The 60,948-nt window shown below is 54.3% G+C and overlaps 1 pseudogene; it reads left to right on the forward strand.

The window, feature by feature from the left end:
- Positions 1 to 20,655: 20,655 nt before the first annotated feature.
- Positions 20,656 to 60,743, forward strand: LOC120391206 (annotated as a pseudogene).
- The last annotated feature ends 205 nt before the right edge of the window (positions 60,744 to 60,948 follow it).

The following is a 60,948-nucleotide window of genomic DNA, read 5'->3' on the forward strand; positions in this document are numbered from 1 at the left end:
CATTGATCCGTATGTGAAAATAGCTAAACATCAGAAATTCAGTCAAAATGTAAGCTAGGCACTTGAAAAGAGCTAATGAAGAATTATTAAGCCCACATCAGTGCTACACACGACTTTCCCCTTGAACCAAACTCCAATTGCTATTCGAAAGCACTGGTGGCTATTTGGCAGAGTTCCTTTCGTGAAAATTGCTAAAAAGGAGACGTTCAGTGCAAAGCACTGCTAGGCAACACTTTCCCCTGGAACCATTTTACAAATGCTATTCGGTTGCATTGCTGGCCATAAGACTAATCTGCGAGTGTGAAAATTGATACATATGAGAAATTCATTCAGGTTCCTTGCTAGGCACAGATTTATCTGAGAACCGTCTTTCACAAGCCAATAGCATCCCCTGCTGGACATTTGGTAGAGATTCCTTTCGTGAACATTGCTAAACATGAGCCAGTCATTGCAGCTCACTGATAGGTACGAATTTCTCTTTGAAATAGCCACAAAATAGCATTCGGTTGCACTGTTAAGCCCTTTGTTAGAGCTCCTTCCGTGAAAATAGCAAAACATGACCCTTCTCGCTGCGAGCGAGGAAAGTCTACTGGACTCGTCCTCCTTCTGCAATTCTGATACACTGCTGAGAATTTGGCAGTTATACATTGTGAAAACATCGAAACATGAGAAATTCACTGCGGATTATTGGGAAGCACGAATTCCTCCTTTTCCCATCCTAAAATTGCTATTCGGATGCACAGCTAGCAACTTGACCGAGCTACGCTGTGAAAACAGCTATACATGAGCAATTCATTCGAAATCAATCGTAGGCATGAATTCCTCCTGGAAACACGCTAAAAATGCTATTCGGTTCCACTGCTGGCTATTTGGAACAGCTCCGTTTGTGAAAATTCCTAAAAAGGAGACGTTCAGTGCAAACAACTGCTAGGCAACACATTCTGAGCACACCACTTCTGAAAGGGTGCCGAGCCCTGCTCTAGCCAGGCTTATTGCGAGACAGAGAGTTTTTCCTAGGAACCAGCAGAGGGTGCTGTTGCCTCGTGTTTTGAGGCTTTTGAAAAAGCTCCGGTGAAGTAGTTTATTTTTCAAGAGCGCTATGAAAAATGGACTAGAAAAATGCCACCAAATCACCGGCCCGGGGAGCGGGTGCCTATGGCCGGTCGTGCGCCGGGCAGAGGAGCGTGGACGCCGCTCCGTCGGTGGATCCGCGGGGTGCAGAACATAGAAAAGAGGTGATGCGTTATAATTCTTTACGAAGTAACAGTGCAGGCTATAAATACTACTATAGCAACGCATTGAAATATTCACTGCCACACATGGACTATTGTCCTCAGGCAGTCGCTGAACTCTTCCCGGCTGCTTTGTCAGCCATACTCTATTTTGGTGACAAAACCCTTTTAGTTGTCTCTCCATAGAGACACATCTATTTCGGGCATCTCCACCAAAAGTTTCTCAGACACCCTCTTCTCGGGCTGTCCCACATTAGTGAGACCTCACCATAGGCGACAGATTCAGTAATTTTTCGTCACCCTTGACCATGTTGGAACAACGCTGAAGAATTAAGGGAAAGGAAAGTTTTGCTTCCTTCCTTCCCAACAGTTTCTACCTGTACTCTGGAGGTGCAAGGGGCCACTTCCCCAGAGTGTTGCTGAAGAGAAAGGGGAGAAGAACATTAATGGATTTTCTGTCTGTCCTTCAAGAGAGGAGGCTAAAGTTTGGAAAATATGTGTTTACTTTGCATGTAGACTTGCATGTGTGTTTGAAATCTTTATCACCTATGTAAACTCAATTGAAACAATTGCTTGCTCGATAGAGTAACTGTATAAATCTAGAGTTATGCTATCAGGAAAACAGGGGCTGTTACAATGCAACTGCTTAAAGAAGAAAAATTTAAGCTTCTTCTCAGTGTTCGTGATTAGTTAGATCGATGGATCCATCGACGATAGATAGATTAGTTAGATGGATGTAGCTATAGACCGAGAGAGATGGTGTAACCTGTATAAACCTTGAGAAATGTTGTCAGTGAAACATGCATCCGACGAAGTGGGTTTTCACCAACGAAAGCGCATAAGTCTATAAGGTGCCACAAGACTCTGCTGCTTTTACAGATCCAGACTAACGCGGCTACCCCTCTGATACTTGTCAGTGAAACAGGGGAAGTTCCGTTAGAAATGCTTAAACAAGAAAAATAATGCTGCTTATTAGTGTTCATGATTAGATAGCTAGATAGATCCCTCATCTGGACACCTTAAACTTTAGGTAGTTGGCTAATCTCTGTCTCTAGAGTGGCCGAAAACCATGAAAATGGACTAGAAAAATGGGAGGAAATTACCGGCCCTGGGAGGGGAACGCTGGGCCGATCTCGCGCCAGCTGGGGGAGCGTGGCCGCGGCCCGGAGTGCCGCAACACCGCAGCTGAAACGCCGCAAGCCCGGCTTCTCGCCATCGGCAGGTCCGCGTGGTCCAGAACATAGAAAAGACTTTACAAAAGAGTTGATCCATTGTAATTCTGTCCGAAGTAACGGTGCAGGCTATAAACACTACTACAGCAACGCATTGAAATATTCACTGCCCCACACCGTCCTCAGGCGTTCTCTGAACTCTCCCCGGCTGCTTTCTCAGCCATACTCTATTTTGGTGACAAATCCCTTTTAGTTGTCTCTCTTCAGAACCCCATCTATTTCGTGCATCTCCTCAATACATGTCGCAGAGGAGAAGAAAATTAAAAGATTTTTCCGTACAGCCTTCAAGAGAGGAGGCTAAACTTTGGAACTTCTCGTTATGTATTTACTTTGCATGTAGAATTGCATGACTGTTTGAAATCTTTATTTGCATGAGTGTTTGAAATCTCTATTTAAAATCAATACTCTCTCTCCCATAGCTTATCTCCATTGGAGAACAGAAGGATGTTGTGTCAGTCACATAAATTGCTTTAAATGATGAAGGACTGCATGGTAGGGGGAAACAGTTTGGCTCCCTTACGTGTTCATTTCTCTTTATGGAGTTTAGGTTAGTGAGTATTTCTTTGATAGTTAATGATGGCTTATGTATTCAGCTGCCTGTCTGTATCGATAGCTAGCTAGCTAGATTGCTAGATAGAGTAACCGTATAACTCTTGAGTAATGCTATCAGGAAAACAGGGGCTGTATGAAGTACAATTAGCCTGGGCTAGGTATGCCGAAGGCTGCACATGAACTGATTTTCAGTGGCACTCACGCTGCCCTTTCCGCCCCAGCAATCCGGGGCGGGGGGGGTGGCTCTCCCTTTTGATTTCAATTGATGTGACGCATCTTAAACATTTTAAAAACCTTATTTACTATACATACAACAATAGTTTAGTTATACATTTTAGACATCACGAAAGAGACCTCCTGAAATCGTTGATTTGTATTTCCGGCAGGCGAATCCTCAAATTAGAGTGACTAAATGAAGACTGAGCACACCACTTCTGAAAGGGTGCCGAGCCCTGCTCTAGCCAGGCTTATTGCGAGACAGAGAGAGTTTTTCCTAGGAACCAGCAGAGGGTGCTGTTGCCTCGAGTTTTGAGGCTTTTGAAAAAGCTCCGGTGAAGTAGTTTATTTTTCAAGAGCGCTATGAAAAATGGACTAGAAAAATGCCACCAAATCACCGGCCCGGGGAGCGGGTGCCTAGGGCCGGTCGTGCGCCGGGCAGAGGAGCGTGGACGCCGCTCCGTCGGTGGATCCGCGGGGTGCAGAACATAGAAAAGAGGTGATGCGTTATAATTCTTTACGAAGTAACAGTACAGGCTATTAATACTACTATAGCAACGCATTGAAATAGTCACTGCCACACATGAACTATTGTCCTCAGGCAGTCGCTGAACTCTTCCCGGCTGCTTTGTCAGCCATACTCTATTTTGGTGACAAAACCCTTTTAGTTGTCTCTCCATAGAGACACATCTATTTCGGGCATCTCCACAAAAAATGTCTCAGAGACCCTCTTCTCGGGCTGTCCCACATTAGTGAGACCTCACCATAGGCGACAGGTACAGTAATGTCTCGTCACCCTTGACCATGTTGGAACAGCGCTGAACAATTAAGGGGAAGGAAAGTTTTGCTTCCTTCCTTCCCAACAGTTTCTACCTGAACTCTGGAGGTGCAAGGGGAAGTGGAGTGCTGCTGAAGACAAAGGGGACAAGAACATTAATGGATTTTTCTGTCTGTCCTTCAAGAGAGGAGGCTAAACTTTGGAACCTATCGTTATGTGTTTACTTTGCATGTAGACTTGCATGTGTGTTTCCAATCTTTATCACCTATGTAAACTCAATTGAAACAATTTGTTAAAGATCTTTCCTTTGATGTGTTGCTATCCGTGCAAAACATTAACACACCTGTTTACTCTGAAAGCCTCGCTTTCTCTGCTGAGAAAAATTATACCGTCATTGTAGGTGTCTGCTGAGCATCTTTACTGATATTTAACGATGTTGTATGTATTCAGGTGCCTGGTCTGCTCCGATAGCTAGCTAGCTTGCTCGATAGAGTAACTGTATAAATCTAGAGTTATGCTATCAGGAAAACAGGGGCAGTTACAATGGAACTGCTTAAAGAAGAAAAATTTAAGCTTCTTATCAGTGTTCGTGATTAGTTAGATCGATGGATCCATCGACGATAGATAGATTAGTTAGATGGATAGAGCTATAGACCGAGAGATGGTGTAACCTGTATAAAGCTGGAGAAATGTTGTCAGTGAAACATGCATCCGACCAAGTGGGTATTCACCAACGAAAGCGCATAAGTCTGTAAGGTGCCACAAGACTCTCTGCTGCTTTTACAGATCCAGACTAACGCGGCAACCCCGCTGATACTTGTCAGTGAAACAGGGGAAGTTCCGCTGGAAATGCTTAAACAAGAAAAATTAAAGCTGCTTATTAGTGTTCATGATTAGATAGATAGATAGATAGATAGATAGATAGATCCCTCATCTGAACAGCCTAAACTTTAGGTTGTTGGCTAATCTCTGTCTCTAGAGTGGCCCAAAACCATGAAAAACGTAATAGAAAAATGGAAGGAAATTACCGGCCCGGGGAGGGGGCCGGTCGCGCGCCAGCAAGCCCGCAGCTGAAACGCCGCAAGCCCGCGGCTTCTCTCCCTTGGCAGGTCCAGAACATAGAAAAGACTTTACAAAAGAGGTGATCCATTGTAATTCTGTCCGAAGTAACAGTGCAGGCTATAAACACTACTACAGCAACGCATTGAAATATTCACTGCCACACACTGTCCTGAGGCGCTCTCTGACCTCTACCCGGCTGCTTTCTCAGCCATACTCTATTTTGGTGACAAATCCCTTTTAGTTGTCATAATCCTGCAGGAGCAGGTTCCACCTCAGGAGCTTGGCATTGGCTCCTTTCATCTGGTGCAGCCAGGTTAGGGGAGAGTGGTCGTTGTACACGGTGAAGTGTCGCCCAGAGATATGGTTCTAGTTTCTTAAGGACCCACACCACGACCAGGCATTCCTTCTCGATGGCCGCGTATTTCTGCTCCCGGGGTAGCAACTTCTTCCTCAGGTACACGATGGGGTGTCTCTCTCTCTTTTTATCCTCCTGCATTAACACTGCTCCCAGTAAAGGGCTTGTCAAAGTCTGGGTTTGCCAGAACTGGGCCACTAACCAGAGCCTCCTCAGCGCCCGGAGAGCCTCCTGACACTCCTCGGTCCAGACCACCATGTCTGGCTTCCCCTTCTTGCACAGATCAGTGATGAGGGCAGCTATGGCGCAAAACTGGGGCACGGACCTTCGATAGTACCCCGCCATCCCAATAAAGGCTTGGACCTTCTTTTTGGTTTGGAAAGAGGGCCAGTCTCTGATCACCTCCACTTTGACTGGTTCTCGCTTTAGGCAGCCGCTCCCCACCCGATGGCCCAGATAAGATACTTCAGCCAGCCCCACTTTGCACTTTACCCAGCCTCTCGGAGTCGGTCCAGCACTTGTTTAACCTGGGACACGTGGTCACCCCAGGTGTGGCTAAAGACACATATGTCGTCAATATACGCCACGGCAAACTCTCCATCCCCCTCAGTAGCTGACCCACCAGGTGCTGGAAGGTGTCCGGAAAGGGGAACATCTTATAGGAGGATGTGACCCGGTCTCCACCCAGTGGACAGTCAAATTAGTGCGTCCAGGCTGGTTGGAAAACAGCTGTTGGTACAGATGCAGCACCCTGCTGATCTCAGCGTGCTGGGCCAAGGTCAGCTGATCAGAGAGGGGAATTGCTTCCAGGGGGAACCAACTTCTGTCCCAGGGAATAGATCCACTAAAGGGTCATCTCCCTGCTCCTCCCAATGTCCACACACGGCCAACACCACATGTCCCCTGTCATAATATGGCTTCATCATATTCATATGGTACACCCGGTGGTGGTTCGCCCGGTTCAACAGCTCCACCACATAGTTTACCTCATTTAGTTGCTTGACAACCTTGAAGGGCCCTTCCCAGGTAGCCTGGCGTTTGTTCTTGCTCACGGGGATGAGAACCATCACCTGATCCCTGGTGGCGAAGGCGCGGGCCTGCGCCGTGTGCTCATACCAGACCTTCTCCTGCCTCTGGGCTCGGGCCAGTTTCTCCCTGGCCAGGCCCATGAGCTCGGCAAGTCTTTCCCAGAAGGTCAGGACATACTCCACCACCGACTCTCCATTGGGAGTAGCCTTCCCCTCCCATTCATCTCTCATCAGGTCTAGGCCCCCCCCCCCGCCTGCCATACAAAAGTTCAAAATGCGAAAACCCGGTACATTCCTGGGGTACCTCCCTGTATGTGAACAGCAGGTGAGGTAAGTACTTGTCCCAGTCCTGCGGGTGCTGGTTCATAAATGTTTTTAGCATCATCTTTAGCGTCCCATTGAACCTTACCAGCAGCCCGTTGGACTCGGGGTGATACGCTGAGGCCCAGTTGTGCCGGACCCCGCATTTCTCCCACAAGCACCGGAGCAGGGCCGACATGAAGTTGGACCCCGGTCCGTTAAGACTTCCTTGGGGAACCCCACTCTGCTGAAAATGGTCAGCAGCACATCTGCCGCAGTGTCTGCTTTGATAGAGGACAAGGCCACCGCCTTGGCGAAATCTACCACCACCAGAATGTATTTCTTCCCCAACCGGGTCGTCTTGCTGAGAGGTCCCACTATGTCCATGGCCACCTTCTGGAAAGGTTCTTCTATGATGGGTAAAGGCCTCAGAGCCGCTTTCCCTTTGTCCCGGGCCTTCCTTACCCTCTGGCAGGGGTCACAGGATTGGCAATATTGTCGGACATGGGTAAAGACCCCCAGGCCAGTAAAAGTTCTGTAGCAGCCTCTGCCGGGTGCGCCGGATTCCCTGGTGCCCTGCGAGAGGGATGTCATGGGCAGGTACAGTAGCTTGTGGCGAAACTTCTGATGACCCACCATCTGCCTCCTGATTCCCCCTGCCTCTACTTCCCCTGGGGGAGCTCATTCTTGGTACGGGAAAACCTTCTCCCACAGGAACCTCTCCTTGAAACCTCTCCTCATGGACTGTACCACACTGAGGTCGGCCATTTCCCTTGGTCTCCGCAAGGAGGGATCTTTCTGCAACTTGGCCTGGAACTCGGCTGCTGGGGAAGGGATGGGTCAGAAGCCACAGCCCTCCCTGAGCCTTGCCTTTGGGTAGGGTTCAGCCATCCCCCCCCCGAGCCTTGCCTCCCCACCAGGGTAGGGTTCTGTGCCTCTGGGGTGACAGCCTCTCCAAGGTCAGGACGTAGCGTCCCTCGCCGGCTCTGGCTATGTGTCATGACTAAAACGTTCCGGGAGTTGCTGGCCAGTCCTCTAGATCCTCACCCCATCAACACCTCGGTGGGCAAATGGTGGTGCACCCCCCCACCTCCTTGGGGCCCTCCTTGTCCCCCCATTTCAGATGCACCATCGCCACGGGCACCTTGAATGGGGTCCCGCCCACCCCCATCAGGGTCAGGAAGGTGTTGGGTATCACCTGATCTGGGGCCACCACCTCGGGCCAGGCCAGCGTCACCACTCTACAGGGACAGCCCCACGCCCACCCTGTAAACCGAGAACCTTGAGTCCGGGGCATCCAACCCCCCCAGAGGAGCCAGCCTGGGGACCTCCTCTCTCCTGAGCAGTTGATAAGCTGCGAGCGCCCCCCTTGCCTGGGAAGCCTGCCTCTTGTCCGGCTGGTCCTCTACCAAGTTAACCTGGTGTGGGGGGTCAGTCGGCTCAGTCTGTCCTTGAGCCTGGGGCACTGGGACCGTATGCGGCCCCTCTGGCCACAGTGATAGCAGCTCATGTCCCGTTGGTCTCCTCGAACCGGTCAGTTGTCCCTGACGCTGGGCGTTCCCCTTGGGAGGGGGTTCTCCCTATTCCAAGCAGCAGCTTAGCCATAGCTAGATTAAAATGGTTCTATAGCTCTGTATTCATACACATGGATTGATGTTACAGATCAGACTCAGACTCCACTACCTAGGTGTGTAAGTGAAACCATTAATGTAAAGCCAGTAAACTATGCAATTTGGAAATGTATGAAGTACAATTAGGGTAGGTCTATACTGACCGCGTGGGTCTACGCGGAGAGTTCGACTTCTCGGAGTTCGAACTATCGCGTCTAATCAAGACGCGATAGTTCGAACTCCCCACGCGCTCCGGTCGACTCCGGAACTCCACCACCGCGAATGGCGGTGGCAGAGTCGACCTTGGAGCCACGGACTTCGATCCCGCGGCGTCTGGACAGGCGAGTATCCCGAACTAAGGTACTTCGACTTCAGCTACGCTATTCGCGTAGCGGAAGTAGCGTACCTTAGTTCGACCCACCCCACCCTTAGTGTAGACCAGGCATTGAGGCCTGGTCTACACTAGGAGTTTATGTCGAATTTAGCAGCGGTAATTCGAATTAACCCTGCACCCGTCCACACAACGAAGCTATTTAGTTCGACCTAGAGGTCTCTTTAGTTCGATTTCTGTACTCCTCCCCGACGAGGAGAAGGCTAAATTCGACATGGCCATGTCGAATTAGGCTAGGTGTGGATGCAATTCGACACTAGTAGCTCCGGGAGCTATCCCACAGTGCACCACTTTGTTGACGCTCTGGACAGCAGTCCGAGCTCGGATGCTCTGACCAGCCACACAGGAAAAGCCCCGGGGAAATTTGAATTACTTTTCCTGTCTGGCCAGTTTGAATCTCATTTCCTGTTTGGACATCGTGGCGAGCTCAGCAGCACTGGCAACGATGCAGAGCTCTCCAGCAGAGGAGTCCATGCAATCTCAGAATAGAAAGAGGGCCCCAGCATGGACTGACCAGGAAGTCTTGGATCTGAGCGCTGTGTGGGGCGATGAGTCGGGGCTTTCGGAGCTTCGCTCCAAAAAATGGAATGCAAAGACCTACGAGAAGGTCTCCAAAGCCATGGCACTCAGAGGATACAGCCGGGATACAACGCAGTGCCGCGTGAAAATCAAGGACCTGAGACAAGGCTACCAAAAAATCAAAGCGGCCAACGGACGCTCCGGATCCCAGCTCCAGACATGCTGCTTCTATGAGGCACTGCATGCCATTCTCGGTGGGTCTGCCACCACTGCCCCACCAGTGACTGTGGATTCTGACGATGGAATACTGTCGACGGGCAGTTCCTCGGCAATGTTCGTGGACTGGGAAGATGAGGAAGGGTTTGTGGAGGACGAGGCAGGCGACAGTGCTTACAATGCTGATTTCCCCGACAGCCAGGATCTCTTCATCACCCTCACAGAGATCCCCTACCAACCCTCCCCGGCCGTTAACCCGGACTCTGAATCAGGGGAAGGATCAGTCAGTAAGTGCTATAAACATGTAAACATTTATTTTTGAAAGAACAGGAATATTAACTATGTGAAAAGAAGGTCAATATATATGGGGATAGAACAGAAATCCTCTTGGGACATTTCCACGAAGCTCTCCTGGACGTAATCGAAAAGCCTACGTATGAGGTTCCTGGGGAGAGCTGCCTTATTGGGTGCTCCGTGGTAGCACACTTTTCCGTGCCAGGCTCTCATCAGGTACTCTGGGAGCATTGCCTCCACGAGCATGGCAGCATAGGCCCCTGGTTTGTGCTGGCTTTCACGCAGCATGCGCTCTCTATCTCTCTCAGTGACCCTCCTTAGGGTGATCTCGCTCAGCGACTCCTGCATTTAATTAGGGGAATGAGTGTAATGTTAGTATTGGGAATGCTTCACATTTCCTTTGCATAACAATAAGTGTCGGTTTACAGCCACGTGGTGGAGGCTGCAGAGGGGCAGCATACAGGGATCTTTCCCAGGGACAGCCGCGAAGGGGTGGAACAGGGGCAGAGTTTATGCTTTCCGGATTGCCTGCAGCAGGAGGGCACTGCTATACATTAAGTTTTAAGCAGCCTAAAGTCTACGGCTTACCATGCCTGGCTACTCCACGGATTCTGCTGTCCTGCCCCTCTTGTCTGATCTCCAGTGCAAGACCCCAGGCAATGAAAGTGAAGGCTGAAAATTCGAACTTGTCCTGAGTGCGCATGAGATAGGTGCTGTGCATGGTCTTGTTCACAGAGACAGACTAGACTGTGTTCATTGTTCGCAAAAATGTATCTTTGCAAGGAATTCACTCCTTTTTCCCATCACAGAGCTGCGACTGTCTCCAGACCTGCCCCAGCATCCCCCTCACAGAGGCTGGTGCAGATTAGGCGGCAAAAGAAAAAGTCACGGGACGAGATGTTCGCTGAACTTATGGGCTGCTCCTGAGCCGAGGCGGCCCAGCAGAGCCAGTGGAGGGAGAACCTCTCTCAGTACCAGAGCTCACACAGCGAACGGGAGGAGAGGTGGCGTGAGGAAGACAAGCAGGCGACTCAAACGCTGCTTGGACTAATGAGGGAGCAAACGGACACGCTCCGGCACCTTGTGGATGTTCTGCAGGACCGCAGGCAGGAGGACAGAGCCCCCCTGCAGTGTATCTGCAACCGCCCTCCCCCGCCACAAAGTCCCATACCCTCCTCACCCAAAATAACAAGAAGGAGGGGCGCCAGGGGCCGTGAAAACTGTCACTCCACCCCAGCAGAGTGCTCAATTACCCAAAAGCTCTCATTCCCTAAATTTTGAGAAGTCCTTCCCTTCCTGACTCACCGAAGCCCCAATCCCAGTTTCATCCCCTAACTGTCTAGTTGATTATTAAAAATACTTGGCTTTTATTTACTGTTTCCGTAATGTTTTTGTACCTATTACTGTTTTTGATGGGGTGGGTGGGTATGGGGGTTGGTAATTGCATAGGACAATCACCTTTACTAGGGTACAGACACGGGGGCGGGATCACACACAGAGTGCAGTCAGTATGCACCCTGGTCGGTATGGGAGGTGGTTTCCATGTTCTGTGTGGGTGGGGAGTACGTGACTTTGTAGCGGGGGAGGGCGGTTACAGATCTTATGTAGTGGTCCTTGTCCTGGACCACAGAGCCACGCAGCAGGGGAATCTGTAACCGTCCTCCCCTGCCACAAGGTCACATAGCCCCCGCACACAGAGTCCCAAAAAGGAGGGATGGCAGGCTTCGTTGAAACAACCAGTCCGGCACTGCAGACCGCTCTAGGAGCAGGAGCCTGTCATTCCTCGAGTTTAGAAGCGGTCTTTACATCACTACACACCCTACCCAGCACAGTCTGCATCCCAGTTTCAACCCTTTAATGCAAAGTCATTAATAAAGAAACCTTTGTTAAGTAACAATGGAACATGTATTTTATTTTTACAAGTGTGTGGGAAGGGGGGGAAATGGGGTAAACGGGGTATGTAACTGCAGAGGATAGTCAACAGTAACTGGGTAAAGAAACAGGGGCAGGTTCAGCTTCTCTGTAAAGAAACTGAATAGTCACAGGTCACGCTGCTCGCTGAGGAACCTAGCTTTCAAAGCCTCCCAGATGCACAGCGCTTCCCGCTGGGCTCTTCTAATCGCACAGCTGTCTGGCTGAGCGTAATCAGCAGCCAGGCGATTTGCCTCAACCTCCCATCCTGCCATAAAGGTCTCCCCTTTGCTCTCACAGAGATTATGGAGCACACAGCAATCTGCAATAACAATGGGGATATTGGTTTCACTGAGATGCATCTAAACAGGATCCATGCTTGCAGTGCTGTGGCGTCCGCGCTGTCACTCACCAGAAAAGTGCACGAACTGATTGCCCGCCGGCGGGAGTGACGGTTGAATGATGACATTTACCCAAGACCACCCTCAACACATTTTTTCCCCCAGCAGGCATTGGGGGCTCTACCCAGAATTCCAATGGGGAGCGGGGACTGCGGGAACTGTGGGATAGCTGCCCACAGTGCACCGCTTCCAGTGTCGACGCTTGCCCCGTTAGTGTGGACTCACAAAGTCGAATTAGTGTCCTTAGTGTGGATACACAAATTCGACTTTGTAAGGTCGATTCCACAAATTTGAGTTAAGTTGAATCGAACTACTCTTGTAGTGTAGACATACCCTGAGTGTAGCATTGGGAGCAGCGTCTGATGTTTTATTGTCTAGCCGGCTTGCTTCCTAGAACGAACGCTCCTTGAGTGGGTGATCCACAGGGAGTAGCTCAAACTTCCAAAGTGCCTGGCCAGGGGCAGGACATTAGCACAGCAAGGGAGGGGTGTGTCAGTGCCATCACAAAGGCCTTTTGCAGGACCTCAGATTATTGGTCAAAGGTTGTGGGGAGGTGGTGACCTCACAGAGAGATGCTGACATCAGGCAGGCAGGACAGGGGCGAGGGGCCAGGGAAACCTCAGAGACCCCTGTGGCTTTGCTTCAGCAAGTCTCCTTCTTGAGGTCTCTCTTTGAGGACAGTGAGAGAGTATTCGGGTTCACGTACGTGAGCGCCAGGAGGAACCTCTTTTGAGTTTTCTCCTTCCCTTTTAGTGATTTTACTAGAAAACAGCCATCCCTGTTTAGAAGGTAAGAGCCTCCTCGAGGAAAGGGGTATCATGGGGGCGTCACAGTTTGGACTCCATAGCCCCCCCAATGTAAGGAAGTTCCTACCACCCTGCTCTGCGTTCGCAGTGTGGGAGGGAGCAGCATTCCACGGCACTGATTTGCTCCTGGCTGCCGGAGCAGAGCAGCAGGCTCAGCTGTCAGAACTTCCCGGAGTTCTTGAGTAATCTGCATTGAGCTGTATGCTCATTGCTCATAATCACTTGAAGCCTATCTTTGTGTAGTTAATAAATGTGTGTTATATTTCCCCCTAAAACCTTGTGTTTTGCTAGATGTGCTTGGGGAACCTGCTCAGGACCAGAGACTGGTGCATGGTCCTCTCCACTTGGAGAAAGAGGCAGACTGGGGGTATAAACTGATACCATCAGGCTTTTGGCCAGGGCAAGACGCTGCAGCGCCAGGGACCTAGGCTGGGGATCTGGGGAGAAGCTTCATAGTACCTGCAGCTGGGTGTGTCCCTGCCTGTGTAAAGGTTTGTGTGAGTGCAGGGCCGGGAGCGATCTGCATCTTCTCCCAGCAGCAGTGTGAGAGGCAGCCCAGGCTGGGGAGACAGAGGGCTCAGCGGTATCCCAGCTCCAGGTTGCACCCTGGGGGCCCCCCTCATTATAACAAATAAATTAGTGCATCTCTCCCCAAACTAGTTCTACAAGCACGAAGAACACCATGGAGACCAGGCCTTTAAACGTTAGGAACCATCAGAGTTAAGGTGGCATGTACAAACTTTGTGCAGTGCTGCTGTGCGTGTATGTTATGATATAGACTCACAAGTATGGCCCTGGGGTCAATTCCCTGCCCCGCACAGCATCAATTTCCTCCAGACTACCAAGGGAAGTGGTGCTTTCTCCATCCCTTCATGAGGTGCCTTTCTGGAGTCTGCTTTGGTCCAAAACTTGCTACTGCGCCATACAGGAGGCCTGTGATGTGCAAAGGGGTCAGATGAGATGATCTGACCATCTCTTCTGGCCTTAGTCTCCAAATCTCTGCAAAACTGAGTGTGGCACTTTGAGAGCCTCTGAGGTTGCCATGTGTTGCCTGCTTGATCTCCAGCACTGACCCTGAGTGCGTGGGGGTGACACAGGGGAGCAGCTCAAACATGCAAAGGCTGGCCAGGGCCGGACATTAGCCTTGCAGGGCAGGGGTGAGTGTGGCAGTGACATCACAAGGGCCTTTTGCAGCACCTCAGCTGATTGGTCAAAGGAGGTTGGGAGGCGGTGATCTCACAGAGAGTCCATGACAACGGCCAGGTAGGACAGGCTGCAGGGCTGGGACGATGTCAGAGACCCCCGTGGCTTTGCTGCAGAGAGTCTCCTTCTTAGGTCTCTCCTGAGGACTGAGAGAGAATTCTGGGTCATGTCTGTGAGCACGAGGAGGAGACTCGTTGGAGTTTTCCCGTTCCCACTGCTAATTTAGTGAGAAGACAGACATCCCTGTGGAGAAGGTAAGAGCCCCAGAGAGGTTTGGTACCTAGCCAGCCTGACCCACCTGGTGCTGGCCAAATTCAAGGCATGGAAAACACTAGGTTAAGGTGGGAGAATTTTTTTTACCACCTAGGCCTTTGTTCATTAGAGTCAGGGGGACATTGGGGCTCATCATTTTTGGTTTCTCTTTTTCCTACTTCCCTCCCTCCACTGGCAAGGAGGGGCTGCTCTTAGCCCTCGTGGAGGAGGCCAACCCAAAGAGATGGGACAGGAAGACTGCTCTGAGAGCGATCCTCACTGGTGACTTGAGCCATCCCTGGGCCATCTGGGGAACCCTCAGCCTCTGCCAGAGTCTCAATGCTGATTGACGGAGCAGGGGATCTAGTGAAGGGAGGAGACTCAGGACTTTGTTATTCTCTTTTAAGGCCCAGCAAATAAGCCAGAACCAATCATCTGCTTAGTGAATTGTTCTCCTGCCTTCTCGACATTGACTGTCTCTGAGCCGTTCCTGGTTCTGGTGCTTCTACAACACTTGCTGAATAATCACTCTGAATGGCGGTTGGTCTGTAGCTCATTCGAGGTCACTTTGTTCTGATCATTCAGTGTGTGAAACTCCAGACTGATGGTTAATTTGAAAGTCAGGACACCTGAGATGTAAGACAAGGCCCTTTGCCTTTCTCAACCTTCGTTTCTCCCTCTGTCGGTTGGGGATAACAAGCCTCTCACACCTGCCTCCTGGTGGGGGGAGGCTGCGGAGCTGTGGGGACCCATATGAGAAGGTCACTAGTAGCAATGCAGCATAGGAGGTGTCCTATCGGGTTGAGTCATTGCAGATTATGATGTAGTTCAGCAGACCCCTGTTTTCCCAATATTGCATTATGCAGTATTAACCATGTTAACCGAACCACCAGTGCACGCAGGTGCAGCAGTTGGCGATTTCTCCTGTGGCCTCGAGATGGCACTGCAGGCTAGCACTTTCCCATTCCCCTGGGTATCAGAATGTTTGATTAGGTGACCTGGCCCCAAACGGCCCCAGTTAGATGCCATCAGTGGGGTCTGCTGTGTAAAGGCTGAAAGAGTCAATTTTATTGGTATTTTATTATCTTTAAATCATTAAGGGGAGCATCTTATCTCGTTTCTAAATCAAAGTGTCTCCTCTTTGTGTGCGAAGAGAGAGTTTAACGGGATGCCACAAACGGGAGATGCTTTTGATTTGGAAAACAGAATATTTTCATCCCAATTGTTTCATGATTCCACAAACCAAACTTGTTTAATGTTCATGTGATTTTCTAACAGAAAACTGTGTCTATGAAAATTCCCCCCCCCTCCGCCCAATTGCCGGGCTCTGTCCCTCCTTCTGGGGGGCTTGTTGTCTGCTGATGTCAGTGAGAGTGAGAGCTGTTAGCTTTTCTCTCTAGCTCTGCCATTGCTTTGCCATGTGACCTGGGGTAGGTCATTTCCTCTCTCTGTACCTCAGCATCCCAATCTGTGCAATGGGAAGAGAGACAGGTCTGTAATGCCTGGCAGGAGTGAGACTGGGAGAGAGAACGGGCATTAAAGCACTTTGGGGAGGAGAAAGGGTTGTTTCATGCTGTTGAGCACCAAGGCATTCTGACATTTGCGAAAATGTCTCGTCTAGAGAAACAAGAAATGATCGGGGACAAAGCCTGCAGGAGGATGTGAATCAGAGAGGCCAGGGTATGTGTTTGGGGTCTCACCAGTGCTTCTCACCTGTGAGTGCTTCCCCATCGTCATAGCTTGGCCTGGGAACAGGAGAAATAAACCAGACGGTGAGTGAGTGAGAGGGATGCAGTGACAGTGCCACGGGGCAGTGGGGAGGAGGTAACAAGCCTCTCTGCTGCCCAACATGTACCAGAAGGGAAGGGATTTCCCCCATAGTCCTCATCTGCCCTGGCTCTGAGCAGGATTAGCTGCCTAAAACCCAGAACTTCCAGAAGCCGTCCAGACCATAGTTGAGATCTGTGGAGCTCTTGGCTATAATGAAATTGTAATTAACTATCCAGGTGTAAAGACCTGGGGACTAGAACCTAGGTTGGCCAATATTCCCCTAATGCCAGCTGAGCACCAGGGAGCAGGGAATACGGGGCTCTGGCCGGGGTGGCGGGACCGCGAGGTTGCGGGACTCTGGGTGGGAGAGCGGGGCCACGGTGATGCGGACCTCTGACCGGGGGAGCGCAACCGCGGGGTTGCGGGGTTCCGGGCCGGGAGAGCGCGGCTGCGGGGTTGCGGGGCTCTAGCCCGGGTAGCGGGGCCACCAGAATGGCCGCGTAGGCCGGGGGCAGTGGGACCGTGGGTATCCGGGGTTCCCGCCAGGAGAGCGGTGCTGCGGGGTTCCGGCCGGGGGAGCGTGACCAAGGGGTTGTGCAGCTCCAGCCAGGGGGAATCAGCCCCTGCACTCCTCTTCCTGGGACTCCCAGTGACTCTCAGCCAGCCAGTAAAACAAAAGGTTTATTGGACAACAGGAACGCAGTCTACAGCAGAGGTTGTAGGCACAACCAGGACCCCTCAATCAAGTCTTTCTCGGGGTTCAGGAAGCTTAGTTCCCAGCTTGGAATTCCTTGAATTCCTCCCCCCAGCCCAAAACCGAAATTGAACTAACTCCTTCCAGCAGGCTCTCTTCTTTTGTCCAGCTTCCCGGGCAAAGGTGTCGAACCCCCACCTCCTCCCTGCCTGGCTCAGGTTAGAGGCTCAGGTCCTGTCCTTCACCTAAAGTCATCCCCAGCTTTCCCATCCCCCACACAGACAGTCCCTACTGTATCACAGCTCTCCCCCCTTCGAGACTGAACTGCCCAGTGACCTGGGGAAGTTTGCCCCCGCTCCCTCTCCGGGCCAACGCGTCTGCTATCAGGTTGGCACTTCCCGTCACATGGACTACGGCCATGTCATACTCCTGCAGGAGCAGGCTCCACCTCAGGAGCTTGGCATTGGCTCCTTTCATCTGGTGCAGCCAGGTTAGGGGAGAGTGGTCGGTGTACACGGTGAAGTGTCGCCCAAAGAGATATGGCTCTAGTTTCTTAAGGGCCCACACCATGGCCAGGCATTCCTTCTCGATGGCCACGTAGTTCTGCTCCCGAGGTAGCAACTTCTTCCTCAGGTACACGATGGGGTGTCTCTCCCTCTTTTTATCCTCCTGCATTAACACCGCCCCCAGTAAAGGGCTTGTCAAAGTCTGGGTTTGCCAGAACTGGGCCACTAACCAGAGCCTCCTTCAGCGCCCAGAGAACCTCCTGGCACTCCTCTGTCCAGACCACCATGTCTGGCTTCCCCTTCTTGCACAGATCAGTGATGGGGCCGGCTATGGCGCTAAAGTGGGGCACGAACCTTCAGTAGTACCCCGCCATCCCAATAAAGGATTGGACTTTCTTTTTGGTTTGGGGAGCGGGCCAGTCTCTGATCACCTCCACTTTGGCTGGTTCTCGCTTTAGGCAGCCGCTTCCCACCCAATGGCCCAACAAGATACTTCAGCCAGCCCCACCTTGCACTTTACCCAGCCTCTCGGAGTTGGTCCAGCACTTGTTTAACCTGGGACACGTGGTCACCGCAGGTGTGGCTAAAGACACATATGTCGTCAATATACGCCACGGCAAACTCTCCATCCCCCTCAGTAGCTGACCCACCAGGTGCTGGAAGGTGGCCGGCACACCCTTGAGGCCGAAAGGCAGGGTCAGCATCTCATACAGCCCCAGGGGGTGATAAAGGCCGATTTTAGCCTGCAGCTGCATCCAGCGGCACTTGCCAGTAGCCCTTGGTAAGATCCATGGTGGTGAGGTATCGAGCGCCTCCCAGTTGTCTAGGAGCTCGTCAGGCCTGGGCATCGGATACAGTGATGGCATTGAGCTTTCAATAGTCCACACAGAACCGGATCGACCCATCCCTTTTGGGGACCAGCACCGCTGGTGAGGCCCAAAGGCTGGAAGACGGCTGGATCTCCCCCAAAGCCAGCATGTCCCTGACCTCTCTTTCCAGGTCTTGAGCAGTTTTCATGGTGACTCGGAAAGGGGAGCATCTTATAGGAGGATGTGACCCTGTCTCCACCCGGTGGACAGTCAAATTAGTGCGTCCAGGCTGGTTGGAAAACAGCTGTCCGTACAGATGCAGCACCCCGCTGATCTCAGCGTGCTGGGCCAAGGTCAGCTGATTAGAGAGGGGAATTGCTTCCAGGGGGAACCAGCTTTTGTCCCAGGGAATAGATCCACTAAAGGGTCATCTCCCTGCTCCTCCCAATGTCCACACACAGCCAACACCACAGTTCCCCTGTCATAATATGGCTTCATCATATTCACATGGTACACCCGGCGGTGGTGCGCCCGGTTCGACAGCTCCACCACATAGTTTACCTCATTTAGTTGCTTGACAACCTTGAAGGGCCCGTCCCAGGCAGCCTGGCGTTTGTTCTTGCTCACGGGGATGAGAACCATCACCTGATCCCTGGTGGCGAAGGCGCGGGCCTGCGCCGTGCGCTCATACCAGACTTTCTGCTGCCTCTGGGCTCGGGCCAGATTCTCCCTGGCCAGGCCCATGAGCTCGGCAAGTCTTTCCCGGAAGGTCAGGACATACTCCACCGCCTTCCCCTCCCATTCGTCTCTCATCAGGTCTAGGGGCCCCCTTAACCGCCTGCCATACAACAGTTCAAAATGCAAAAATTCCTGTATGCGAACAGCAGGTGAGATAAGTACTTGTCCCAGTCCTGCGGGTGCTGGTTCATAAATGTTTTTAGCATCATCTTTAGCGTCCCGTTGAACCTTGCCACCAGCCCGTTGGACTCGGGGTGATACGCTGAGGCCCAGTTGTGCCGGACCCCGCATTTCTCCCACAAGCACCGGAGCAGGGCCGACATGAAGTTGGACCCTGGTCCGTTAAGACTTTGGGGAACCCCACTCTGCTGAAAATGGTCAGCAGCGCATCTGCCACAGTGTCTGCTTTGATAGAGGACAAGGCCACCGCCTCGGCAAAATCTACCACCACCAGAATGTATTTCTTCCCCGACCAGGTCGTCTTGCTGAGAGGTCCCACTATGTCCATGGCCACCTTCTGGAAAGGTTCTTCTATGATGGGTAAAGGCCCTTTGTCCCGGGCTTTCCCCACCCTCTGGCAGGGGTCACAGGATTGGCAATACTGTCGGACATGGGTAAAGACCCCAGGCCAGTAAAAGTTCTGTAGCAGCCTCTGCCGGGTGCGCCGAATTCCCTGGTGCCCTGCGAGAGGGATGTCATGGGCCAGGTACAGTAGCTTGTGGCAAAACTTCTGAGGAACCACCAGCTGCCTCCTGATCCCCCATGCCTCTACTTCCCCTGGGGGAGCCCATTCTCGGTACAGGAACACCTTCTCTCACAGGAACCTCTCCTTGAAACCTCTCCTCATGGACTGTACCACACTGAGGTCAGCCAGGTCCCTTGGTCTCTGCAAGGAGGGATCTTTCTGCAACTTGGCCTGGAACTCGTCGGCTGGGGAAGGGTTGGGTCAGAAGCCCCAGCCTCCCCTGAGCCTTGCCTTTGGGTGTTCCCGCCCCACCAGGGTAGGGTTCTGTGCCTCTGGGGTGACATCCTCCCCAAGGTCAGGACGTAGTGTCCCTCACCAGCTCTGGGTCACGACTAAGGCGTTCCGGGGGATGCTGGCCAGTCCTCTAGATCCCCACCCCATCAACACCTCGGTGGGCAAATGGTGGTGCACCCCCACCTCCTTGGGGCCCTCCTTGTCCCCCCATTTCAGATGCACCATCGCCACGGGCACCTTGAATGAGGTCCCGCCCACCCCCATCAGGGTCAGGAAGGTGTTGGGCATCACCTGATCTGGGGCCACCACCTCGGACCGGGCCAGCGTCACCTCAGCACCCGTGTCCCAGTATCCATAGACTTTCCTCCCATCCACCTCCAGGGGAACAAGACACTCGCTCCACAGGGACAGCCCACCCTGTAAACCGAGAACCTTGAGTCCGGGGCATCCAACCCCCGCAGAGGAGCCGACCTGGGGACCGCCTCTCTCCTGAGCAGTTGATAAGCTGCCAGCCCCTGGGAAGCCTGCCTCTTGTCCGTTTGGGCCTCTACCAAGTTAACCCGGTGTGGGGGTCAGTCGGCTCTGTCTGTCCTTGAGCCTGGGGCACTGGGGTCGTATGCGGCCTCTCTGGCCACAGTGATAGCAGCTCATGTCCCTTTGTCAACTTACCCATTTCATGTTTCATATTCCAGGAATTTCTCTCTAACCACACAAGAGCTGGTTATTATTTCCTTGGACTGACATACTCAAAGCCTGAGGGCAGATGAAAGTGGATCAGCAATGAAGAACTGAACAGTGATGTGTAGCTTCATTCTTTTCTAACTCTGTAAATATTTCTGTTGGACATCTGGGACTTACTAGTCCCAAGGCCAGTAATAGGAACAGAAAATTGTCAGGGATTTCTCTGAATGGGTAACAGTATTCACTAGTGGAATCAGTGCTGGTGTCATATGAGGGACTAGGACTCCAACTAAGAGGAAAGGAACTTGGGAGGGAAATGAGAAGAGGGTAATTTGTATTCATACAGATGTGGGAAGAAAGGTGTTTGTGTGAAGGGGATATTAGTGGGGATATAACTAACTTGGATGTGTTGGCTGGAACAGCCCAGAGGAGGTGCCAGGAGAATGTAGCCAACAGAAGTGGAAGGGAAGAAGACTATTTGACCCTAATAACTTTCAGATGTGTTTGTGGGAAGGGAGGTTGAGGAGTGTGGGTTGGGAGAGTCTCACTGGGAAGCAGCCTCTAGTTTCACTCCACAGAAAAGTGATCAGTAGCAGAGTCACTGTCCATGGGCGCCGACTTATATGGGCTCCTGGGGCTTTAGCCCCAGGAATATTCACAGACAGGGGCTCTGCTCCAGCAATATTTGGAGCTAGGTTTCTCCCCTGCTGTGCGCTGCCAGCAGCCCAGAGCCTTTTAAATCCCAGCCGCGGCAGGGAATCAGAGGGCTCTGGGCTGCCTGCCACGGCGGGGAGCCCAGAGCCCTCTGATTCCCGGCCGCGGCTGGGATTTAAAAGGCTCTGCGCTCCCCGCGGTTGCAGGCAGCTCAGAGCCCTCTGATTCCCGGCCGCGGCTGGGATTTAAAGAGCTCTGCGCTCCCCGCGGTTGCAGGCAGCCCAGAGTCCTTTAAATCCAAGCCGCGGCTGAGATTTAAAGGGCTCTGGGCTCCCCGCCGCAGCGGGAAGCCCAGAGCCCTCTGATTCCCGGCTGCGGCTGGGATTTAAAGGCTCTGGGCTCCCATGTTGCAGGCAGCCCAGAGCCCTTTAAATCCCATCCGCAGCTGGGATTTAAAAGGCTCTGAGCTCCCCACGGTTGCAGGCAGCCCAGAGCCCTCTGATTCCCGGCCGCAGCTGGGATTTAAATGGCTCTGGGCTCCCCGCCGCAGCAGACAGCCCAGAGCCCTCTGATTCCCGGCGGTGGCTGAGATTTAAAGGGCTCTGGGCTCCCCGCCGCAGCGGGCAGCGCAGAGCCCTCTGATTCCCGGCCGTGGCTGGGATTTAAAAGGCTCTGGGCTCCCCGCGGTTGCAGGCAGCCCAGAGCCCTTTAAATCCCAGCAGCGGCTGAGATTTAAAGGGTTCTGGGCTCCCCACCGCAGCGGGTAGCCCAGAGCCCTCTGATTCCTGGCCCCGGCTGGGATTTAAAAGGCTCTGGGCTCCCCGCGGTTGCAGGCAGCCCAGAGTCCTCTGACTCCCAGCCGGGGCTGGGATTTAAAGGGCTCTGGGATCCTCGGCTGCCAGCAGCCCAGAGCCCTTTGAATCCCAGCCTCTGTCCGCTGATTGCCCCTCCCCAGACCCCTGCCCCAACTGCCCCCAGAACCTCCACCCCTATCTAAGCCCCACTGGTCCTTGTTCCCGATTACCCTCCCGAGACCCCTGCCCCTAACTGCCCCTTGGGACCTCAGCCCCTATCTCAGCCTCCCTTCTCCTTGTCCCCAACTGCCCCCTCCTGAGACCCCACCCAACTTCCCCAGGACCGCACCCCTACCTGTCCCCTGATAAACCTCTTAGACTCCCATGCCTATCCAATTGCTGCCTGTCCCCTGACTGCCCCTTCGAACCTCTGCCCCATCCAACTCCCCCTGCTCCTTGTCCCTTGACTGGCCCCCGGAACTCCCTACCTCTTCTCCAACCCCCAAACCGCTTACTGAGCCACTCAGACCAGCGTATCTGGCTCCATGCAGCTCCAGACAGTTGCTGCCATGCTCCCCCATGGAGCCCACAGCCCTCTCCCACCCCCAGCACCTGCCTTCCAGATTTGAACACCTCAAAATTCAGGAGTGCTCAAGCTCGGTTTGGGCAGCTTTTACTTCATTTCTCCCAAATCAGTTTCCCCTGCAAGGTGCCCTGAAGGTGTTGGAGAACAGAGAGATCAGGTGGCCTCCTAATGCCTGGAAAAGAGACAAAGGCCGGAGGAGGGAGTGTCAGTGCCTGTGCGGACTTCTGGGAAGTGCACGGTGTGGAAGGGAATGCTGTGATGCTTTGGAACATCTCCATACAAAGCCAGTCAGGACTCTGGGGGAGCCTCCTCTCTCGGAGCATACTGTCTCCAGGGCAAGAAGCTTACACCTTCCTGGGTCTGACCTCGGAGCATTCAGCATGCCCTTCCACGTCATGCACTTTCCAAAGTGAGTCTGCCCAGGCTGGTCCTGGGGCAACCAGAGGTCGCTGCACCCCAACTCCGCAGTCAGATGTGACTCTCAGCCAGACAGTAAAACAGAAGGTTTATTAGATGACGGGAACACAGTTTAAACAGAGCTTGTTGGTACAGAAAACAGAACCCCTCTGTCAGGTCCATCTTGGGGGGTGGGGAGCCCAGAACCAAGTTCTGGGTCTCTCCCAATTTCCCCAGCCAGCTCCAAACTGACACTCCCTCCTCTGGCCTCTGTGTCTCTTCTGGACAAGGAGGCCACCTGATCTCTTTGTCCCCAACACCTTCAGTTGGCATCTTGCAGGGTAAACTGAGGCACCCACACAGTATTCAGAGAAAATATTAAGAACATTCCCACTTCATCACAACAGATGCAACAAAATATAATACTGTATATTGAAGTAGGCAAGTGCTGCTTCTGACTTTCCACTTTTAATTGACCCTTGTAATCTTGTGGCACTGACGCGTTGTAGCTTCATTTTATATCGGCTTACAGGGCGGGAGCGGGGGGGCACCACCATTTTGGGCCCCACCAAAAATTATACAAACCTGCCGCCTATGTCACTGTCCCCTCTGAGCATCTGTCCCCTTTTTCTAGGCTCACGGGTATATAGTTGGGACATAGCTGGAGCTAAAGCCATATTTTCAATTCGCTTTCTCACTGCACAGATTTGATATACAAAAGAATCTCCATGACTATGCCTGCGCTGTTATTGGCTTTAATAAGGTGGTGACTGCAGTTTGTTCTGAATCCTCACACATCCACTATATCTGTAAGAAGACAATGGGATAACTAGAGATCCTCAAGATGAGAAAATTGCAGGCACAAGAACATGCCTGGGTTATCCAGATGCCAACAAGGATATTTCTCTCTATAAACATCCTCAGCACATGTACCGTCATATGCATACAAACACATACTCTTACGCAGGCACTCACAAACCTGTTTTCATCTGATCATAAACAGCAATGGCATGATCATCATGTCTGGTTGGACTGCACACAGGACAAATTCCAGACCTCTTTTCATGTCACCACAGAGACCAACAGACAAACTTTCAGTGGGCAAGTGGTCTCTGAACAGATGTTGAAAAAAATGCAAAAAAATAGTAAAACTAAAATCTTCTTGTTAAAAAAAATATAATAAACAATAACAGTGATTAACCTTTCAGCTGTCCCTAAGCCGATCAGATAAGGGTAAGGAATGGTGTGCCTAGCCTCTGTTTGTCAGAGGGTGGAGATGGATGGCAGGAGAGAGATCACTTGATCATTTCCTGTTAGGTTCACTCCCTCTGGGGCACCTGGCATTGGCCACTGTCGGTAGACAGGATACTGGGCTAGACGAGCCGTTCTTATGTTCTTAGATATGGGCAGTCGGATATGGATATTCACTAACACTGGCAGTCATCACTGGCATGGACATTGAAGGCAAGTGCTGTAGGAGTCCCAGTTCATGGAAGACAATGGAAGTACCATGATTTACACCAGTTGATCACCTGATACAGAGTTTGAGCAGATGTTCTGAGCGCTCGCACTTCACTGATTCTCAGATGTCTGGGACTTGCTTGGTTCATGGGACCCTAGATTAAATAGTCTCTTACTGAAAGCTTTCAAATAGAGTCATCCTGCATCTAATGTGTTATGGGGCAATCCTGATTTACCATAAATTTGTCCTTCATCTGCAGGATGACAAAAGAGTCCCACATTAATTTCAGAATTCACAACAATGTTGCATCTTTGTGCTTTGATAGTGTATCACTACATGATGTTATTTCAGTCAGTAAGATGGGATGCTACCTCATCACTCAGTATCATAACAACTAATTGTGATATAGCCTCTTGGAAGCCAGCATTTGCTTTTCTGTGCCTTCTCCTTTTCCTGCCAGCAATCTGTATGCTGCAGGGACATGGCTCTTTGGTGGCAGACAAGTCTATTGCAGCCTCCAAAAGTGTTTCAGCGCCAGCCCTCTCCAAGGTAGCTTAACAGCATTTGACAATGAGCTAACGGTTACCACCACCAGTTCAGGGTCTCTTTAGGTGATGAAGAGGATGAGAAAGAAATCAGATTAAAAATAAATGGTAAACAGAATATTTACACAGCTAGAATGAAACATTGCAAAAATAACTGCTAGCTAGATTAAAATCAGTTATTAATATTTGTAATTTACCACTTTGCAGCCATATCAAAAAGTCTGAGTCCTACTCACTAATGTTTACAATCTAAAAGGCAACACACAATCCGAGGAAGGAGACAGGGATGGACAAGAGAAAATGTTTTAACTTCTATTGGTATTTGCCTTTGTTTTATATTTTAACTTCTTCTTGTTAGCCCTTTTCTATAGCTTTTATCCTTTCCTGTTTGCTTTTTCTTCTTTAACCTTTACATATATATTTTTATCATTATAATTTTTTATTATTTTTTTTTCAAATACAAATATACCATATGCCAGATTTGTCATAATACACGAAATCAATAAAGAGGGTTACTATAAAGGAAGGCGAGGAGAAGTGATGTATCTCTCTTCAGGGTCTGCATTAATCAGTATCTCAAACATGGGCATATACTTGCAGGCATTGTCCACTTCAATCTGAGGTTAGTCAGGATCAAGAGGGTGCTCTGCACAATTGGTTTGGTAAGCTGAACTGCCAGACAGACAAATACTCAGGAGACCACATGGAGATACTGTCAGTTCTGATGAATATCTCTCTCAGGGACAAGAAAATGTAGATGAAGCACCTATGTGAGCCTTCATGTGGGGCTCACTGAAAATGAATGCATTTCATTACATTTGCTGGATGTTGTTGTAGGGGGAGGTGAGGATCAGGATGGAGGAAATTACTACAAGCACTAGAGAACCTAAGGGGACAGGATAATTAAGAGGAATATGTAAGACAAGCTCATAATTAGGGCTGTCAATTAATCACAGTTTAACTCATGCGATTAACTCAAAAATTAATCATGATTTAAAAAATTAATCATAGTTTTAATTGCACTGTTAAACAGAATACCAAGTACCATAGTGCAATCTCTTTATCTTGAAAGTGCAATTTACAAATGTAGATTTTTTGTTACATAACTGCACTAAAAACAAAACAATGTAAAATTTCAGAGCCCACAAGTCCACTCAGTCCTACTTCTTCTTCAGTCAATCACTAAGAAAAATAAATTCAGTTACATTTATGGGAGATAGTGCTGCCCACTTCTTATTTACAATGTTACCTGAAAGTGAGAAGAGGCCCTCTCATGACACTTTTGTACCTGGTGTTGCAAGGTATTTACATGCCAGATATGCTAAACATTCGTATGCCCCTTCATACTTGGGCCACCATTCCGGAGGACATGCTTGCATGCTGATGACACTCACTAAAAATAATTTATTAATTAAATTTGTGACTGAATTCCTTGGGGGTGAATTGTGTGCCTCCTGCTCTGTGTTTTACCTGCATTCTGCCATATATTTCAGGTTATAGCAGTCTTGGATGATGACTCAGCACAGTGCTCATTTTAAGAACATTTTCACTGCAGAGCTGACAAAATGTAAAGAAGATACCAATGTGAGATTTCTAAAGCTAGCTACAGCACTTGTCCTCTGGAATGGTGGTTGAAGCATAGAATCATAGAACTGGAAGGGCCATAGAGAGAAATAATTGGTGACATACCAATCTCCTGGGGCTTGAAGGGACCTTGAAAGGTCATTGAGTCCAGCCCCCTGCTTTCACTAGCAGGACCAGTTACTGATTTTTGCTCTAGAGCCCTAAGGGGCCCCTGTCAAGGATTAAACTCACAGCCCTGGGTTTAGTAGGTCAATGCTCAAACCACTGAGCTATCCCTCCCGCAGGTTCAGCTAGTCCAATCCCCTGCACTCATGGCAGGACTAAGTATTATCTTAACCATTCCTTACAGGTGTTTGTCTAATCTGCTCTTAAAAATCTCCAATGATGGAGATTCCACAACCTCCTTAGGCAATTTATTCCAGTGCTTAACCACCCTGACAGGAAGTTTTTCCTAACGTCCAACCTAAACTTCCCTTGCTGCAATTTAAGCCAATTGCTTCTTGTCCTGGCCTCAGAGGTTAAGAAAAACAGTTTTTTTCTCCGTCCTCCTTGAACAACCTTTTACATACTTGAAAACTGTTATTATGTCCCCTTTCAGTCTTCTCTTTTCCAGACTAAACAAACCCAATTTTTTAACCTTCCCTTTTCTAGACCTTTAATCATTTTTGTCACTTTCTAGATGTCTTCTAGACATTTGTCATTTTCTAGACCTTCTAGACCAGATGTGGGCAAACTATGCCCCCGTGGCCCACATCTGGCCCACGGGACCATCCTGCCTTGGCCCCTGAGCTCCCGGATGGAGACCCTAGTTCCTGGCCCCTCCTGATATCGCCTCCCCTACAGCCACGCCGCATGGACAGTGCTCTGGCCTGCTGCTCCCGCTGGGTCTGGCGAGTGCAGCTGACTCGTGCCAGGGGTGGCAGCTGCCAGATCCTGCTGCTGGTCAGGGGGTGGGGAGTGGGGAGTTGGGTAAGGAATGGAGGGTCCTGGGGAAGTCCGGGAGGATGGGGTGGTTGGAGGGGGCAGAGGTTCTGGGGGGGGGTGGTGCGGGGATGGGGACCGGGGAGGGTTGGGAAGTGGAAGTCGCAGGGGGCCAGTCAGGGGGTGGGGATGTGGATGGGGTCAAGAGAACAGTCAGGGGACAGAGATCAGGAGGGTTGGATAAGGGGTGGGATCCCAGGGGCAGTTAGGGGTGGGGGCTCCTGGGAGGGTGGCCAGGGAACAAGAAGCTGAGGCGGTTGGATGGGGTGGGAGTCCTGGGGGCTGTCAGGGTACAGGGAGCAGGGGGGTTGGATAGGAGGCGGGGGTCCCAGGAGGGGGCGGTCGCGGACAAGGATGAGTTGGTTCTGAGGAGAGCAGTCAGGGGGCGGGAAGTGGGAGGGGGCAGATAAGGGTCAGGCGCCAACTTGTTTGGAGAGGCACAGCCTTCCCTACCCGGCCTTCCATATAGTTGCGCAACCCCGATGTGGCCCTCGTGCCAAAAAGTTTGCCCACCCCTGTTCTAGATGTTTGTCATTTTCTAGATCTTTAATCATTTTTATAGCTTCTTCTCTGGACTCTCTTCAATTTGTTCACATCCTTCCTGAAGTGTGGCGCCCAGAACTGGACACACTACTCCAGTTGAGAACTAATCAATGTGGAGTAGTGCAGAAGAATTGCTTTTCCCAGAATAATGTTAGCTTCTTTTACAACAGTGTTACATTGTTGACCCATATTTAGCTTGTTGTCCACTATGACCCCCAGATCCCTTTCTGCAGTACTGCTTCCTAGGCCGTCATTTCCCATTTTGTATGTGTGCAGCTGATTGGTCCTTCCTAAGTGCAGTACTTTTAATTTGTCCTTATTGAATTTCATCCTATTTACTTAAGACCATTTCTCCAGTTTGTCCAGAATATTTTGAATTTTAATCCTATCCTCCAAAGCACTTGCAACCCTTTTCAGCTTGATATCGTCCACAAACTTTATAAGCGTTACTCGCTGTGCCTTTATCTAAATCATTGATGAAGATGTTGAACAGAATCAGACCGGAACTGATCCCTGCAGGACCCCATTTGTTATGCCCTTCCAGCATGACTGTGAACCACAAAGTGAAAAATGCTGAGTAATGTGAAAGGTGTAGATTCTCACATAAACCCACTGAGTCATAAGAGTTTGGTTATATCAATCATTGTTTTGGTTGAATGAAAGCTGATGTGAACAGTGTGTTACCTTGAAAGAAGATGAAGAATGTCTGCTTGTGCTAATCAAGCTTGTACAATGGATATGCTCACAACTAAAATGTGTACATTTTTTTGATTTTTGTTTTGTGGCTTGCTATAACTTAATCAGTTGTACCATAAAATAAATAGAGCTTATGTCAGAGCTAGGATTTTGGCAGAACTATGTTCCTTTCTACTTTTAATGGACATTAATCTTCATGCTGACTGTTTTTCTTGTAGTACATCTTGCCCTTAGCCATGATTTGATTAATTTGAATCATTCCAAACAAATAGACATAAAAACGATGATAGAAGAATGTATTATGACAATAGAAAAGATGTATGTGCTTAGTAGGGTGACCAGACAGCAAATGTGAAAAACTGGGATGGGATGAATTGGACTGTCCCTATAAAATTCGAACATCTGGTCACCCTAATGTTTAGGGAGTGTTGTGCACTGCATTCACCCCAAAATATGTCTAAGCCTGACCACAAACAATACTGAAAAATCTGCAGGGCAAGTTTGGGATTGCTCTAGTCACACAAATTCTCCTTGGCCTGCTACAGTGAGGTTCTGCGGGGGATTAGAAAAATTAGACAGGAGCACACAATACGGAATGAATACTGAATGGCTTCCCCTCTGGACCCTGCAGAAGAGGCTCTGTTGACTCCATCAGGGAGTCTGCCACAGCTCAGATTGCCTTAGCAGTTTTGTTGCATCAGCTACTCATTGGCACAATCCTGCTTACCCTTGATCATCACAAACTTCCAGACAGGGCTTTCTTACATATGGAGTCCAATAAAATTACCATATGCTCCAGTGGTGAACATGATCTTCTCAGGCTATTTCCTCCAGCAAATCCTAGTATGATTCCTGTCAGCCATGGAAGCACCCTTCAGCAAACAAAAATGAGGCAATGATAGCATGTCCCCCACTTCTTTTCCTTTTCCTAGTCCACTGTACACATAGAAATAATGTTCCTCCTCCTCCACCAGCAGCTTTAATATAAAATCATTTTATTACACTTCACTTTGAATTGCTTTTAGGTTTATTTTTATTTCCTTAGCAAAAGTAAAAAATTAACCAGAATTAACCTCTCACATAAACCTAGGGCAGTCATCCCAAGCCTATTCCCCATACTTATTGCTGGGTTCAGCCTAGCAGGCTCACTAGTGAAATATAACTCCTCACTGTCTCCAACTTAGTCTCTTGGGGAAACTTATGTCCAGATCTTGTGGATCTGGGCCTGGAGAAAGTGCTCTGTGGCTCCTGAGGCTACAGAATGGTTGATGCCAAGATCAGATGAATGGTTCGCTGGAAGGAGCTGGTGGTCATAATGTCTAGAGGCCTTCTCAGGCACAGATGGCTCTATTGAATGATGATTTACAATTTTACCTTGAGCTTATCACAGAGATTCTGAATGTAACATGGCTCATCTGTGTGTTTCCCAACTCTGAGACTTCCAGGAAACTGCAGTGCAGTTAATAGGCCCTGTTGGGAGAGAAAGGGCCTGTCCTTTTCATCTCCTTCTCTTGCCTGCTCTGCTCATCTTCTTCAGAATGCAGAAGTCCGGCATTGTGGCCTGATTCCTAATCTCCTCTCCCAGGAGGGATTCCAGTCTACAATCAAACTCTGCAGCAAGTCACTGGGAGCAGAATGCTAACCATTCTCTTTGTCAGCTGATTAACGTCTGACAAATTTCCAAAAGCTGTGAAGCACCCAATAGAGGTAGCTTCCTTGCAGCATCACAGTATGGTCTCAGAGTTTGGTGGCACAGACACATTGTCAAGGCAGTGGATGGGCTAGGAGTAGGAACAGGAGGACAAGAGCAGGACATTCATTTAAAGCTAACAATCCATCCAGGGCCAGATGAACAAAATTTCCCATATCGCCTAAGCAGCAAGGAGGTTTGCGAAGCTCCCACTGATTCACTCTTCAAACCTTAATAGTCTCTGCACTTAAAATTCACTTAAAATCCTGGCCACCATCCCAGGGCACCCATTCAGTACAATGAACATTAAGAGCTTGTAAGGTAACTCCCTCCTCTTCATCTGCCAGTATATTTATGCCTGTATCTGTAATTTTCACTCCATGCATATGAAGAAGTGGGCTTTTTAATCCGCGAAAGTTTATGCCCAAATTAATCTGTTAGTCTTTAAGGTACCACCAGACTCCTTGTTGTTTCTGATAACTGAGAGCTAAAGAATATGTTCAGCACAGTTACTACTGGAAGTTGCTCAACGTTACTGTTCCTGGAACCATTGTTGGCTGCAGAGCAGGGCCGCCCAGAGGATTCCGGGGGCCTGGGGTCTTCGGCGGCGGGGGGCCCCACTTCGGTGGTAATTTGGCGGCGGGGGCCCTTCCGTTCGGGACCCACTGTGCCCCGAAGACCGCGGCGGGGCCCCTGCCACCGAAGCGGGACCCGCCTCTGAAGTGCAGCAGGTGTACCGACACATTGCGAAACCCTCGCGTTTTGCTACTAGTTGCAGTTTCTGCCACACAACGTAACCGTCTGGGCTCCTGCTCAGGACTTGCTGCCGCCTGGTCCATGGGGTTGCGAATCAGGAGGGACAGGGTTTGTGGTCGAAAACACTCACATTCTGCTTCCTCCTGACTAATGTGCCAAATTGACCTATTGCAGGGGTCTGGGGGGGTTCTGCGTTTTCATTTAATTTTAAATGAAGCTTCTTAAGCATTTTAAAAACCTTATTTTCTTTATATACAACAATAGTTTAGTTATATATTATAGCCATAAAAAGAGACCTTCTAAAAATATTAAAATGTATTACTGGCATGTGAAATCTTAAATCAGAGAGACTAAATGAAGACTCGGCACAGCTCTTCTGAAAGGTTGCCGAACCCTGATCTTTTGGATGCTTGAGGCACGCTCTTTCACTTTTTTGTGTGTGACTATATGAAAAGGGAGGTAAGGTTTGGGGGTACAGAGCACTCCCCTGACCCCAAGGTAATAACCAGAGTGGCCCCATTCATTTTTTTCAATGGCTTCCTCCTTGATTATTTCCAATGACTTGGCTGCCTACGCACCTGTCACTGGTCCGGGGATGGTTGTGCATGTGTCACTGGTCCAGGGTTGGTTGTGCCCCTGTCACTGGTCCAGGGTTGCAAATCTGGAGGGAAGGGGTTTGCGGTCGAAAACGCTCACGGTGATAACCAGAATGGCCCCTTTCATTTTTTCCACTGGCTTCCTCCTTGATTATTTCCAATGACTTGGCTCCCTATGCACCTGTCACCGGTCCAGGGATGGTTGTGCACCTGTCACTGGTCCGGGGATGGTTGTGCCCCTGTCACTGGTCCGGGGATGCTTGCAAATCTGGAGGGATGGACTTTGCGGTCATTTGACAGATGTACGATTTGTACGAAGGTTTCAAAGCAGCTAAACACGAGAAAGAATTCCACACCATTGGAAAGCAAGTATTCCTCCTGGTCCCATCCTAAACTTGCTGTTCGGATGCACAGCAACAACATGACCGAGATACGCTGTGAAAACAGCTACACATGAGCAATTCATTCCAAATCACTCGTAGGCACGAATTGCTCCTGGAACCTCCCTAAAAATGCTATTCGATTACACTCCTGCCCATTTGGCAGAGATCCGTTTGTGAAAATAGCTAAACATCAGATATTCAGTCAAAATGTAAGCTAGGCACTTGAAAAGAGCTAATGAAGAATTATTAAGCCCACATCAGTGCTAGACACGACTTTCTCCTTGAACCAACCTCCAATTGCTATTCGAAAGCACTGGTGGCTATTTGGCAGAGTTCCTTTTGTGAAAAGTGCTAAAAAGGAGACGTTCAGTGCAAAGCACTGCTAGGCAACACTTTCTCCTGGAACCATTTTACAAATGCTATTCGGTTGCATTGCTGGCCATAAGACTAATCTGCGTGTGTGAAAATGGAAAATATGAGAAATTCGTTCAGGATCATTGCTAGGCACCGATTTATCTGAGAATCATCTTTCACAAGCCAATAGCATCCCCTGCTGGACATTTGGTAGAGACTCCTTTCGTGAACATTGCTAAATATGAGCCAGTCATTGCAGCTCACTGATAGGTACGAATTTCTCTTTGAAATAGCCACAAAATAGCATTCGGTTGCACTGTTAAGCCCTTTGTTAGAGCTCCTTCCGTGAAAATAGCAAAACATGACCCTTTCGAGCCTTATCTCTGCGAGCGAGGAAAGTCTATTGGAATCGTCCTCCTTCTGCAATTCTGATGCACTGCTGAGAATTTGGCAGTTATACGTTGTGAAAACAGCGAAACATGAGAAATTTACTGCGGATTATTGGGAAGCACGAATTCCTCCTTTTCCCATCCTAAAATTGCTATTCGGATGCACAGCTAGCAACCTGACCGAGCTACGCTGTGAAAACAGCTATACCTGAGCAATTCATTCGAAATCACTCGTAGGCAGGGGCGGCTCTAGGCACCAGCAAAACAAGCTGGTGCCTAGGGCGGCAAAATCTAGGGGGCGTCCCCTGTGGGGGGGGGCGGGAGGTTGGGCCCGCGGACCTGCCGCAGTCATGCCTGCGGAGGGGGCGCTCGTCCTGCGGCTCGGCTGGACCTCCCGCAGGCATGACTGGGGCAGCTCAAGCGGAGCCGCCGGACCCGGGAACAGTCCGCAGCCGCGGGAGGTCCAGCCGAGCCACGCGGGACCAGCGGTCCCTCTGCAGTCATACCCGCGGGAGGTACGCTGCTCCCGCGGCTCTGGGGCGCCTCCCGCGCATGACTGCTTGGGGCGGCCAAAAATGTAGAGCCGCCCCTGCTCGTAGGCATGAATTCCTCCTGGAAACACGCTAAAAATGCTATTCGGTTCCACTGCTGGCTATTTGGAAGAGCTCCGTTTGTGAAAATTCCTAAAAAGGAGACGTTCAGTGCAAAGCACTGCTAGGCAACAATTTCTCCTGGAACCATTTTACAAATGCTATTCGGTTGCATTGCTGGCCATAAGACTAATCTGCGAGTGTGAATATTGATACATATGAGAAATTCATTCAGGTTCATTGCTAGGCACAGATTTATCTGAGAATCGTCTTTCACAAGCCAATAGCCTCCCCTGCTGGACATTTGGTAGAGATTCCTTTCGTGAACATTGCTAAACATGAGCCAGTCATTGCAGCTCACGGATAGGTACGAATTTCTCTTTGAAATGTCCACAAAATAGCATTCGGTTGCACTGTTAAGCCCTTTGTTAGAGCTCCTTCCGTGAAAATAGCAAAACATGACCCTTTTCACTGCGGGCGAGGAAAGTCTAATGGAATCGTCCTCCTTCTGCAATTCTGATACACTGCTGAGAATTTGGCAGTTATACGTTGTGAAAACATCGAAACATGAGAAATTCACTGCGGATTATTGGGAAGCACGAATTCCTCCTGCTCCCATCCTAAAATTGATATCAAGCTGCACTGCTGTCAATTTGACAGAGGTACGATTTCAACGAAGGTTTCAAAGCAGCTAAGCATGAAAAAGGATTCCACATCATTGGTAAGCAAGAATTCCTCCTGGAACCACCCTAAAAATGCTATTCGATTACACTCCTGCCAATTTGGCAGAGATCCGTTTGTGAAAATAGCTAAACATCAGAAATTCAGTCAAATGTAAGCTAGGCACTGCTGGCTATTTGGAAGAGCTCCTTTTGTGAAAATTTCTAAAAAGGAGACGTTCAGTGCAAACAACTGCTAGGCAACACTTTCTGAGCACACCACTTCTGAAAGGGTGCCGAGCCCTGCTCTAGCCAGGCTTATTGCGAGACAGAGAGAGTTTTTCCTAGGAACCAGCAGAGGGTGCTGTTGCCTCGAGTTTTGAGGCTTTTGAAAAAGCTCCGGTGAAGTAGTTTATTTTTCAAGAGCGCTATGAAAAATGGACTAGAAAAATGCCACCAAATCACCGGCCCGGGGAGCGGGTGCCTAGGGCCGGTCGTGCGCCGGGCAGAGGAGCGTGGATCCCGCTCCGTCGGTGGATCCGCGGGGTGCAGAACATAGAAAAGAGGTGATGCGTTATAATTCTTTACGAAGTAACAGTACAGGCTATAAATACTACTATAGCAACGCATTGAAATAGTCACTGCCACACATGGACTATTGTCCTCAGGCAGTCGCTGAGCTCTTCCCGGCTGCTTTGTCAGCCATACTCTATTTTGGTGAGAAAACCCTTTTAGATGTTTCTGTTCAGAGACACATCTATTTCGGGCATCTCCACCAAAAATGTCTCAGAGACCCTCTTCTCGGGCTGTCCCACATTAGTGAGACCTCACCATAGGCGACAGGTACAGTAATGTCTCGACACCCTTGACCATGTTGGAACAGCGCTGAACAATTAAGGTGAAAGAAAGTTTTGCTTCCTTCCTTCCCAACAGTTTCTACCTGAACTCTGGAGGTGCAAGGGGAAGTGGAGTGCTGCTGAAGACAAAGGGGCGAAGAACATTAATGGATTTTCTGTCTGTCCTTCAAGAGAGGAGGCTAAACTTTGGAACCTATCGTTATGTGTTTACTTTGCATGTAGACTTGCATGTGTGTTTGAAATCTTTATCACCTATGTAAACTCAATTGAAACAATTTGTTAAAGATCTTTCCTTTGATGTGTTGCTATCCGTGCAAAACATTAACACACCTGTTTACTCTGAAAGCCTCGCTTTCTCTGCTGAGAAAAATTATACCGTCATTGTAGGTGTCTGCTGAGCATCTTTACTGATATTTAACGATGTTGTATGTATTCAGGTGCCTGGTTTGCTCCGATAGCTAGCTAGCTTGCTCGATAGAGTAACTGTATAAATCTAGAGTTATGCTATCAGGAAAACAGGGGCAGTTACAATGGAACTGCTTAAAGAAGAAAAATTTAAGCTTCTTCTCAGTGATCGTGATTAGTTAGATCGATGGATCCATCGACGATAGACAGATTAGTTAGATGGATGTAGCTATAGACCAAGAGATGGTGTAACCTGTATAAAGCTGGAGAAATGTTGTCAGTGAAACATGCATCCGACCAAGTGGGTATTCACCAACGAAAGCGCATAAGTCTATTAGGTGCCACAAGACTCTCTGCTGCTTTTACAGATCCAGACTAACGCGGCAACCCCGCTGATACTTGTCAGTGAAACCGGGGAAGTTCCGCTGGAAATGCTTAAACAAGAAAAATTAAAGCTGCTTATTAGTGTTCATGATTAGATAGATAGATAGATAGATAGATAGATAGATAGATAGATAGATCCCTCATCTGAACAGCCTAAACTTTAGGTTGTTGGCTAATCTCTGTCTCTAGAGTGGCCCAAAACCATGAAAAACGTAATAGAAAAATGGAAGGAAATTACCGGCCCGGGGAGGGGGCCAGTCGCGCGCCAGCAAGCCCGCAGCTGAAACGCCGCAAGCCCGCGGCTTCTCTCCCTTGGCAGGTCCAGAACATAGAAAAGACTTTACAAAAGAGGTGATCCATTGTAATTCTGTCCGAAGTAACAGTGCAGGCTATAAACACTACTACAGCAACGCATTGAAATATTCACTGCCACACACTGTCCTGAGGCGCTCTCTGACCTCTACCCGGCTGCTTACTCAGCCATACTCTATTTTGGTGACAAATCTCTTTTAGTTGTCATAATCCTGCAGGAGCAGGTTCCACCTCAGGAGCTTGGCATTGGCTCCTTTCATCTGGTGCAGCCAGGTTAGGGGAGAGTGGTCGTTGTACACGGTGAAGTGTCGCCCAGAGATATGGTTCTAGTTTCATAAGGGCCCACACCACGACCAGGCATTCCTTCTCGATGGCCGCGTATTTCTGCTCCCGGGATAGCAACTTCTTCCTCAGGTACACGATGGGGTGTCTCTCTCCCTCTTTTTATCCTCCTGCATTAACACTGCTCCCAGTAAAGGGCTTGTCAAAGTCTGGGTTTGCCAGAACTGGGCCACTAACCAGAGCCTCCTCAGCGCCCGGAGAGCCTCCTGACACTCCTCGGTCCAGACCACCATGTCTGGCTTCCCCTTCTTGCACAGATCAGTGATGAGGGCAGCTATGGCGCAAAACTGGGGCACGGACCTTCGATAGTACCCCGCCATCCCAATAAAGGCTTGGTCCTTCTTTTTGGTTTGGGGAGAGGGCCAGTCTCTGATCACCTCCACTTTGACTGGTTCTCACTTTAGGCAGCCGCTCCCCACCTGATGGCCCAGATAAGATACTTCAGCCAGCCCCACCTTGCACTTTACCCAGCCTCTCGGAGTCGGTCCAGCACTTGTTTAACCTGGGACACGTGGTCACCCCAGGTGTGGCTAAAGACACATGTCGTCAATATACGCCACGGCAAACTCTCCATCCCCCTCAGTAGCTGACCCACCAGGTGCTGGAAGGTGTCCGGAAAGGGGAACATCTTATAGGAGGATGTGACCCAGTCTCCACCCAGTGGACAGTCAAATTAGTGCGTCCAGGCTGGTTGGAAAACAGCTGTTGGTACAGATGCAGCACCCTGCTGATCTCAGCGTGCTGGGCCAAGGTCAGCTGATCAGAGAGGGGAATTGCTTCCAGGGGGAACCAACTTTTGTCCCAGGGAATAGATCCACTAAAGGGTCATCTCCCTGCTCCTCCCAATGTCCACACACGGCCAACACCACATGTCCCCTGTCATAATATGGCTTCATCATATTCACATGGTACACCCGGTGGTGGTTCGCCCGGTTCGACAGCTCCACCACATAGTTTACGTCATTTAGTTGCTTGACAACCTTGAAGGGCTCTCCATCGGTAGTAGCCTTCCCCTCCCATTCATCTCTCATCAGATCTAGGCCCCCCCCCCCCTTACCCGCCTGCCATACAAAAGTTCAAAATGCGAAAACCCGGTACATTCCTGGGGTACCTCCCTGTATGTGAACAGCAGGTGAGGTAAGTACTTGTCCCAGTCCTGTGGGTGCTGGTTCATAAATGTTTTTAGCATCATCTTTAGCGTCCCATTGAACCTTACCAGGAGCCCGTTGGACTCGGGGTGATACACTGAGGCCCAGTTGTGCCGGACCCCGCATTTGTCCCACAAGCACCGGAGCAGGGCCGACATGAAGTTGGACCCCTGGTCTGTTAAGACTTCCTTGGGGAACCCCACTCTGCTGAAAATGGTCAGCAGCGCATCTGCCGCAGTGTCTGCTTTGATAGAGGACAAGGCCACCGCCTTGGCGAAATCTACCACCACCAGAATGTATTTCTTCCCCAACCGGGTCGTCTTGCTGAGAGGTCCCACTATGTCCATGGCCACCTTCTGGAAAGGTTCTTCTATGATGGGTAATTCGGCCGTCATCAGCCTTGCAGACATCGACCCACCAGCACCTCAGTTGCTTTATACTGAAATCAGTCACTGGGGGGGCTGGGCCCATCCATCAGTGACACTAGGGGGGGCTGGGCCCATCCATCTGTGAGGGGTCACAGACACTCTCCAGAGCACGGCAGGGAGAGGCCAGGGCGTGCACAAGGGCAGGAGCAAAGCAGGGGCGGAACCCAGGAGTCCTGACTCCAGCCCTGCCCTGCGCACAGCTGAATCCCACTTCCCCCCACAGAACTCGAGTGGACGTGACAAGAGGCGAAGATGGCTCCATCCGGGTTGAAGGCAGTCGTGCGCGAGAGTAAGTGCGGAGCCAGGGGCAGGGTCCAGTCGGGTGTAGGTCTGGGGGGGCAGGGCCCAGTTGGAGAGGATTAGGTGTCAGTCGGAGCAGAGAGCTCCCCCCATCACCTGCTTGTCACACAGCAGAAGGGGAAGGAGGGTGTCTGCCCCACCCCCAAGGGCTGCCCCCTCCCATAGGAGCTGCACCTTGGGGGAGCATCTCTTTCCATTGGGGTGACTCCCACCAGGGCCAGTGGAATGATATTTTGTGCCCTAGGCGAAACTTCCAACTTGCGCCCCTCCCTCTCCCCACCGACCACCTCTGAAAACTAGTAATCTTAGTGTTATAAACAGCCTGTCAGAACGGGTAATGGCTGCGTGCGAGGAGAAAAATGACATCATAGCCACTTTGTACCATAGTGAAGCAGTACGCTTCAGCCCAGCCCCATTGCAGAGCTGGCCTAGGCTACAGCTGTAATGTAGGAGAGAACAAGTTAAAGCCTGACACTCGATCAGCATGGCCTCTGCTGCCTTGTGCATGCTGGACTCTGAGGTGTTTGTTAGTCCTTGTCTTCTCACAACACCCTGACCTGCTGTGAGGGCTGCGTTACTTCAGAAGCCCAGGCCACTGCTGAATCTCCAGCCCAGGCTGCAGTGGACGGGGCCTGTGGCTAAATCCAGACCACAGACCTGGGGTTTAAAAGGCCGGGGCTGGGCCAGGGCACCGTGAGGCTGAAGAGCAGCAGGTCTGGAGCGCTCTCCAGGTCCTCGGCCACCAGCATGTCGGGGGTGAGGGCGGTGAGCACGAACTGATCCACCTCGGCCACCAGCAGCGCCGCGAAGCCCAGGGAGGAGGCCACGTTCTCCGTGCCACCCCACAGCCGCACCACCACCTAGAAGTGCTCCACGCCACCCAGAAACTCCACGCCGCCCAGAAGCTCCACCCGCATGGGGACAGAGTCGCAGCTAGGCCAGGGCTCGGCTGCCATGTACTGTTAGCGGATCCCACATTTGAGGGGGAGCCCAGTGCTGGGATGGCAGGGGGTGTGGGTGGGTGAGTGGAAGAGAGAGCCCAGTGCTGGGGCTGCAGGTAGTGCGGGTGTGGGGGCACTGGTGAGCGGGGGGGAGCTCAGGGCTCTGGGGGGGCAGCCAAAATTCTTTTGCTTGGGATGGCAAAAAACCTAGAGCCGGCCCTGTCTCTTGCTGCACGGGGTCAGATCCTTAGTTCAGCTGCGCTCGTATCTGGCCTGGCAGAAAGGAAACGTGATCAGAGCCATGGCCCATCTAGCCTGCCAGCCCACCACAGTCGCTGACTGGGGGCTCTGCTAGGAGCACATCGTTAGCTGGCCTGAAAGCAGCCTCTGAGCCACTTCCCCGAGGGGTCCTTCCACCAGCCAGTGGGTTCTGGCTCAGGGCACAGCCATCTTGTCCGAGCCCCACCACTAATCCCCGTCTCTTTCCCTCACAGAGATCTTCAGCGTTGTCTTTTGCAGCGTGAAGAAGGAAGGAGAATGGAAGGTAAGCAGGCCGGGCCTGCTGCCCTGGTGTCCCCCTGGGGATATGCTGTATCCATATATTGTGCTCCTCCCCATCCAGCCTCTTGGGATTCATTAGGAACCTGAGGTTTTCCAGGCTGGATCAGATCCCCGCTCTGTCTAGCTCATCATCCGTCCCCAGCTAGGCTTGGGTATGTCTGTCTTCCCACTGTGCTGGATCAGACCCAGCTTGTCCAGCTAGCCAGGGGTCAGCTGGAGCCGGTTCGCACCGGATCCCGCGATCCGGTTGTTAAATTTAGCAGCCATTTTAGAACCGGTTGTTCCAGGACAACCAGTTCTATAAGGGCTGCTAAATTTAACAAAAGCTCCGGCTGAAGCTCACCTCCCGCTCCTCTCCTGCTCCGCCCCCTTCTCCTCCCCCTCCCCTGCTTCCCGCGAATCAGATGTTCGCGGGAAGCCTGAACAGGAGGGACGGAGGCAGGCAGGTAAGCAAGCGGGGCGGGCGGGGCTCGGCTCCTGCCCCGGGGTCCAGGTCATGCCCGGCGGAGCTTGGCTCGGTCCGTGGCCCAGCGGCGGGCGCGGGCGGGGCTCGGCTCCTGCCCGGGTCCGCGGCGGGTCTGGGTCCGGGTCCGGCCGGACGGCGCAGCAGGGCTCCTGTCCCGGCGTCTGCGGCCGGTCCAGCTGGGCGGCGCGGCTACTGCCCCAGTGTCCGGGTCCCAGCCCCAGCCCAGCTGGGACCCCATCTCCAGGCAGCAAGGTAAGGGGAGCAGGGAGGCGTGATGGATAGAAGGCAGGGAGTTGGGGGTGGATTAGTGTTGGAGCAGTCAGAGGGCAGGGAACAGGGGATTGAATGGGGGTAAGGGTCGGGAGTCAGAAAGGAGCAGGGGTTGGATGGGGCGGTGGGGGCAGTTAGGGTAAGGATTCCAGGGACAGTCAAGGGACATAGAGAAGGGGTGGTTGGATGGGGTAGGGGGCCCGGGGTGCCATCAGGAATGAGAGAAGGGGTTGGATGGGGTGGCAAGGGGCAGTCAGGGGACAGGGAAGGGGGGTGGATAGGGCATGGGTGGGGGGGCTGTCAAGGAACATGGGGGGGGTTGGATGGGACAGGAGTGGGGTGGGGAGGAGGGAACCAGTTGTTAAAAATTTGGAGGGAGGAGGGAACCGGTTGTTAAAAATTTGGTAGCTCATCACTGAAGCTAGCCCCATATCCATCCCCCCCCCCCCCCCCGGATCAGACCACTGGGCCCAGGGAGCCAGCCGGGGTGGGAGGAGGAACAGGAGAGCGCCCACCATGGGGCAGGCAGGTTATTGAGCCCCCGGCATGGACTGGGCTGGGGTGTGTGGAGCAGTGGGCTAGGCCGGTGCGGCAGAGGGAGCACAGGGGACTAGCTTTCCCAGTGGCTGGATCTGGTACAGCAGGATGCTGGGCTGCACAGAGCAATGGGTTCATTTGGCACGGCAGGAAGGCGGTGGAGATGTTGGGCCGATGGCCTACAGGGCTTTCCTAGGGGAACACGGAGACTCCTCTCGTTCCGTTTCTCCGTGCCCTGATCCTGGTTCTGTCGGAGGGCTGGGGAGTGGGTATGTGGTGGATCAGAGCAGGGAACTGGGAGCTAGGACTCACCCTGTCACCTGGGCGAAGAGGCTGATCTCCTCCAGTCTAGGAGGGTAGAACCATTCCCAATGGCCGGGTGTCCCAGGTTTGTCTCCGTCTCCTACATCTTGTACCAGCCACTCTGCTCGGAGCCGCTCCCCTTGTCGCTCCTCACGCAGTCCTTAGCACGGCCAGCTCAGCCAAGTGCAGGCTTGGTAATGGCCCTGCCGCTCTGCTGTGGAAGGGCTGGGCTGGGAGTCATCGGCTCTGCCGTTAGCAGTCGCTCTGCTCCCTTGGCTGTGCCGTGGATGATGATGGTGGGCGGCTGGGTCAGGGCAGTGACTAGCTCCCCTCTCGCTACCTCAGGTGCTGATCATGGACCACCCGAGCACGCGCATCCTCTCGTCGTGCTGCAAGATGTCCGCCATTGTGGACGAAGGCATCACACGTGAGTGGGCCCTCCCTCCCGTCTGATCCCCCCGCCAGGGCTCCCCTCCCCCTTGGACACACCTCACAGTTGGGGAGTTGACTTGTCATTCACGTTTGCATCTAGTTTCCTCCCTTTGCAGCCCCCTAGATGCCCTCCTTGCTATTGGTACCTTCCCAGCCAGCTCTAGTTCCCTTAGCCCGGCGCTTTCAGCCCCTGGAACGTCTTCAGCATTTTTCTCAGCTCCCGTTAACTCCTCGCTGCTCCTCCCCCACGCTGCAGGCAGGGTCCTGGCTGGGGAGGGGGAATGCTGGCTCCCTGCTCCAGGGTGGAGGAGCCCTGGGGTTGAGGGGCACAGAGCTGAGCCAGGGCTCTAGCGGGGTGCCCCCAGCACAGTACACAGGGATGTTCCCTCCCTGCTCCGTACTGTGGCAGCATCACAGCCCATGGCCCCACATCAAAGCAGCTGCTGCATTGTAAACTGCAGAACCCCCCAGCCTGCTGCCAGCGAACATCCCTGTTCCCCTTGGCTTTCCCTCCCCCCATCCCGGTGGAGAGCAGCTGGGGTGGGTGGCTAGGACGCACTGACCCACACCCAGTGTCTGCTCTCTCCTAGCTGTGGAAGATATTGACAAGTGCCGGGAGCCAATCCCCAGCCTGGAGGCCATCTACCTGCTCAGCCCTGTGGAGAAGGTAGGAGCTCAGGCCTGGGGCAGCTGGATGGGGAGCAGGGGAGACCCCGGGGCAGCTCCTCGTGCTGCCTGGAGGTGGCGCTGTCCGGGGGGATGTGCAGCACGACCTCAGGATGGGAATGGGGCTAGTATGGGCCCCCTAAGAGGCTGCTTCCCCAGAGCTGGGCTTCGTGTTCTTTGCCACGGGAAGCACAGATTGTCCCACGGACCTCTCCGCAGTGCAGTCCCATGGGGGTTGGATGGGATGATGCAGCAGGTGGAAAGAGGCAACCTCAGCTAAGCTGACCAGATAGCAGGTGTGAAAAATCGGGACAGGTGTTGGAGGGGTAATAGGATCCTATAGAAGAAAAAAACCCAAATATTAGGACTGTCCCTATAAAATCGGGATATCTGGTCACCCTAACCTCAGCTGAGACTCAAAGCGAAGGAGAATCGCTGAGGCAGAGGCTCACGTAGCGGGGGCTGTGAGGGAGGAGGCTCCTGTGTCTGCTTCAGGGAGGCGAGTGGAGGGAGACCAGGGGCAGGGGCACCAGCGGGCATGGTGCAGCCCAGAACCCACAGGTGCTGCCCGCGGACAGAGCGCTGTAGTAGAGGCCTGCGAGCTGGGGCTGGGGCTGCAGGCCTCTACTACAGGCTTGGTAATGGCCCTGCCGCTCTGCTGTGGAAGGGCTGGGCTGGGAGTCATCGGCTCTGCTGTTAGCAGTCGCTCTGCTCCCTTGGCTGTGCCGTGGATGATGATGGTGGGCGGCTGGGCTCAGGGGACCGGTGTAACGATGCTGGTTCTGGTGGGACCCAACTGAGAGTGCCAATTCAGGACAAATTGCTTAAAACAGGGCAGTTACAGCCCAAGGCTGGGGGTTTTCCACCTCTAAGGCAAACCAAACCAGCCAGCCAGAGGACTTTGGTCTTACCCCAGTGGCTAAGCACAAGTCACACAAGGAATTCCCTTAGACACTCCCGTCTCCCAGTATCACCACAAGTGCTACTCTTTATGGGGACAAATGGCTATGAAAACCAATGCCCTAATAAAAGAAAAAGGGTTCCTCTGATCCCTAAGGACCAAGCCCCAGACCCAGATCAATATATAAATCAGATCTTACCCACAAATCACGCTGTTGCCAGTCCTTTAGAATCTAAAATCTAAAGGTTTTTTCATAAAAGGAAAAAGATATAGATGAGAGCTAGAATTGGTCAAATGGAATCAGTTACATACAGTAACGGCAAAGGTCTTAGTTCAGGCTTGTAGCAGTGATAGAATAAACTGCAGGTTCAAATCAAGTCTCTGGAGTACTGTACATCCACAGCTGGGATGGGTCATTCGGTCCTTTGTGTAGAGCTTCCTTGTAACAAAGTCCCTCCAGAAGTATGAAGCAGGACTGAAGACAAGATGGAGATGAGGCATCAGCCTTTTATAGTCTTTTCCAGGTGTAAGAACACCTCTTTGTTCTTACTATGGAAAATTACAGCAAAATGGAGTCTGGAGTCACCTAGGCAAGTCTGCCTACATATCTGCCTTCTCTCAATAGGTCAGTTGTTTAGCTGATGATCCTTAGTGAGCCATCAAGCAGGCTAGGCAGAGCTAACACCAACTTGTCTGAGGTGTCACCCAGAAGCATAGCAGAAGTTTGAAATACACACAGTCTAGAGCCAATATTCATAACTTCAACTACAAAAATGATACACATATACATCCAGCAAACCACAACCTTGTCTTAGACACCCTATTTGACCCCATTTATACAAGATTTGGTTCCACTAGAGGACCTTGGTCGCAACCATGTTCTATGTGGTCCCTGTTCACGTCAATAACGTGACAACCGGGCAGCCAGGTTCTCACCTGTGACAATGCCGGTCACGGAGTCTGAACAGCTTCCGAACACCCTGCCTGGCTAGCTGGTGTGGCAAAGCTGCTGGTGCCCAGTGTGGCACCAGGGGAGGGAGCGGGCCCTGATGGCGGCTGCCTGGGATTGCTGCTCAGCCGGCTGTTCCCTGGGTACTGCTCAGAGCTCACTTAGTTCAGCAGCAAGGCCAATGCCAGGTCCCGTCTGTGGCCGAGCACGGACACTTGTGTGCCAGCGAGAGACGGGGCTGGGCCCTGAGGCTGTCCCGGGCACATGGGCACATGCCCTGTTCCAGGTGGGGAGGGAGCCCAGAGCCAGGGGGGTGAAAACCAGCCCACCTCCTGATGGCATCATGCTGGACCCTGAGTCCCCAGGGGCTGGGCGTGGGTTGGGCCCTTCGGGCAGCAGGGAGGGGCCTCGGCTGGTGCTGACAACCCCCCTTCCCCCTTTGCAGTCGGTGCAGGCTCTGATCAGTGACTTCCAGGGCACCCCCACCTTCAACTACAAGGCGGCTCACGTCTTCTTCATCAGCCGTGAGTATCAGGAGGCAGCAGATTCCCCAGCTGGGAGCCTGGCCAGCGGCACAGTGGGGGTGGGGGGTCTCTCTCTGCCAGCAGGCCAGTGCCCCAGCAGACCAGACTGAACGACCCCACCTACCCCTTCCCCCCTCCTTCTCCCCCACGGGCCTGCCTCCAGCCAACACGGCTCACAGCGTGCGCCCAGAAAGGCCGCCTCTGGCTACCATTCCCAGCATGCATTGCTCCATCAGTCCCAACTGGGGTGGGGGGATGGGACACCACCAGAATACTCAGTGTGTCAGGGTCACATCTGCTTCTCCCCATTACAGCGGCAGGGGGAGCCCAAATCCCCGTTCCTCCTTGTGCATCATCCTGAGTTGTACACTCCAGTCACTTACCCCTGTGGAGGGGCTGAGGGAGGGTGTGAGACGGGGCTGCACAGGAGAGATTGTGCCCCCCCCTCCCCCCGTTGCTGATGCTGCAGAAGGCGAGAACCCGGCGTGACTCTGGTTTGGTGGGGCTGGATTCATCGTTGACTCCTGTGTGTCCCTGCTGGCTTGCCCAGGTTCCCCACAGGTGTGCAGCACTACTGCCCCTGCTGTGCCCATCCTGGCCTTGTCTGGGAGGGCGGCACTGTGCTGGGGGTCCTGAGCCCTGTGCCTGTCACCCCCACCCACTGCCTTTGCCTTGCAGCCTGTCCTGAGCCTCTGGTCAAGGAGCTGAGGAAGTCACGGGTCACCAAGGCCATCAAAACCCTCAAAGAGATCAACGTGGCCTTCCTGCCCTACGAGAGCCAGGTGAGGGGTGGCCGGGCTTTGGAGGAGCCGGGCTGCGGGGCAGACGGTGACGTACGACACCCCACCCTTAGTGTTCAACGTGGCTGGGGGGTGGGGGGAACCTTTCCCTTCTAGGGCCCTGGGTTTATCGCCAGCACAGGGCAGCAGGGACTAGCCGGCTGCTCACACCCTGTGAGACGTGGAATCGCTGGCTTAGATGTCTGGGGGAGGAAGGCCCTGCCGCCCCGGCTTTACCAGCTCTTACTGATGGTTTATACCAGGCCTGCAAGACAGCCCGATACTCCACACGCCTGCCCTTTGCCCAACAGCCCCATCCCCTCCTTGTGTCGTCAGTGGATTTCCCCCCTCACGCCCCTGAGGGGAGGGCTGTGTTGTCAATCCCATTGCATTGATGGGGAAACTGAGGCACAGAGCAACATGAGCCTGGTCTACACACAAAAGCTTTGTTGGTCTGGGTTTGTCATGGGGACATGAGAGCAAAAATCCCCCCTGTAACTGATGCAGCTGTGGTGGCAGAGCCCCTGGGTAGATGTGGTGGCAGAGCCCCTGGGTAGATGCTGGGTAGGCAAAGCAGTCCTTTCGTCTCTGTAGCTTATTTCACCTGGGGTACTGTGCCAGCTGTGCCAAGAGAAGCTCTGGCTGGTATAAGCTGAGTGTCCGTCAGGAGGCTTTGCTGGTTCACCCGTCCCATTGCGCCAGCGAACCCTTCATGGCCGATACTGTTTTATTGGTGTCCAAGCACGTTTGCCCCAATGGCTCGTTCTGTTTGGCCGGTGAAATAAGTGACAGCAGCAGGCGCGCGTTGATGCCAGGTTTGCCCGTGGCTACACTGGGGCTTTCACCAGACTAGAAGCGTGGCCAAGCCCCCTCCCCCAACATTGACTTCTCCAGGGCAGAGACACACCCTGAGAGCACCTGGGAGTCTGCAGCTCAGTAAGGACCTGAAGCCAGGGAGTCTTCATCCCAGGCTGGTGCGTGAATCTCTGGGCCGCTGTCCCTCTGCCACAACAGGAGTGGCTCTGGCAAAGGGATCTCCCTCACTAGGGGCTCACTATAGCTCTGCCAGGCTGGTCTGGTCCAACAGCGCATCTTAGGGGCGTGGTATGGGGCACAGCTGGCCTGGCTGCCAGCAGTTGGCACCAGGGTCTGATCTCTGCTCCCCTCGCCCCCCAGGTGTACTCCCTGGACAGGGGCGGCTCTACGTTTTTGGCCGCCCCAAGCAGTCATGCGCGGGAGGTCCAGCCGAGCCGCGGGACCAGCGCCCCCTCCACAGGCATGACTGCGGCAGGTCCGCCGGCCCAGCCTGCCGCCCCCCCGGCCGCAGGGGACGCCCCCTAGATTTTGCCGCCCTAGGCACCAGCTTGTTTTGCTGGTGCCTAGAGCCGCCCCTGTCCCTGGACAGGCCACAGACCTTCCACATCTGGTTCAACCCCTACCGCGCCTTGGAAAAGAACAAGGAGCAGGAGATGCTGGCAGAGCAGATTGCCACATTGTGCGAAACCCTGGACGAGTCTCCAGCCATCCGCTACCGGAAGTGAGTGTGCCGGGGGAAGGGGTGTGACAAAGTGGGAATGTTCTTAATGTTTTCTCTGAATACTGCGTGGATGCCTGTGACGCAGCAGGGAGAGGGGAGTATTGACCTGGTCAGGTTGCAGGGGAGTTTTGCTGGGACTGTCTGCATTGGGGATGGGAGACTTTCCTTGAGGCCAGATACCTGAGCATGTAACCTGAGAACCAGGAGGGGGGTGGGAGCCAGGTGACACCTTTACCCAGGAAATGGACAAAGGCTGGAGGAGGAGTCTGGGGGAGGCTGGGTGGGAGGGCTGGAGGGAGTTTCAGTTTGGAGCTGGCTGGGAAAATGGAGGGGAGCCTAGCCAGTCCCTGGCGCCCCCAAGATGGACCTGACTGAGGGGGTCCTGTTGTCTGTACTGAAAGACCTGTCTTGGACTGTGTTGCTGTCATCTAAACAAACCTGTTTTACTGGCTGGCTGAGAGTCATGGTGAGTCGCAGGAAGCTGGGTGTGCAGGGCCTTGTCTCCCCCACACTGTGACAAGGGGAACCCAGCTATCTGCTTCAGGAAGTGAGTGTGCCCGGGGAAAGGGGTACCCAGCTATCCCCTATAGGAAGTGAGTGTGCCGGGGAGATACCCGGCCATCCGCTACAGGAAGTGAGTGTGCCCAGCGGGAGAAGGGTACCTGGTCATCTCCTACAGGAGGTGTGTGTGCCCCTGCGGGAGGAGAGGTTTCTGACCCATAGGGTTTGTCTTTGCTGCAGGGACCATGAAAAGAACTTCTACCTGGCTCGCGCTGTGCTGGCCAAACTCAAGGTGTTCAAGGAATACAAGCCCAGCATGGGAGAGGTGAGTGAGCTGTGCCGGCCATGCCCTTGCCCTGGGACAGAGCCGCGGGGGGAGCACATGAGAAGTAGAAGGAAGGAGGAGTGATTTCAAACCTGCTTGGAGATCCTGGCTGGGGGAGGTGTGGGGTCTAGACCTCCTTGGAGATCCTAGGGGTTGGCAGAACAATAGCATTTCCTGTGTGGGGACTAATGGCCCCAGCCCTTCTCTAACACTGGCCGTGGGCAGATCTCAAAGTGCTTTACAAAGGCCAGTGTCCTTATCTCCTCTGTACAGATGGGGAAACCGAGGCACCGCCTGGGAAAGTGTGTGCCCAGCACAATCTCTCTGTTTATAAACAGGGCAGTTTGGTCACAGAACTAAGCTTTGCACACGGAGCCTCTTCCACACCTGGACACTCCTGTCTGTGTGTGCTCCTACACCCATCCCCATGGTATCGGAACCTCACTAATGAATTCAGCCTCCCAGGGGAGGCAGGGTGGCCTGTGTTACAGATGGGAAACTGAGGCATGTAGGGAGTCTGCCAGAGCAGGATTAGAACCCAGCTCTCCTAAGCCTTAGCCACAAGTCAGCCCTGGCCTGTGGGCTCCCCCCAGCTCCTGCCGTCCCCGTCCCACCCCCAGCAGAGGGGAGCTGCAAACCCACCCTGCCTTGGATTCTCACACAGGAAACCCAGTGCCTCCTGTCCCCCTAGGAGAAGCAAAGTGATATAAAATCCAAGACCTGCCCAGATCTCTCCCTCCTGTTGCTTCTGCTCTTGCTTCCAGCCTTTGCCGAGCTGCTGGGAGACTGTGCACCTGTGACCAACTGGGAATGTTTGTAATATCTTTTATGAAGCTGATGCGTGCCTCAGTTTCCCCTATTTGTTTCATGGCTTCTCTGGCAGGGCATGGGGGGGAAGGACTCTCAGGGACAGTAAGAGTCATGGCCGGGGGTTGGTCACCTCCCTAACTTGGTGAAATGAAGAGAATCGGACCCAGATCAGCCTGGGAGCCAGAAAGACTGTGCCGGCTCCAATGGCGCCTGGCTGGATGCTCCCAGCAGGTAATCGGAGCAGGGCCCCCAGCTCAAGGACACAGAGTTGGGAAGGTTTGAACTGGGGGATAAGTGGGGGAAGCTGGGAGCTCTCACCTGAGAACTGACCAAGCGGCACAGCTGCAGTGGTTTACATGTAGATAGGCCGTGAGTGAGAGACCTGGAGTCTGAAAACAGGTTTCGCTGCAGCACGGCTGGGCTCTGGGATGACCAGAATGGCCTCTTGCTTTAACCTTCAGTGGGCTGAGCTGCCGGGGCTGGAGTCCAGGTGCCTAAGAAACTGACTGTTCTGACAACGCTGGGGGAGTGGCCCTGTCACCTGGGCCGAGGGGCTTCGGGCCCTGCGGAGTGGACGGGTCTGTACCAGGGTCTGTCTCAGCTGGACTCGCTGGGTAGGGCTCCCGGGGTGAAGCCCAACGGTTCAGTCTCAGGAGATGGGGAGGCCGTGTGGCCTGTCCTGGAGGAAGAGAGAGACCTGTTGGGGTCTGGCACAGCAAAGGGCTTCGTCCCAGAAACTTCCCCAGCTGGGGTCCTGGTACTGACCTTGTGGATCCATGAGCGCCTTTCCTCTCTACTTTCCCATCCACTGAGGCAGTGTTGCCTAGTGGATAGAGCCCTGGACTGGGCCGTGAGAGGGGGATTCTATTCCCAGCTGGGTGACCTTGGGCAAGTCACCTCGCCTATTTGTGCCTCAGTTTCCCCATCTGTAAAATGGGGATAATGATACCAGTCTCGGCCGGGGGGCCCCTCTGGGATAGCTGCCTGCCATGGCACAGACGCTCTCTAACTCACAGCTGGCAGCACAGGCCTGCCTCCAGAGGGGAGCCTGGCACACACCTGGCTGCCCAAACCGTCTACACAGGGAAGGGATTGACAGCATATTTGTTAACCACCGGAGCTACTTGCTGCAGCCCCTGTCTGATCTGTGCTATTCTCAGGAGCTGGGCGGTGCTGGGGAGGACAAAGTCCTGCTCCGTGCACACCCTGCTGCTCTTACTCCTGTGAGTCCCCCCAGGGATATTCCTGAGGCTCTTGCCAAGCCTCCCTGGCACAGGTGTAAGCACTATCCCCATGTTACCCGGGGGAAACTGAGGCATGGAGCAGCGTGCCAGGAGTAGGTGGCAGAGGCAGGAATAGGAGCCAGGAGTCCTGACTGCCCAGCCCCCTTCAATAGAATCCAGACAGCTCGCCCACCGCAGGGCCGGGAGTGCTGACTCAAGCCCCTGCTCCATGCAGCACAATCCCGGCTGGCTAGACCAGTGTGCCCCCACCTTGCCAGCTGGCGCAGAACCCCAGGGTCTCTTGTAGCATGGCCTCTAGCAGTCAGGTCTCCAAAGCCACCCAGCCCCCGGTCACGGTGCCCTGGGGCCTTGTCTGCACTAGTCCCTCTTGCCTTGATGTTTTCCAGCTGCCAGCCCTGAGGAGTAGCTGGCACAGGCAGTTCACTAACCCCCCCTCTGCTCTGGGCAAGGTGGGGTGACCCGGGGATCCCTCCAGCAGCAGAGTCGAACTGGCAAAGGTGTGAGCAGAGTCGGCGGGGGGGGGGGGGCAACTGGGCATAGCAACCCACCCAGGCTGGGTAGGTCTGGAGAGGAATGATGGCGCCAGCTCTGGGTTCATATCCCTGCTCTGCCACAGACTCCCTGTGTGACCTTGGGTGAGTCACCCAGCCTCTCTGGGCCTCCATCCCCCTCTGCAATGGGGTGACAGCCCTGCCCAGCCCCACATGCATGGTTTGGGGGGAGGCAGGATGAAGCAATGATAGTGCTACAGTGGTGGGGGCCAGATACTCCTCCAAGAGAGGCGCTGCCCCGTCAGCCTCAATGTGTTTACTCAGAGGCTGTGGAGACCTGCCAGGCGGGCGGGTGGTGGTCCGAGGTTCTGCTTCCAAGTGTGGCTGAAAATTGGGCCACGTTCTGAGGTGGGACAGTTGGGGAAGCATCAGGGGCTGTACGTTCCCTCCCCACCCCGACTGTCTGTGCTACCCAGCGAAGAGCAGACGCAGCCCCTTGCCGAGGTGCTCCTGGGTGGGCTTGGGTTCCACTGGGGACGCTGGAGCTGGTTTCAGGGCCGTCTGCCATGGGAGCGCAGGGCTGGTCTCCTATCGCCACCTGCTGCACCAAGAGGGCAGTGCATGCTGATCAGGCAGGGAGTGGGGGTTAGGCCAGCCCCCCGCCCCCATGATGTGGGTCTGAGCTGCTGAACATTTGAGTGGTCTCTGTCCAACTGGATGCTGGGGGGCCACCCAGGCTGGGAGTGGGGAGCTAGAGCTTCACATGGGGTCCCAGCTTAGATGCAAGGTGGGGCATCGGGATAACGTCCCATTGTCCCCCTCTGGGACCTTGTATCAAAGAGTCTCTGGGCCTGGTGTTGGTTAATGATAGACTAGCCAGGGCCTTCTGGTGTAGTTCCCCCCCGCCCCCACGCAGCATATGGGGCAGGGGGCAGTCGGGGGGCTGCCTTGTAAGGGACATGCTCCCATTGGTGGAGAGGCACAAGCAGAGAGTGTGCTTGGGGGGGGGGCATTGCTATTAGCACAAGAGGCAGGTGGCCCATCCCTGCAGGGGGCGTTGCAGCAGAGCTGGGTGGGGAGCTCTCCCTGTTGGTCAGGGCAGGACCCCAGGGCACATCCCAGCTAGCTTGCGGGGTGTCTCTTGGCTTCCCCTGGGGTTGGGGGCTGGGCCGCAGAGAGGGCGGGTGGTGAAATTTCAGGCCATCAGGACCCATTGGATTGTGCCGTGTGAGCCAGGCCAGGACCCATCTGCTGGAGCAGGGGGTGACGGGTCTCTCTCTCCTTTGCCCCAGGGACCCGACAAAGCCCGTTCTCAGCTGCTGATTGTGGACCGAGCTGACCTGGTGTCCCCACTGCTGCACGAGCTCACCTTCCAGGCCATGGCCTACGACCTGCTCAGCATCGAGAACGACACCTACAAATAGGGCCTGGCTGCCACATCCCCCCCCGCACTCCTCCTCAGGCGGGCTGGGGGGGATGTGTCCCAGGCACCTGCACTGCTCTGCAGCCCCCACGCTCGGGGGAGGGGTGCCGCAGCCTGACCCCATCTCCCCTCCCCTGCAGGTACGAGACGACGGGGACCAGCGACTCGCAGGAGAAGGAGGCGCTGCTGGATGAAGACGACGAACTCTGGGTGCAGCTACGCCACATGCACATCGCTGATATCTCCAACTGAGTGCGCTCAGCCCTGCCCCTGACACACCCCTCTGTGTCCCGCCTCTCCCCCAGACATGCCCCTCCGTGCCCCACCCAGGGCCAGAACCCATCGCCCCCTGGATACACCACTCCGTGCCCCACCCAATGCCAGGACCTGTTATCCCTCCCCCTTCGGCACACCGCTCCCCTCCCCGCCCAATGCCGGGACCTCCCCTCTGGGACACAGCTCTCCCACCCAGTGCCAGGAACTTCCACCCCATTGACACACCCCTCCCCTTCTTTTCCCCTCTTCCCCCATCCTCCCCTTCCCTTCCCACCCCGTGCTGGAACCGCACCCCCTCTTGGATACACTCCTCTCTCACGCAGTGCAGGGACACCCCCCCCGCAACACACTCCTCTCCTGCTCACTGCCAGGATTCCCCCTCCCCCTCCCACCCAGTGCTGGGGCCCGTCCCTCAGACATGCTCCTTTTTGAGTGCTGAGACCTCCTGGACCCAGCCCCTCTCCCCAAAGGACCCCTGAGCGCTCCCTTCCAGAGCCACTGTCTGCATCTCCTCTCAGGGATCCCCCTGGACACTTCCCAGGATCTCCCCATGCACCTCACAGCCCCCTTGAGTGAGTCCCTCACCGACCTCCTGCTGGGCCTGCTGCTGCCCCCATTCCCCCCCAGCAGGATGCCAGGAGCCCCCAGAGGTGCACTGAATTCTCTGCCTTGGGGTAACTTAAGAAGAGTGCCCCCCCATCCCGTCTGAGGCTCTCGAGGCAGAGAACTCTGGTGCCTGTGGGGCAGGGGCTCCATCCCCTGTAGCATAGGACAGGGCACCCCCTACCTCCAAGGCAGTGCCTGGCTCCAGTCTGACCCCTCTCCCTGCTGCAGGAAGGTGATGGAGCTGCTGCACACCTTCTCTGAGAGCAAGAGGCTGACCACGGACAAGGTGCGGTGGGGCTGGGGAGGGGCGATTGGGGAGTCCGGGCCGGGGAACCCATCCCAGTGCCACGGTTGGGGAGGAGCAGGTGCCCTGCTGCACCAGGAGGGGCTGGCGGTTGGGGGGGAGGCTGTCCCATTGCTCCCAGGGTTTGCCTATAAAGGGCTAAGAGGTGTATGTGGAACCCCCTGCCCCCCAGCCAGAGCTCTGGAACTCCCCACGGTGGGGGAGGGCGGAGGCCCATGGGGCGAGGTCAGACAGCAGGATCGGGGCGCGCAGGAGAGCTGCAGAGAGCCAGCACTGGCATCTCCCGGCCTCCTGCCGCTTTACACCCCGGGGGGCACTCGCGTTGCAGGGCTCCCGGCTTATTCCAGCTGGCCTGAGTGACCCGCCCTGGCCCTGGCATGCGTGGCTGGGCTGCTGCGGCTGTCCCCAGGCGAGGGCTCTGCCCTGCAGGGGGCTCCGTGCACTGGGAGGGGCCAGGATCTCACCACTGCCTCCCACCAGGCCAACATCAAGGACCTGTCCCAGATGCTGAAGAAGATGCCCGAGTACCTGAAAGAGCTGAACAAGGTAATAGGGCTGGGGCTGTTAGTGGGCGGGGGGCAGGGCATTCAGTGGGGCTGATGGGGGGGCAGGGTGCTCTGTGGGGCTGGTGAGGGACAGTAGGGACTCTCTGGGGGGCAGGGCACTCTGGGGGGCTCTGTCCAGATCTAGACAGGAGCCCTGCCCCAGTGATGGGACTGCCTTACTGCCTGATGAGAGCTGCTGACCTGTCCCTTCAGGCAGAGCCATTTCCCCCCCAGGTTCCCTCCTGATCCTCCCCTCCAGCTGCCCCGCTCCATCCCAGAGGTGGCTGCACCTCAGTGCTGGGCAAAACAAGCCCTATATACTTGCCTTATACAGCCGGTTGGGGCTGCCCCTCTGGCCGAGAGGCCCTCCTTGGGGGTTGGGGGGTGCAGGTGCTCTGGACCAGCCAGTGATGTGGTAAACTCCCCCGTGCCCTGGTCTCTCCCCGCAGTACTCCACACACCTGAACCTGGCTGAGCACTGCATGCGGCACTTCAAAGGATCGGTGGAGAACCTGTGCAGCGTGGAGCAGGTGGGTCTGTGGGCAGAAGGCAGCTCGGGGGCAGAGTCTGGCTCATGACTCAGCCCGTAGAGAGGGGTCTCAGACCCGCAGGCTCGATGGAGCCAGGGCCAGCCCCACCATGCAGCACCGGGGGTGCAGGAGGGGGACATGGGGCTTGGGTTACTCCCTGGGGGCCTGTTGCTCACCCCAGGGGGAGCTGACCCCAGGGAGAAGGGGGCCTTGGCACACGGGGTAGGCGAGCTGTGGTCTGTGGGGCCCTCTTGTCCCCCATCCCGCTGCATAGAATCATAGAACTTAAGATCAAAAGGGACCATTATGATCATCTATTCTGACCTCCCGCAAGATGCAGGCCACAAAAGCTGACCCACCCACTCCTGAAATAATTCTCTCCCTTGACTCAGCTGTTGAAGTCCCCAAATCCTGATTTAAAGACTTCAAGTAGCAGATAATCCTCCAGCAAGCGACCCCTGCCCCATGCTGCGGAGGAAGGCGAAAAACCTCCAGGGCCACTGCCAATCTACCCTGAAGGAAAATTCCTTCCCGACCCCAAATATGGCGATCAGCTGAACCCTGAGCACGCGGGCAAGACTCTCCAGCCAGACACTCAGGAAAAAGACTTTCAATATCCCAACATTGACCCTCGGTACTAATTACCAGTGGTCGCACGTTATTGACCTATTGACTAAATCACGTTATCCTATCAAACCATTCCTGCAGGAGCGGGAGGAAGCGGAGCGGCCTGACCTGGGCCTTGTGTGTTTGCCCCCCTTGTCCCCCAGGACCTGGCCATGGGGACGGACAGGGATGGGGAGATGATCAAGGACCCCATGGAGATCATCATGCCCGTCCTGCTGGACCCCAGCGTGCAGGCCTATGACAAGATCCGTGTCATCCTGCTCTTCATCTTCCTGAAGAACGGTAACACCACAGGCCTGCAGGGGGCAGCACTGGGGGGCCTGCTGCTGCAGGGGACGCCCCTGGAGGCAGTGCCCAGTCTGTGCGGCCAGGGGCGGCTCTAAGAATTTGGCCGCCCCAAGCAGGGCGGCACGCAGCAGGGGGCGCACTGCCGGGCGCCGGTCCCGCGGCTCCTGGTGTTCTCTTGCAGTCATGCCTGCGGGAGGTCCACCCGAGCCGCGGGACCAACGGACCCTCCACAGGCATGACTGCGGAAGGTCCGCCGGAGCCGCCTGCCGCCCTGCCGGCAAAATGCCGCCCCATGCGCGCGCTTGGCGCGCTGGGGTCTAGAGCCGGCCCTGTGTGCGGCTGCAAGGAGTAGCACTGCTCAGACTGGCACACCCCCCAGCCATGCAGGGCGCCTCCTGGCCAGCCGTTTCCCGGGGCCTGTGTCCAGCCTGGCTCTACGGCCCTGTCTCCCCTCTGCCCACCTCTCGGTGCCTGCGAGCCAGCCAGTGCGGCCTTTGCTCCCTGCTGCTGCCTTCCCAGCAGTGTCCACCCTCCACGCTCCCCCCAGCCCGTTCTCTGCAGGGAGGAGGGATGGAGAGGCACACCCCGAGCGCCCCTCCCTCTGGCCTGTTCTGTTAAGGGAGGGGGGATGGAGACGCGCACCTGGAGCAGCCCCCCAGCCCGTTCTCTGCAGGGAGGGGGGATGGAGACACACACCCAGGGCAGCCCCCCGGCCCGTTCTCTGCAGGGAGGGGGAACAACCCTCCCTTCCTGCAGGCTGTTCAGACACCATGTTCTGCCTCTGAGCCCCCTGCGACCAGTTCCCTGCCCACCCCTTGTGTCCTCCCTGGACCAGCTCCCTGCTTCTTGCTGCATCCAGCCCCTTCCCCCAGCTCACCAGGGCCTGGGGAACCTCCCTGACCCTGACATTGGCACAGTCCCTCTTCCCCCATCGGTTCCTGCCCCATGCTGGCTCAGTGGGGCAGGGCCCTGCTCCGGGGCCCTTCCTGTAACCCTGCTCAGGCACTGCTCCTGCACCCATTGCCCAGGCCAGGTGCCCTCATGAGGCTCCTCTGGCTGCCCAATTTCCTGGCCAGGGGGCGCTGTGGAGTTGCCAGGCCTCCCCCTCTGCACTAAGCAGCAGTAAATGGTTTGGGGGGGTTGCCCTCCCTCCAGCTCAAGGCCTCACAGCATTAAAGAGCCAGACCATGGCTCTGACACTGCACCTGACTGGCCGCAGAAGGGGGAGCCCAGATCGGGGGAGTGGGGCTCCCACTGCACTGCCAGGGGGAGCTAGAGAGACCCCTGCCCCCAGCGCCCGAGAGAACCTGCGGAGGCAGGAGCAGCAAGAACCTGAATTCGATCATTAACTGTCTGGGATCCAGTGGGTTAGAGCAGATGGTGCTGGGAGCCAGGACTCCTGGGTTTATCCCCAGCTCTGGGAGGGGTGGGAAGAGCAGGATCTCAGGATTTGATCGAGGAACTAGGACTGCTGGGGCCCCGGACTGAATATGCCTGGGCTGTGGGTGCGTCCCAGGGGTGCTAGCGCTGACCTGTCTCTCCCCATGCAGGTGTGAGCCAGGAGATCCTCAGCCAGATGATCCAGCATGCCAGCATCCAGCAGCAGAGCGACACCATCTGTAACATAGAGTTCCTGGGCACCTCCCTCAGGCGTGGGGTAAGGGACTGGGGCCAGGGGCCAGCAGCTGTACCCATGCCAGGGGGCAGATCTGTGCTGCACAGGGGAGCCCAGGCCATCCTGGGGGTGTCCCCCTATGGCAGTGACCTACTCCCAGCACAGAGGTGGCCTCTGCCCCTGTACAGTGGGGTGACGCCCTCCCCATATGAGGGTGACCCCTGAGTTACTCCCCATCTGGGGTGACCCCTTCTGCCCCTGCAGAGGACCCTGGGCGGGTCAGGACCTCAGATCGCCAGGGAGCTGGAGCTGGTGACCACTGCATGGGGTGGCCATGCAGCAAATTCGCGGAAGCGGCTCTGTTCTCCCATCAGTCTCTCTCCCCTCCTGTCTCTCTCGCTCAGTGATCCATTCTGTTCTTTTCTCTGCCTCTCCCCTGCCAGCCCGGCTGGAGTGACTCAGATAGGCCGCGCTCTCCCTGTCTGCCCCTGTTCCCATCCCACACCCCCTCCCTGCTGCCTCTCACCCCCTCTCCCTTCCTCCCCCAGAGCGGGCAGCTGCAACCCGAGAGGAAGGTGCGGCTAGAGTCCACCTACCCGCTCTCCCGCTGGACCCCCAGGCTCAGGGACGTCATGGAGGTACCGGGCCATCTGCTTCCTGGCCTTGGGGGTGGGGGTCACACCTGGCAGGCTGGGCCCAAGGGGGTGGGGTTGGTTTGGGGTCAGCCATGTGTAGAGCCCTGCATATCCGCGCACCATTTCTGCAGATAGTGGATCGGCTGCAGATACAACCGGGCTGGGCTCTACTCCCCAGCAGCGCCTGACCGCGGTGTCCGGCTCAGGCAGCCCAGGGGGTGCAGTGCACTCGGGGCCGCCAGCCAGCAGCCAGTGGCTGGGCGACAGGTCAAAGTTGGGGCTGGCCGGCACCCACTCGCCTTGCCACGCTGAGCAGCACCAGTGTCCCCATCAGCTCCTGGGCAGCAGGATTTGGGATTGGCGCAGGCAGGGCCCCAGTGCCTCACCCCTCCGTGATGCAACATGCTCTGCTGCTGCCATGTACCTTCGCTCGTGACCCCCCAGGAGCAGCATGTGATGAGACCCCCCCCAGCCCTCAGCACTGCTCTTTCTCCTCAAGATACTGCCCTCGCGCTGGCTCTTCCCCCCTCAGCGTTGCCTCTTCCCTGCAAGAGCCCTTCCCCCCACCCCCCTCGCTAGCCCTTGTGAGGGCTTGCTGCTGCAGGTGAGGATGCAGAGACAGGTCAAAGATGGCTAGTGGATCGCAGGCTGATGCACATCCACATTTTTGTATCTGCGCATGGTTCTAGCCATGTGAGGGGCTCATCAGAAAGTCGTCTCCTGCTGCCATCCTTAGGGGTCTTAAATCATAGATACGAGTGTTGGGGAGTTGTCTTACCTGGTGCTGAGGCGCTGCCACCTCTGGGGTGGGGCATGGGCAGCTGATACAGGGGTCATAGAGCACCCTCTGCTGACTCACTAGCACCCCCTGGCACCCTGTGGCTTTTCCTTAGAGGTCTCCTATCCAAGCACTGCCTGGGCCCAAACCTGCTTAGCTTGTGAGAGGTGACATGGTTGCTCCTTCCCCCCACTCTTGCTGTGGGCTAAGCCCCCATTGCCCTCCCCTGTGGGGCACTCCTCAAGAGGGTGGGGGGCACACTTAGTTGCCTTCAGCCTTCAGGCCAAGAATTAACCGCGCTGCCCGAGCTCCTGTCCCTGGCAGATCACAGGCGGGAGGCTCCCAGGCCCCTGCTCCAGCGCTGTGATGGTTCCTCCTGTGGGATTTTGGGGCAGGCAGTTGCGGTAGCCTCAATCCCATGGCTAATCCAATCAGGGGTGCTGGCCCCACCCCACCCCGCGCCAGCCACAGCTCGTCAGGCCTTAAGCTTCCCTGTACAAGTCAATGCAGCGGATTAATGTAAAAGCCCCTATTATGTGTCATTCGGCTGTATCATAGCCTGGGTCCCCTGCGTGGCTGGGACACACCTCATGGGACAAGAGGCAGGGCCTGGATCTACCCGCAGCAGGGAGGGGCACTGAGGGCAGCCCCCTGCCTCCCCCCGCAAATGAGGGGCCCTGGATCTAGCTGCAGGAGGTCTCTGCCCTCCCCATAACGATGGAGGGTTGGGAAGTTCACAGCAGGGCACTGAGCAGCTGAGGGAGATGGGGGGGGGCATCACTGGAGGAGTCCGTGTGCTCTTTGCTGGCTCCCCATGTGCCACCCCAGAAAGGGGGCCCCAGCTGCTCCCCCAGAGACTGTCAGTCATTCAGTGAGGAGCCTTCCCAGGCCCTGCCCCCCAGTGGGGCCTGGCTTGGCTCCCATGTCCGAGGTTCCTGCTGCTTTGCGCCTTCTGACCTGTCCTCCCCCCACCCCCCAGGACATCACTGAGGACAGACTGGACAGGGAGCTGTGGCCCTTCTTCTCAGACCCGGTCCCTTCCACCAGCTCCCAGGCTGCTGTCAGGTAAGGCTGAGCCTGGCTGGGCTGTGGGGGGCAGAGCCCTGACATCCCCCCCCCCCCCCAGCGTGTAGGAGCCTCTGTGTCTGGTAGTGTGTGGCCAGGACCCGGCCCTCTACAGGGAACGGGGTGCCCAAGATCCTGGAGCCCTGGACCCCTCTCAGCATGTCTCCCGCCCCCCAGCAGCCCCTCAGCACCCCAGGGCCCAGGATGGAGGAAAGGGACTGGCCCAGCTTCAGACAGCACCCCTAGCCCAGGGCAGGTGCCACCCTCCCCTACTCCCTCTTGCCGGCTTTGGGTCTCCTGTCCCACGGCCTTGGGCAGGGCCTGCCCCCCAGCCTCCTCGGGGTCCTGACATTCCATCTGGCATCCCTCAGCGAGCCCCTGGTCTCCACACTGCCCCTCTCTCCCCCCAGAGCCCGCTTCAGGCAGTGCCCACCCCTCCGCCTGGCATTCCCTCAGCGAGCCCCTGGTATCCACACTGCCCCTCTCTCCCCCCAGCGCCCGCTTCGGGCAGTGCCCACCCCTCCGCCTGGCATTCCCTCAGCAAGCCCATGGTATCCACACTGCCCCTCTCTCCCCCCAGCGCCCGCTTCGGGCAGTGCCCACCCCTCCGCCTGGCATTCCCTCAGCGAGCCCCCGGTATCCACACTGCCCCTCTCTCCCCCCAGCCCCCACTCCGGGCACTGGCACAAGAACAAGCCAGCGGCCGAGAAACCGACGGGCCAGCGCCTCATCATCTACGTGCTGGGTGGGGTGTCCATGTCTGAGATGCGCTGCGCCTACAAAGTGACCCAGGCCAGCGAGGGCAAGTGAGAGGTGGTGATCGGTGAGTGGGGCGAGTCCTGGGGGGAGGGCGGCTGGAATGCCCAGGTCAGGGACAGTTGGAACCCCTGGGAGGGGGAGACCCTAGAACTGCCTGCCCAGCACCCACAGGGCGCCCGTGCCACCCTCTGTCCTCCCGCACCCGGGGGGGCCTGGGAACAGATGTGCTGGCCCCACCTGCCCGCAGCCCCACATGGCCTGTATCTAGCCACCTGATCTCCTGGCCTCTGGCTCCCCAGGGCTCTCCTTGCCCAGGGACCATGTGTGGGGGCCCAGTCAGACACCCCCAGGAACACCCATAGGGATATGGCTCACGCCCTGCACACACCAAGGGTGAGGAACGCTGTCAGCAGGTGGATTCTTGCCTGGCCATGCAGGGTACAGCAGTACGAGGGGTGCAGTGCCAGGCCATGGGGGGGCAGGAGACAGCCCCTCCCTCCCTGCACTAGAGCAGGGTCCAGCTGCAAGGATGGGGGTGATGGTGATGCCAGCCTGATGCCTGCCCCACTGTGCCCACCACTACAAACCACCTGTTTCCCCCCCCAGGTTCCAGTCATATCCTGACCCCCAGGCGCTTCCTGGATGACGTCCAAACCCTCGACCATAAGGCCCCCGCAGAGGCCTAGAAGCAGCCCCCTCCCCCCCGAGACTCTGCCCCGCATAGCTCGCTGCCCCCAGCTCCACCTGCTTTTCTCAACAAGGCACCTTCCCCCCTACTCCTGGCTGCGGTGTCAGTTCTTGGGGGAGGGCCGGGAGAGGGGCCGGGACCCCCAGGCTGCTTGGCTGTTAGGGCAGGGGGCAGGCCAAGCTCCCTCCCTCTGACACAGCGTC

The sequence above is a fragment of the Mauremys reevesii genome, linkage group 25 (assembly GCF_016161935.1).
Source record: "Mauremys reevesii isolate NIE-2019 linkage group 25, ASM1616193v1, whole genome shotgun sequence".
NCBI classification, from domain to species: Eukaryota; Metazoa; Chordata; order Testudines; family Geoemydidae; genus Mauremys; species Mauremys reevesii.